Source organism: Lepidochelys olivacea, assembly GCF_965140295.1.
Source record: "Lepidochelys olivacea isolate rLepOli2 genome assembly, chromosome: 7".
Classification (NCBI taxonomy): domain Eukaryota; kingdom Metazoa; phylum Chordata; order Testudines; family Cheloniidae; genus Lepidochelys; species Lepidochelys olivacea.
In genome coordinates this window covers 111834928-111907016 of record NC_140417.1, presented here as the reverse complement: position 1 = coordinate 111907016, position 72089 = coordinate 111834928, and the positions used below count along the sequence as shown (strand labels likewise).

General features: G+C 42.9%; 1 protein-coding gene across 1 annotated transcript; it reads left to right on the top strand.

The window, feature by feature from the left end:
* Positions 1-21877: 21877 nt before the first annotated feature.
* Positions 21878-56965, top strand: LOC311523261 (pancreatic lipase-related protein 2-like; the record flags this gene model as incomplete). The annotated part of the gene is made up of 13 exons (XM_084633032.1): positions 21878-22414; positions 38890-38938; positions 40328-40482; positions 42527-42652; positions 47686-47820; positions 49378-49486; positions 51443-51559; positions 51649-51747; positions 53018-53133; positions 53787-53916; positions 54491-54602; positions 54980-55147; positions 56902-56965. 13 exons carry the CDS (start codon positions 21878-21880, stop codon positions 56963-56965), a joined length of 1917 nt encoding a protein of 638 aa, XP_084489158.1.
* Between the last annotated feature and the right edge of the window lie 15124 nt (positions 56966-72089).

Below are 72089 nucleotides of genomic sequence, written 5' to 3'. Positions count from 1 at the left end.
CTGGCCACCACAGCTCTGCACATCCCAAATTCCCCCCACCCTCTCTTCTTACCCCACTGCCCCCTGCCACCTACTCCCTATTTCCCCCCAAGGCTACCACCTCACCTTACATGTGCGTCTTCTCCAGGGTCCAGGCACCTAATTAATGGAGCCATGCCTGCGTGGCTCCACTAATTAGGTGGGTGGCCCTTCATTCTCTTGTGCGTGGCCGCCCAGGCATGCGCCTTAGAGGGAACTATCTATAGACCACCTGAATGGAGCTCACGGATCACAGTTTGAGAACCTCTGCTCTATTAAAAATAAATCACACTCATGCATCAGGAATTATAATGGCTAGCTCTGTGGGGCAGAGATCTGTAATCCGTTGAAGTGTCAGGCATGCCCATGGCGCTGTATAAGTAATTTAAATTTTTTTTGATCTTCAAGGTGTTTTTTCAACTTAGTAAGGAAAAAAAATCTCTTTGAGAGAGTCCAATCAAATTTCACCACAATGCAAAAACTGTTGCAGAGACCATTTATAAGGGGGGAGGGGGGAATGTAAGAGTGTAATTTGCACAAACTCAAAACTTCATGGTGGTGAAGCCATTGTACTTACTACAGCAGCAGCAATATGCAAAACAGGCACTTAACTTGTTTGCCAGCTTTATTTTCTGCTGCAAACAGCAGATTAGGAAAAATGCCACTTTACCTGCTTGATAGGTTTAGTGCACATGGAAAATTATTACTCTAAGAAGCAATGGTGGCCGGCAAAAATAATTCCTTTGAACTCAATTTTGCAGTAGGGCAAAAAGGAATTTTTTCAAAGAGATAAATGAGTATTACTAACATACCAGCAACAAGAGCCCCTTTGAATTCCTTGGCCACATACTACATGTCTTCTAGGGCCAGACCCAACTCGCACTGGAATCAATTGGAATATCTGGATCAAATATCTAGTGGCAAGGGATGGGGGAAGAGATTATATAGGCTCTACCTGTAATCTCTCAGCAAAGCAGATCTGGGGCAGGCTCAGACTCCTGCTGATGTCACTAATGCAGTGGTCCCCAAACTTTTCAGAGTCATTCCTCCCCTCTACCCCATCCCCGCTACCCCTGTCCCCGAAGCCAGGGCCAGGAGTGGGGATGCAGACTGCAGTAAGGGGGCGGAGGCTGAGACCGCAGCTGGGGGAAAAAGCCAGGGGCGGAGCCACGGCCAGGGGCAAGGCTAGGGGCCGATGCTGAGCAAGGAGCAGAGCCGCAGGGTCAAGCCAGAGCAGAACTGGGAGCGGAGCAGGGCTGGATGGCACTCCCTCCCCGCCCCCTGTGGGGGCTCACCTGGGCCCATCTGCAGACCCCTGAACATTCCTCCACATGCCCCACAGTTTGCAGACTGCTGCACTAATGGCTCAGGGGATTCTGCAGGCCTGCCTCGCTGACCATGTGTCCTTGCCCTACACTGGTGCTCTATGCTTGATAGACGGTCACTAATCACTCCCCAGTTAGGTGGTCTATTCTGCCTATGGAGAATACAGAGCTTTGTAGTTGTTTTCCTGGAAAGTTGCCTCAGCAGTGACATATTGTCAAAAGCAGTGGGGAGGAGGAGTAGATCGGTCCCATGATGTCAGCAGTATTACTGGCGCAGGGATATCCTGGTGCAGGATGAGGGAAATAGGCCACACACCTGTGGTGCTTCCTCTCAATTACTACGGGCTTATCTCATCTGCAGACCTGCTTCATGCAGCATTTTGCCTTTCCTGTACTGTTACCCCAAGTAATCCAGTTCAATTTAAGTGTCAGGATCCTAACAAGGGCAGTTGGACCAAAGGTCAAGGCAGGGTCAAACCTGAGATTGGGATTAGTGGAGCTGTTCAGAGGCAGATTCCAGACCAGGATCAATACCAAGGGTCAGAATCCGAGTCAGGTTTTAGGGTCTGGGCCACAAGGCAAAGTACAAATCAAACTGAGGTCAAAGCCAGGACTTCCAGAAAAGGAAGCAGAAGTGGTCACTGCATATACAGGAAACCTGCACTGTTGCCTGGACATGTCCTGGAACGCTCCTTGCATTTATATAGGGCAGGCAGCCAATCAGGAACCATGAGACTACTGCCTATCATACCCCTTGAGGGGGGACTTCCCATAGTCTGTGACCCCAGCGGATCAATGGCAGTAGGATACAAGTTGGCTACAGCTGGATAGCAGCCAGATGATGCTAGCTGCCTTGCAGCTCTACAGGCCTGGATTCTAGGCCTGTGGAACCTTACATGAAATGTTGGACTTTACCAATCTTTACATCACCACCAGAGACTTAGTTTGAATAGTAATAAGGTCAAGAGCCAGAAAGAGCCAGACCATTCAATTGCTGTATACAAAACTTTTCCCTGATATAGTTTGTTTTCCATATAATACTTATAAGACATATTAAGAATCACAGTCACCTGCACAAATGCATCTCCATGGACTCCAAGTGTCTTACACAGGGTTTCCATTAGGCCAGAATTCAGTCCTATAAACTTAAATCTCCTCCGTTCAGCATACAGTTCAACTAGCGAGCAGTGTAGGAGATCTATGAGATAAGATTGAGATTTGCTATAGTGCTATTCTGAAATATTTTGGCAATAATGTCAATGACATTTAATTTATAAATGTTTATTAGCAGGCTCGTGTGTGTATATTTTTGTTTTGTTTTATTTTTTGTGTGTGTATTTCAAATGTTCTGAATTGAACTGACAGCAAAATGTATTCTAAAAGGTATTTCCTTTTGGACAAAAAAATGGAAAGCTACTGCATCAGGATAAAAAGAACAGGAGTACTTGTGGCACCTTAGAGACTAACAAATTATTAGAGCATAAGCTTTCATGGGCTACAGCCCACTTAATCAGATGCATAGAATGGAACATATAGTAAGATATATATATATACACACACACACATACAGGTAAGTTGGAAGTTACCATACAAACTGTGAGAGGATAATTAGTTAAGATGAGCTATTATCAGCAGGAAAAAAAAACTTTTGTAGTGATAATCAAGATGGCCCATTTAGACAGTTGCCAAGAAGGTGTGAGGATATTTAATTTAAGGAAATAGATTCAATATGTGTAATGACCCAGCCACTCCCAGTCTCTATTCAAATCCAAGTTAATGGTATCTAGTTTGCATATTAATTCAAGTTCAGCAGTTTCTCGTTGGAGTCTGTTTTTGAAGCTTTTCTGTTGCAAAATTGCTACCCTTAAATCTTTTACTGAGTGTCCAGAGAGGCTGAAGCGTTCTCCTACCGGTTTTTTAATGTTATGATTCCTGATGTCAGATTTGTGTCCATTTATTCTTTTGCGTAGAGACTGTCCGGTTTGGCCAATGTACATGGCAGAGAGGCATTTCTGGCACATGATGGCATATATCACATTGGTAGATGTGCAGGTGAACGAGTCCCTGAGGGTGTGCATGTATATTTTCCTAAGTCTGGTCCGATACACAGGCTTTTAGAGATAGGAAGGAATATTGCATTCGCCTTTGAATAATGAATTTATTTTCCAGTCACCTCCACACCCCTCAAATTTGCACAAGTAAATCAGATGTTAGTCAATATAGAAATACAGTGCTACATCCTGCTCTACTTGAAGTCAATGGCAAAATTCCCACTTGGCTTCAAGAGGAGCAGCATAGGACTCATATTACACAAGTATGCAGTTATACTTTGTAGATATCATCAGTATTGTAATTCTTTCCACTGCTTGCTAGGCTGATTGCAACATTCCATGCCCACCTGGTTTACATTTCAAATAGCATTGTGCTTTCTGATCCTGTCATTATAATTCTGCTAAGTTTAAAATAACTCCTTTGTTTCAGTGTTGTATTTAAAGAATTTTCACCTGGTTCTTCATAGACCCTTCCTTCCTAATCGCAAATATGGCAGTATTAGTGAATTCAAAAATGTTTAAACCCGAAGGCATTCATTTTAAATTGCAATGCTTGGTTTGACAGAAGTAAAATCATAACCTGGAGTTGTTCCAGACACGACTGAGCTGGTCTGCAAAATAAATTTATGGTGTTCTGGAGCTGATATAAGCTTCATTTACAGGAAGATGTTACAAATTACATTCATTTCTCAATACAGAGTGTTGTAAAGCTAACGGTCTCTGGGATCTTCTGTCAGCATTAACTGTCTCCTGTGTCTGACCCTATTGATGTCCCAGATCGCATTTATTTAATAGACTTTCCAGAAATGTCCAGGACCTGGCACTTTCAGGGATAGTAAAAGCACAGGCACTGGAGTGGCAGTTCTACCACCCTTAGTTAGGCTATAGCGGGCATTTTCCCTCTGCAGCTCTCTGCTCCACTGGCCAGCATCAGCCGATTGTGCTCTGCTCTCAACCTGTCACTCTGGGGAAGCCAGGGCTGCTAATAGCATTAATGTGGAATAGTCCATATGTTTGGGGAGCACGAAGGCTGTGCTTGTGTCTGGTCCCTATGCAAGCATATGCGGGAAAAGCTCGTTGAACCCTGTCTCCCCTTGTGCATAGGGCCAGACACTATCTAGTCCTTAACCACCATAAAAGTTAAGAGTATAAAAAACCACACACACATACAAGTATACTAGTGTAAATCAGAAGTCACTTACCTGAAGTTAATGGAATTATACCAGTGCAAAATTGGTGTCATCAAAAGGAGAAACTGACCCACCCAATCCAAATGCACCTAACTACATGAAAGTATCAAAAAACTCCTAGTTAAGTAGGTAAGAGTCTCAGCTGGTGTAAATCAGCATAGATCCATTGACTTCACCATGTCTATTTACACCAGCTAAGGAACTGGCCCAAGTATTGTTGTCCCCATTTTAAGGATAGGGAGACAGAGAGAGGGAGAGATTAAGTGGGTTTGTTAATGTCACACAGGAAATCTGTGAAGAGCCAAGAATAGAACTTAGATCTTCTGACTCCTGGTCTTAAGACTATTCTTTTCCAAATACATCATATATACAGTTGGATAAAAACTTTAATCAGGATGTAAAAAAGAGATGATACAGCCATCTTATTCAACTAATGTTACACAAGTAACATAACATGACTACTCTTGTTTGAAAGAACCTAAGTAATTAAAATATATACACAATCCCTTCCTAAAGGCATGACAACTTATTATGTCATGATATGGACTGATCCAAATTTTTTTTAAAATTAGCAACAAGCTCAACAAACCAAGTCAATAGGTCACACACATTATATCCAAGGTCTGCAGGCAGAACCTCCATTTTCATCTCATAAAGTCATTCTAAGACCACATAATAAAATCTGTCATTCATGATTACAATTCATTTGCCTCATATCATCAGTCTTCCATGAGGTCTTCTAAAATGAGTGTGATTAGAATCTCTATCCTCACCCTGAAATAGCCTTATCCTTGCCCACTGATCTGCGAAATGCATCTCATACAATATTTCATAATCTATTCTCAAAATTGTTTATAACTAGCTATCGAAAATTATAGGCTAAACAATTATACAAGAGCTGACCCTTGAGAAAAGTAAAAACAGTCATAAATCAACTGGGAAAAAACATTATTACTGTAACCGTTTCTTTCATTCCCTTAGAGAAGGCAGAATTCAGAGTAAAGATCCAGGGTGAAATCCTGGTACCACTGAAGCAAATGGGAGTTTTGCCATTGACATCAATGGGATCAGGACTTCACCCCAATGGGTGGTTCAAAAATGTATCTCATCTCCCTTTTGCCGTCTAGATAAAACCACCTATACCTTGAAATTTGGATTAAGATAACAAGTGTCCCTCATCCTTAAAATATTTCTCCAGAGGTGATTTAAAATCTCCTCTGCATGTGACACTCTTCAGTTCCTTAATCTGTATTTCTAACTTTCATATTGTCTCTCGTCCTCGTCGTCAGTTATTCCTCGATACCAGGATGATATCTGCCAGGGGGGAAAAGAGTCACTAATGAGACTTAAGATGGCGGAGGAGTTCAATCCGTGCTCTACAGATTTTTCCATCTATGTGACAGGTGGTTGCTTGGAGACAGCACAACTCCTGGCTGGGATGCTGTACACTTTCCTTCCACCTCTACCATTTCTCCACCTCTTGAGCAAGGCGATTCTCTTCAAAATGGACTGAGGCTTGATGTATGATGTGATGCCATTGCAGTCTATTGCCAGCCAACTCCCAGTTCATGGGGTCTCTTCCCAATTCATGGGGTCTCTCTTCTTAAGATATACTTTCAGGGTGTCTTTGTAGTGTTTCCTCTGTCCCCCAAAAATCTTCTTACCATGAAGCAACTTTCCAAAAGATGCACTGGCACAACAGATCTTATGTTTGATCTCCAAGCTTTGACCAGCTGTAGGGGTTAATGGAAAACACACCAGAGGTGGAGCTGTTAAAATCAGCAGGTTGGCTGGGGAGGCAGGAATCCTGTTTTATCTCACACAGTAATCCTGGCTATGGTTTTCAATCCATTATGAACCAGATATAGCAAAATCTAAAAGGGATCCTTTGTTTTTGGAAGACATCCAAATTATTAGAGAAACAACTGTAGAACTTGGAAGCGGGAATAAGAATGAAAGACTGATGAGAGAACAGAAAACCAGGGGTTAATACTGTAAGCAGACAAATTCTATTGGCTTCTGTGGAGCAAGCTTTCCTGGCATTAATAAACTACTATGGAGAATTCATTTCATGCTTGTCAGCTCTAGTAAATCCTCTGACTGAATTGTTAATAAATGAAGATGCTCCGGCTGGCCACCGCTTTACCTGTAATCTTGGCTTGTGATGCTTTCTGTGGTGAAGTGGGAACTGTGGAATCATACTGACTGCCACCCAGCAGTAAGGGACTCACTGAAAATTCATCTCATATACTTTTAGAAAAGCCGACAGGAGTTAAGCTCCCTGCAATGAGGCTTGAGGTGTAATATCTCGAGTAATGAATTAGAGGAATAACTGTACAGTATAAACCTTTGCTTTAGATCTTGGACACAAGATTGTGATATTGTCATTATAGGTAAAATTTTCAAAGGCACTTAAGTGTCTTAAGAGCCTAAGCCCCCATTGCAAAGTGTCTAAGTTACTTAGGAGCATAAGAAGAGCTGAATTTTGAAGTGCTCTAAAATCCATATGAAATTCTGAAAGAGGGCCAAATTAAAGCTGCATGGGCAACCCTGAGCTGTGCATTTTCTGGTTTTCAGAAGTTTGAGTTTTGCTCAATGCAATGTTCTTCAAGGGGACGATATACCACCAAGCAACCTGCCATTGACTCTATTTGTACAGTGGGGCTCCTACCACACTTCTGGGTTCTTTAAAAATAATTAATTACTATTCACTAGGGTTTACATGAGTGGTGCCCCACAAAAGCTGGTCTGAACCAGTTCTAGTTGTCTTAAATAGAACACTCCCAAAATAATGAGATTTGGGTTGGCACTAGCCCATGGAACCGCACACATAGTTGGGAAACCAAAAGAAGGGTAACAACTGCAGAGTTAGTCTCAATCTGATTCATGGCTAGGGGTGGAGGATGTGCTGTGGCCCTATTTTGCTTCAGACACCTGAAGAGGCTACATTCTACGCCAAGATGGTGGACCTAAAATACATAGCTTCAGCCTGTCCATTGGTAAGCTGCAGTAGTGTATGGGTGCTAGGCAGTGATGAGCTGCCAAAATCTTAACAACCGGTTCCCTATAAAAAGTTCTGATTTAAGGGATATGCCCCAGTATGTATTTTTTGTACCAACGGGGTTACCATACGTCCGTATTTTCCCGAACAGCGATTTAAGAACCAAAAAGCCTGACCTGTCTGGGAAAATACGGATGTATGTTTACCCTGCCTAAAGTTCTTTTTTAAAAAGATGGGCCTGAACTAGAAATGAGCTCCGTTTCACATGTGTGGATCCCCGCCACTCCCTGGGGTTTCCTAGGATGACCAGATGTCCTGATTTTATAGGGACAGTCCTGATTTTGGGGTCTTTTTCTTATATAGGCTCCTATAACCCCCCCACCCCCGTCCTGATTTTTCACACTTGCTGTCTGGTCACCCTAGGGTGTGCACATGTGTGGGTCCCAGCTGCTCCCTGCCCCCCTCATTGAAGCAGGTGTGCAGGGTTACTGCCCTGGGAACTGCAGGGCACCAGTGGACATGGGGCCAGCTGCAGACAGGGGTGTGGGGCAGGGCTAGCTGGGGGAGGCAGGGAGTGCAGGGCTGGCTGGGGGAAGAGCAGGGGGTGCGGGGCTCACTGGAGACAGGGCAGGGGCTGGCTGGAGGCACGGGGTGCGGCACGGGCTGGCTGCAGGGCAGGGCATGCGGGGGTGGCTGGAGACGGGGGTTGGCTGCAGGCAGGGCAGGGGTGCGGCAGGGGCTGGTTGCGGGCAGAGGGTGCAGGGGTGGCTGGAGACAGGGGCTGGTGCGGGCAGGGGGTGCTGGGGGTGCGGCAGGGGCTGGCTGTGGACAGGGTGGTGGGTACTCAAGGGGAGAGCAGGATGCCGCAGCCCAGACCCACCAAGCAGCATTGGGAGCCCCAGGGCCAGGAGAGCAGCAGCAGCAACAGGGCTCATGCCCAGGGCCAGGCAGCAGCCCACATGGCTCCCGCAGCGCAGCGCCCCCGGTGGCCGGAGGAGGAATTACATCACTTCCCAGCCGGAGCCCGTCAAAGCCTCAGCGTCCCCTGCAGGGAAGCGGGTTAACAACTTCAAAATTTAACAACCGGTTCGCATGAACCGGTGCGAACCGGCTCCAGCTCACCACTAGTGCTAGGGATACTTAAGGACATACGGTCAGGTATGAACGATTAAGGGAGAAGGAAACATGCCTTATGGTGACAGACTCAAGAAGCTCAATCTAATTATCTTAACAAAGAGAAGGTTAAGAGGTACCTGATTACCGTCTATAAGTACCTATCATGGGGAACAAATATTTAATAATGGGCTCTTCAACCTAGCATAAAGATATAACACAATCCAATGGTTGGAAGTTGAAGCTAGACAAATACAGACAAGGATGTAAGGTGTAAATTTTTTATGGTGAGAGCAATTAACCATTGGAACAATTTACCTAGGGTTGTGATGGATTCTCCATCACTGACAATTTTTTAAATCAAGATTGGAAATTTTTCTAAAAACCTTGCTCTAGGAATTATTTTGGGGAAGGTCTGTGGTTTGTGTTATACAGGAGGTCAGACTAGATGATCACAATGGTCCCTTCTGGCCTTGAAATCCATGAAACTATAATGTGGGCCATGACAACGCCTTGGTTATTTCGTGTCAGGGGAGGGGCATAAGGGAGGATATGTTTAGGCTCTGAACCTGCAATGAGCTCCATATGGATTGTCCCTTGGTCCCCATCAGAGCTCCACTGTCTTCACTGGAATTCTGTGGGGATGCTGGGATCAGCCTGCCCAGCAGCCATTGCAGGATTGGGACCTGTCATAAATATAAAGGGAAGGGTAAACCCCTTTGAAATCCCTCCTGGCCAGGAGAAAGCTCCTCTCACCTGTAAAGGGTTAAGAAGCTAAAGGTAACCTCGCTGGCACCTGACCAAAATGACCAATGAGGAGACAAGATACTTTCAAAAGCTGGGAGGAGGGAGAGAAACAAAGGGTCTGTGTCTGTCTGTATGCTGGTTTCTGCCAGGGATAGACCAGGAATGGAGTCTTAGAACTTTTAGTAAGTAATCTAGCTAGGTATGTGTTAGATTATGATTTCTTTAAATGGCTGAGAAAAGGATTGTGCTGAATAGAATAACTATTTCTGTCTGTGTATCTTTTTTGTAACTTAAGGTTTTGCCTAGAGGGGTTCTCTATGTTTTTGAAGCTAATTACCCTGTAAGATATCTACCATCCTGATTTTACAGGGGGGATTTCTTCATTTCTATTTACTTGTATTTTTATTAAAAGTCTTCTTGTAAGAAACTGAATGCTTTTTCATTGTTCTTAGATCCAAGGGTTTGGGTCTGTGGTCACCTATGCAAATTGGTGAGGCTTTTTATCCAACATTTCCCAGGAAAGGAGGGGTGCAAGTGTTGGGAGGATTGTTCATTGTTCTTAAGATCCAAGGGTCTGGGTCTGTAGTCACCTAGGCAAATTGGTGAGGCTTTTTACCAAACCTTGTCCAGGAAGTGGGGTGCAAGGTTTTGGGAAGTATTTTGGGGGGAAGGACGCGTCCAAACAGCTCTTCCCCAGTAACCAGTATTAGTTTGGTGGTGGTAGCGGCCAGTCCAAGGACAACGGGTGGAATATTTTGTACCTTGGGGAAGTTTTGACCTAAGCTGGTAAAGATAAGCTTAGGAGGTTTTTCATGCAGGTCCCCACATCTGTACCCTAGAGTTCAGAGTGGGGGAGGAACCTTGACAGGACCTGATATTGGAATTTGACAAGCACCATCTGTCTGCTCCTTTTCCCTCCATTACAGCTTCTTTAATAGAGTAAATGTCTCTCTCCTACTCCTGGTATGCTATTTAGCAATGTCATTAATGCTAAATTCCAGGCTAATTTGTGTGGTGCTTAATAGCCTGGCTTTAATCTATAATCCTGTTGGATCTAGCCTTTTTGAGTTATGGTGTATGGCCCATTAATGACATTTGATTGACTTTTCATCTAGGCCAATAGGCAGAGTGGCCATCTATGGTTATCTATATTTACTCCTGTTACGCTGGAATTTAATGCAAAGCAGGTTTTGTGGCTCAGTAAAGGAGGTAGGTCCAATTTTTTTTTAAAAGTGTGCACACAGTTTTGTGCAAACCCACATTGCTCCTGCAAAATGGTTGATGCAGGAATATAAACCAGACATTCATCTTAAATATTTGGGTCATAGTTTTCTTCAGTAAGTAATCCTGACATACCAAAGAGTACACGCAGATGTGAATCTTTGTTAATAAAGCATTCTGAGCTATATAAGCACTACATTTTACAAGTATCTAAGGGCATGATCAAAAAGTTCATTGAAGTCAATGGAATGACTCCTTTGAATATCACTAAACAATGTCAGGTCTCAACATACACCCTATTTACATTTCAATATTCAAATTTCATTCTTATCCCAAATGTGTTTCTAAAGCATACAATCTACTATACCAGTCACTTGTCAAGAGTTCTGAACAACATACAAGTCATAGTTGCCACAATTAAAAATTCATTATTTAACCTTGGTTATCATAGTTTCCAATCATTTGTATTATTTTCCTCTAGTTAGAACAGGAACTAGTTGGAGGATTGCAGGTACAGCGATAAGTGTTGGTAAATGGTGACTTTTAAATGGCAACTTCCACATATGGTCATTGTATTGCTACTATATTAAAACAACTATAGAAATTAAAAGACTACAACTTTTTTTATTTTATTTTTTTTTAGGAGTTCACCACTTCCCCAGGCTGTGCATTGCTCTGGGCACTAGTACATTCACTTCACGCCTTTTGGCTAATAAAAGCAGATATTTGATTTAAGATGTGGGCCAATCAGATTCTAAACCCTTCCCAGTCAGGTCGTTGGAACATAGGAGCTGCCATACTGGATCATACCCAAAGCCCATTAAGTCCAGTATCCTGTCTCTGACAGTAGCCACTACTAGCTGCTTCAAAGAAAGATACAAGAAACCTTGCACTAAGCAGTTCTGGGATAACTACCTTGCAGGGGAGGTTTCTTCCTAACTCTCATGAGTTAAAAGTTGATTTATTCTCGGAAGTATGTAAGTTTATATCCCTTCCAAACTCTCTTTAAATTCCTCACTAATATGACTCTGGATATTCTTGTTATTCACATAAATTTCCTACTAAGGTCTTGGCCTCAACAGTAAACTTGTAACTATGAGTTCCATAGGCTACATGTATTTCCCATTTGGCTTCTCTTCCTCTTAGACCAAAGACCCAAACCTTAGTCATCTCTAAAGAAATAACATCTAAAAATGTGGAAGGTAGAGCTCCACCAGGTTACAGTCTCTTGAGGAGTGTTCAAACCTAATTCTTGTTTACTCTGACAGCACTTGAAGACCATTTCTAAATAGCTCACTAGCTTTTAGCAGACAGTAAACCAAGTTCCCCAGAAATACCAGTTCTAGTAACATGCCCTACATCGGGATGAGCAAACTACGGCCTGCAGGCTGGATCCGGCCCGTCTGGGCTTTGGATCCGGCCACAGGCCCCACGCTGCCCTCAGAAGCAGCGGCACCACGTCCCTGGGGCCTGGGGAGGGGGGGGCGGGGCAGAGGGCTCCGTGCGTTGCCCTTGCCTTCAGGCACCGCCCCCCGCGGCTCCCATTGGCCGGGACCGGGGAACCGCGGCCAATGGGTGCTTCGGAAGAGGTACCTGGAGGCGTGGCAAGGGCCGTGCAGGGACATGGTTCCAGCCGCTTCCCAGAGCGGCGCGGCCTGGGGTCAGGGCAGGCATGCAGGGAGCCTGCCCTGGCCCCGGTGCGCACCACTGCCACCCCGGAGCTGCTTTAGGTAAGCGGCGCCTGGCCAGAGCCCGAACCCCTCCTGCACCCCAACCCCCTGCCCTGAGCTCCCTCCCGCAGTCCGCACCCCTGCCCTGAGCCCCCTCCTGCACTCCGCACCCCTCCTGCACCCCAACCCCCTTCCCTGAGGCCCCTCATACACCCCGCACCCCTCCCCTGCCCCAATCCCTTGCCCTGAGCCCGTTCCTGCACACCGCACCCCAACCCCCTGCCCCAGCCCTGCATACAATTTCCCCACCTAGATGTGGCCCTCAGCCCCGAAGAAGTTTATTGTTATAGTGCTGTCGTCTTTAGTGATCTGCCGTGTATCAGGAATATCTAGAAATGGCTAAGTGGATGTCAAGAGTTTGCTGCATCAAAGTAACACAGCTATTCTTCTTAGGAGCGCCTTGTTTAGTCAGTGCACTGTTAACACCAGAAAAAGATGTGGGCTTGTTCTGTGTCAACATGTCTGCAATAAAGGGCAACTCCTGCCTCGCCTATAGGGGAACAGAGGAACCAGTGCAATCCCCGTGCTGTGCACTCTGCATGGCAGAGATTCTCAGGTCTTTCCCCTCTCCTCCCAGATGTGGCGAGTGTGAGTGATAGAGCCATGAAGTCTGCTCTATCTATTACTCTTATTTTTCTTAGGAACACCACTGGAGCAATTCGGAATGCTTTGGGACCCAGTCTTACTCCCAGTGCAATCGCTGTGGGGACTTCAGTGTGGTTGCTAGGAGTATTCAACAGAAAGCTGAACCCCTTCTCTCTAGAAATGGACTCATGTACCATTTCAAATCTGATTCAGCTCTTCTCAGCTCCCCGATCTAAAGAGAAGCAAATCTCTCTAATCGACTTCTTTTAAAGTGGTGGTGACTTTGGAGGTGACTTTGGCTCCTCCTGTGCAGGGTCAGCTGGGCAGGGAAAGTATGAGGAGGCTGTGTCTCTAGAGGCTGCTCAGATAGATAGTGAGAGGTGGCTGGGCCAGCTTTCTGGAACCACATGCAGTGGGAAAGGGAAGGAGGCAACAGAGGCAACTACAGTGACAGGAGACCAGGCATGATCAGAGGAAGTAATGGAGCGGAAGACAGGAGGAAGCAGAAAGGGACAGCTGGAAGAGGTTTGCTGCACTGGCAGGGAGAGAGAGAAAGTGAGGAGTCCTCATTGGGAGGGTAGAAAGGAGATGGAGGATGTCTCAGTCCCATCAATTATTTTAAGAACCAGCCAGCACTGGGTGAAGTTTGTATCCAAATTCGCATCTGACCTTCTCAAGACGTAGCAGGTGTTTGGGTTGAGGGCTCTGGCTTGGGCCCATCTGCAGCACAGTGTGTACTTGCGATGCATTTGCTGGACCGGAGACTACGTTGGTGGCAGAAGAAAAATGACTCACCAAAGAAAGCCAAACCTAATTGTGTTAAAGAGAAATTGAAATTCAAGTAATTTAATGGTTACCTGGCAATGGAAAAAAATAGTGAGGTGGGTGTCTTTTTTATTGTTTTTTTATGATGAATAAAAAGGCTCAAAAGATTTTTATTAGTGTTAGTTTTTAAAAAGTGGGATTTTTAAAGTTTTATTTTTCCTGGTTGTGTGTCACCTTAAAAACCCTTCAGGATTACCAGGTCTGGTTTTCCCTGGAGGACTTGGTGAGGGTCTCAGATACATCCTCTGACTTCTCTTAACTCCTCGCTGAAGGCATGGAAGTGTTGAGTACTTCAAGTCATCTTTTTTCACAACTGTTTATGGAAGTATTCAAATTTAATCAGCCTTAACAAGCTACAATTAAAAAAAAAATAATTAAAATATTGCTTCCCCTCTCAACTAATCAAATGATACCCAGGGTCTCTGATGTGATAACTGGCAGTTTTCCAGTTGTCTAGAGAGTCTTTAAGATAAAAAAGAAATAGTTAGAAAGTCAGGTCCCCCCTCTTGTCTCTCTGATTTTTCCTAAAAAAACAAAACAAACAAAAAGTGGGGGAAACAGGTGCCTGTCAGTCTATCAGCTTGAAGGTATTTCCTTTGATAATACCTAGTTCTGATATGGCAGTATATCTCAAAACTAAGGGGAAACTAAGGGTATGTCTACACTACACATGCTGCAGTTATCCTGCTCTATCGTAGACACTGTACTGACGGAAAGTGTTTTTCTGTTACTGCAGGAAATCCACTCTCTCCAGAGGCAGTAGCTAGGTTAATGGAAGAATTTTTCTGTTGACTTAGCTGCGTTTACAGTAGGCACTAAGTTGACCTACCTATGTTACACACAGAATGCAATTTTTCACAGCCCTGAACGACGTAGCTAACTTTTATGCATAGACCTAAGGAACAGAGAGAGGAAGTGACTTGCCCAAGGTCCTCCAGCAGTCCAGTGGCAGAGCTGGAAATAGAACCCCAACTCTCCTGAGTCCCAGTCCCATGCTCTACTCACTAGGCCACACTGCCTCCACATAAAAATACATGCCACAGTAAGATATACAGATCTTTTTATTTTTCCTTTTCTTTCTTAATACAGGAAATTTCAGCTACGAATCCCTCAACTATCAAAGCTTCAAATTTCTGAACACATAGGAAAATTCCTTTCATGATACATGGATATACCATCAGTAAGACTACCTCTAGATAATAGATACATGCAGGGTATAATACGAATATTATCTCATAGTCATACCATTTCAACTTGAAATTTCAGCTTTCCTTTTCTAAAATATTTGGTATGTATTTTCTAGCTAAAATGTACGGACTTCAAAACATGGTCAGCTCTGTTTTCTCATTAAGCTCTTTATACGCTACTCCTGGGGGAATTCTGCACTAAAAATTTAAAAATTCTGCACATTTTATTTGTCAAAATAACGCAATATAGTCACACCAGTTTCAATTACATTAGTAATTTATTTAAACTACAATACAGAAAAAAGTCAAGAATTATTTAGCATTTCCTATACATAAGAAAGTTAAGTTACAAATACTTGGTAACCAATACTCTGCGTTCCAGTTACAATCCTGGCTGGCTACCTTGGAAAGTGCTTAGTTCTGCCTGTCCTGATGTTTTATTGACTGTTTGATAAACATTTGATTTGCCCTCAAAGTCTTTTTTTTAAATGGGTCGGTAAAATAGATCCTGAGCTGTAATTTAACCCCACTGTGCCATTCTGGCACAGGAAAAAAGCGAGAAAGCACATCGATCTTCCTAGCTGAGGATTCCCTTACTGTCATTTACAGCAAGACTCCTTTACACCACTCTCACAATGTAAAAGAGCCTTAAAACTTTTACACCTGTTTTACGCTCCTTGGGGAATTCACTAAGAACGGGAACAATTAACTAACAACAATAGGAAAAACTATGCAAGCAGGTTGCTACATTTTCTGCTCTGCCTGAGGGGACAGAGCCTGCCTCATGCCTACCTCCAAAAAACCTGAAGTCCTACCCCTCCATGCTGGGTGCACCACAATTTTGCATGTATGCTGCTCAGAGTCTTTCATATATTCATCCTCGCAACATACCTGTGAGAAGGGAAGTACTATTTGTGACGTTGCACTCTACATGATTTTATGAAAATATGCTAATGAGTGTGAATATAACCTAACTGGAATATGCTTCATGCAAAAGGTCTCTTGTAAGGTATCTTACAAAATTTAGAATCTACTGAAAGTGGACATCCTATTTGCATGTATGTATAATTCTTGTATCTGAAACTAGAAATATGAAATATAACTCTGAGGCCCTATTGTAGTTATGCAAAGTGCAGGCCATTAATGGTGGTTTGGAATCTTGATGGCTCCCACTAACCAGGACAATTGACTGTAGATGGCTCTGTTTGCTTGCAGGCCTTCTTGTGAGTCAGTCTGGGAGGAGTGAAGGCTTGGGGTATCACGGGATATGTGACCATGTCACCTGGTACTGAAATCCATCTTAAACCTGGTGCTTTTCCATTTAGAAGGTGGGGTGGGAACCCAGATATGGACAAAAAATTTCCGCCTTGTGCAAAAGATATATAAGGAGGTGGAACAGAATAAAGGGAGGCAATCATGAGAAATCCCCTAGCTACCACCTGAGCTGGAACAAGGGCTGTACCAAGGGAAAGAATTGTGCCCAGACTAGGAAGGGGTCCAGTCTGTGATAGAAGCTTATTGAAACATCTCTGAGGGTGAGATTTTATCTGTATTCAGCTCTCTTGATGTATTAGGTATAGACTTGCGTGTTTTATTTTATTTTGTTTGGCAATTCACTTTGTTCTGTCTTATTACTTGGAACCACTTAAATCCTACTTTTTGTATTTAATAAAATCACTTTTTACTTATTAATATATACTCGGGGTTATTTAATCCCTGGGGCTGGGGGGGCAAACAGCTGTGCATATCTCTCTATCAGTGTTTTAGAGGGCGGACAATTTATGAGTTTATCCTGTATAAGCTTTATACAGGGTAAAACGGATTTATTTGGGGTTTGGACCCCATTGGGAGCTGGGCATCTGAGTGTTAGAGACAGGAACGCTTCTTAAGCTGCTTTCAGTTAAGCCTGCAGTTTGCGGGACGTGGTTCAGACCTGGGTCTGTGTTTGTATCCAGCAAGCATGTCTGGCACAACCAGCCAGGGTTCTGGAGTCCGAAGCTCGCAGGGAAGGCAGGGGCAGAAGTAGTCTTGGCACATCAGTTGGCAGCCTCAAGGGGGTTTCTGTGATCCAACCTGTCACACTATTATCCTCAGCGGGGGAAGGGGAACGGAGGCACAGAGAGGCTAAGTGACTTGCCCAGAGTCAAACAGGAAGTCAGTGGTGCTGCAGCTATTTCAGCCTAGGTCTCCCAAGTCCAAGTGTCATGCCCTAACTACTGGACCATCCTGCCTCACTGTTTTGTGATGTGTTCACTCCACTAACAGGAGTAAAAAAGTACTCAAAGTTTATCTTCATTAGTCAAGTAAGCTGATGAGGCAGTTGTGTCATTATTATACTGCCACTTTTCTAAATAGAAACACACAAAGATTTGAGCTTCTGAGGGGCTATTAGAAACATATAGGATAAAAAATAATGTTGAAAAACAATCTTAGCTGAGTTGCTTTATAGTTATGTGGAAAATTTTTGCATATATAACCGGGGGCCAAATCCTGCTCACCTACTCACATACTCATTCTGTCCCCCTTACCAGTGGTATGTATATTTTACTCTGTGTGTAGCCCACTGATCAATAGAATTACTTGCAAAATGAGAAGTTTCAGAGTAACAGCCGTGCTAGTCTGTATTCGCAAAAAGAAAAGGAGTACTTGTGGCACCTTAGAAACTAACCAATTTATTTGAGCATAAGCTTTCGTGAGCTAGAGCTCACGAAAGCTTCCGATGAAGTGAGCTGTAGCTCACGAAAGCTTATGCTCAAATAAATTGGTTAGTCTCTAAGGTGCCACAAGTACTCCTTTTCTTTTTGCAAAATGAGGTACTCTTCAGTGGAAAAGTTGCAGTACAGTGCCCACGAGTTGGACCAGGGATTTCAATATGATTAGTCACATTAGTAACGTGAGCAGAATTTGAGGCCAATGGGGCTTTTTGCACAAGCATATGCTAATTTCATAAATAATAGCTGTAGAATCCAGCCCTCAGTGCTTGAGACGAGACCCTCTGCCGTAGCACAATATAATTCAATCATTACTTAATTATTTAGTTCTAATAACCTGAATCCTGACTTTTAACTCATGCTGATTTCCTTCCATCCTCTTTTTTTCATATCCACAGTTCACGTATCAAGTGGAAGACATGAACTGCATTATTGTAGACTAGAGAGATGGCTCAAATGCCTTGTACACTGAAGCAGCAAACAATATCCGTGTTGTGGGGGCTGAACTGATCTATTTTGTGGACCTTCTTGAGGTAAAAATATCTTATTTAGCCACCATTCAAGGCTGTGTGGAGCTGACCCATTGACATACAGTCCATGTGGTGGAGTTTACATCAGGTTTTATTTTCTTTACAGACCCTAAAGCTTTTTCACATGATGGGTCTAAGAAAATACCAATGGTATCCTTAGATCAGACTTGGCACAGTCAGAAAGAGGGGGAATGCTGAATGCAGTAGCTGATAACCACATAAACGTGGCTACCTCGCACAGGCCCCAATCCTACAGATAGATAAAATACAGGCTTTACTTTAAGTGCCTGAGAGTCCCATTAAAGTTAAGCATGTGTTTGCCAAATCTGGGTCACACCACCACAAAACATGCAGCATACACCCCAAGGGCAAACTATGAAAAAGGCGGACAATTAACCCAAAAAGCCACTAGGTGGCAGTGTCTCCTCACACAAATGAAGCGGACAGGCCCTTCGCTAGGAGTGAGAGGTATGGAACATGACTCATACACTATTTTTTTAACTGCTTTTAAATTACATGGTGTTACTTAGTGTGCATATGAACAGAGCTGGTGGAAGGGCTCAGACTGACATCCCTGTACAATAAAGGCCTATTTTATCCACAGGCTGGGTACAGCGCAAACTTCCTCACCAGGCCTCATAGCCCTGACCTGAAGGATGGGGATGGGACTTGGGGGAAGAGGGGCTTGGGGAGGGCAACCAGGGTCATTCTGCTGTCCCTGCACAGACTCCAGGAGTGGGAAGCAGGCTAGCCAGTGCCTTAGAGACGATGGTAGTGTGCTTGTGCAGGGGAAGGTGAAGACATGGAAGTACTGAGGGGGGTCATGATATAGCATGAGTTGGGGGTAAATTGGTCATAACAAAGTCCATAATGGGGGAAGGCATACATCACCTCACAGGATTGGGCCCTGAGCATCAGGCCATTGTACTAGGCTTGTATCTCTAATTTACAGGTCCCACATATATTCTAACATTTTCACACACTGCACATTTGTGGCACAGACATGACAGACATTTGCCGGGAGCTGGGTCAGAAGATCTAGCTCCCAACGCAGTCCTCTCCCTGGCACTCTCTTGGCCCAGCACAAACATATTTATGCTCTTTTTTCATTTTCATACATCAACCAAACAAATGTGAATACTGTCCTGCCAATGTCCATTTCATTGGCCGCAGTCTTGGAACACATGCTGAGGGGGAAGCAAGGAGAAGGGAAAGAGGCATCGGAAGAACAACAGGTACCATAGGCTACTTCATCAGATGGGACGTGGCACATTTTTTCAGCAAGAGGGAAGAACCTAACAAAGCACAGGAACTACTGCTATCTTATGAATCCACAATACCGACCACACGCGATAGTATTAAGCCTATGTGATCATGTGATCATAGACAAAGAGGGCCTCTCTCCCTGCACACAGGCTGGGATTTAACTTGTACAATATGATATGCTGATGCCACTATGCCTAATGTATATTCAGTAAGGGTTTCTCCCTTCTTCCTTATTTATGTTTCTTCACCCTACTAATATTGGGATGCCCTTCTCCTATAGGTTAGGATATTAATGATCTCAACTTATCATCATATATGTCAGTTCGTTGCCATTACACTCTTGAAATCAGACATCTGCAGATGTTCCTATTCTAAAATATCCAAAAACCGGTTTTAGCTCATATTTCTGTGGTTGCCTGATCTCTGTATGTACAAACTTCCCCTTGAAATACTATTCCAAGTTTCCCAAAACTCAGAAGTGACTGCTGGGCCATTTATGTGTGCCAAAATTCACAGGCCTCAAGCCTTATGCTAACTGCTGAAGCCAATGTCTGTAGGTTCCTTGCATTACTGCTAAATAAAACAAATGCCAAAGCTAGCTTTATGGGCTACACATCTCTACTCTTTTTTTCAACCAAATGTGGCTTTTTAACAAAATGGAAGCTTTTAGACAAAAATACATATTTTAATCAAAATTTGGGAGGAAATTGGTGCTTTACAGAGAGATCGAAGACAATCATAGAATCATAGGACTGGAAAGGACCTCAAGAGCTCATCTAGTCCAGTCCCCTGCACTCATGGCAGGACTAAGTATTATCTAGACCAGTGGTGGGCAACCTGCGGCCCACATGCAGCCCATCAGGGTAATGTGATTGCGGGCCGCGAGACATTTTGCTGACGTTAACCATCCACAGGCCCGGCCCCTTGCCACTGTTCCCTCTAAGCTCTGTGTGTGTGCACACGCACACAGATCCTAAGCCCCACGCACATGGTGAAATACCACGTGCACAAAAAATGAAATACTACATCGGAGCCAGGCCGAAATATCATTTACAGGCGACTTTTGACATAGTTCGCCCGCCATCTATCAACAAAGCCAGATTCTACTAGCTGGCAGGGGGGTGGGGGAGAAGGAGGGCAATGAATCGTACCTCTCCCCGCCAGCATTTCGAACGTGGAACGCTGATCATGTCGGGACAGTCGGGACCTACACATCTCCTTGTAGTCTGTTCATTTGGCTGTGTACAAACTCAAGTACGTGCGAATAAGTCAAAATGCCTGGCCATAGTTGCTAAGGAACTGCAAAGATTTCCCAGAAATGAACAAAGGTGAGTGTTGTTTTCGTGATTGAAATCTTTCAAAGGCATTGGACTTCATACATTTACTCATGATGTTTTACCATTTCCCCGCATTTTTTTGCCGCAGATGCATAGACATGATCGGAGCTATGCACAAACTTCCGGTATCCTGATCTGAATGATCTCCCATTTGCCCTTTTGTCGAGTCATGCTGTTAAGCGCATTGAAATAGTAGCCATATAGTAAAAGTATTAATTTTAAATAAACCAATCTGGTAAAAAAATCAATCCCAAAATGTCACTGTCTAGAGGTCTAAAGCGTAAAAAGAACAGAGACTTCATTTAAATCTGGATGGCTGTATGAGACTATAGAGATGGTTACACCAAAGTCACATAGTGTAATGCTTGTCAAACTTTGTGAAATATTCACATATGATGAGGACAATGGAGTGGTTTGTGTATATTGTCGAGATGCCAGAGCTTCGGGAGAATTTTCAACAGGAAGAATGTGGAACAATGTATGGAAGTTGGATTTCTTAAAGCATCATCTTTCAAGTAAGTCTCATATAGATGGTGTTACAAGACTTAGAAACGAAAACCCTTCCTTACAGAGCGGATTGCTTAGCATGATTCTTGAAAGTCCAGCTGAAAAGCAGGGGAGGCAAATTAATCTTGAATGCAAGCACTCAAACCCAGAAGAAATCAAGGTACTTATTGACAGTGTGTTGTTGGCTATTAAAATGAACAGCTCAATGTTTTCTGTTCAGGATATTAATGACCATATGGAAAAGTATGTGCACATACCAGCAAGCTGGAAAAGTAAAAATTATGCTTTTTAATTTTCCAAAATGACCTCATGCATGAAATAGCATCGGCAATGTTTCATACTCTAGCTGTTGATGAAAGCACTGATATATCCATTAACAGATACTTGATACTCTACTTTAAATATAGATCCATAAATTCTGCAGACTATAAAACTTCGTTTGGTGGACTATTATGATTGCAAGAATATGATGCTGTTTCAATAGTGTCTGCAATCAAAGAGTTTATAAAAAACACCAACTTGATCTAATGAAAATGGTGATGTTCACATCTGATGTTGCCTCTGTGATGTTGGGCAAACTCAGTGGTGTGGCGGCTCAGCTGAAACGTGATATTCCACACTTAGTCCAGCAACATTGCATTGCACACCGGGAAGACTTGGGAATTTCTGATGTATGGAAAGAGGTCAAGCTGATAAGAGACATTGAAACCTTAATGAGAACTGTCCACACGGTGTTCTGTTGGTCATCTAGGAGAAAATGCAAATTTCAGGAAATAGTGGATGCTTCTGAATGTGAGTCAGTGGCTATCAGGCCACGCAATGAAGTGAGCTGGTTATCTAGGCACTTTGCACTTAGAGCAATTATTCGCAACTATAATCCTCTTCTGGAATATTTTGAGCAAGACAAAGATACTGATCCAGTTTCTAAATACTGCCACAAAAAGCTGAATACCATGGAATACCGAATAACATTAGAAGTTATGAAAGATGTTTTGTCGGAGCTGGCTTCACTATCCACACTGCTCCAGAACGGGGCCTTACACCTCTTGAAGCATTTCACCTTGTACGAGGTAAACTGAACAAGATCAGAAGACAGTACCTTGGAGATTCAGTCTTATGGAGTGACAAAGTTAAGGCTCTCTTAGATATGAGCTCTCAAGAAAATAATGAAATTGATACCAGTTCCATAATAAAACTTTCATAAACAACTTGTGTGCACATTTGGCAGACAGGTGTCCAGAGGATGAAGTCCAGGAGTAGTCCGCTTTTGACTGTGCAGCAATAGTTAAGTGTGACTTCACTTTTGGAATTCATCAGGTCAAATCCCTATGTTCAAAATACAAAGACTTTCTTGCTGAAGAGATTGTTATAATCAGTCAGTACAATGACTTCAAGTTTGCAGTAGCCGAAAGAATCAAAAGCCAATTGGTTTTAAGTTTTCCGGATATGGTGACATTTGCTCACCAGAACGAACAGCTTCAGGATCTTGCAAAGTTGATGGATATTGGAGGAACATTCCTAGCATCAAGTACAGACTGTGAGCGTGGCTTTAGCTTAATGAACACTCTAAAAAACAAACTATGGAATTGTTTACAAGTAGATCGTTTGGACATGCTGATGTGCATTAAGAGTTACCAGCTGGATGGAGGACTGATAGATCTGAACAGAGTTTATATTGAATGGGCAAATGAAAAGGATCGCAGGGAAAAACAGTAAGGTTAGTTTAGCCGTCTTTGACATTTTTACCAATAAAGAAATTAAAATGCATTTGTAATTACATATCTTATTCTTGGCTGATAATCATTTATTGATTTTTTTAGGAATATTTTAAATTTAAAACACAAACTCTTGTTTTTCTTTTTTTACTTATGATGTCTCTATCTGAAAACCCATATAAATTGACATAATGGCATACTTATTAAATTGTCTTTATTATATGTTTATCAAAATCTTTTCGGACATGTGTATAGAATGAAAGGTGAAAGTGGACATCAATGGACAGAAGCCTATGGACTGATAATGATCATGATTAATATGTGCTTGATATATGCTTGTGATTGTCTATAAAAAGATCATAAAGCGTAATGCTTAAAACTAACTTCTGCTTCATGAAGAATGCTTAAATTTCCTTTTTCTAAGTATTTAAAAAAGACATTTATAAAACAACATGGTGTAAAACTATCATCACAAATTGCAAATTAAAACTTTTTAAAATGTATAAGCATTTTACTCGCTTGGGCGCATTTGCCTCATGGCGAACAAATTTGACCTCTGCTTCAAAAATTTGCACAGAAGAAATTTTTTGCACACACGGCCTGTCAGAAATTAGAGGGAACACTGCCCCCTGCAGCTCCCAGTGGCCACGGTTCGCCATTCCCAGCCAATAGGAGCTGCAGGAAGCAGCAGACACAGAAGAAGATCCACATGAAGAGAGATTAAAAGAGTTAGTACTGTTTAAAGAGATGACTAAATAGAGGGAATAATAGGAGCATATAATATGATGAGAAAGAAAATCACGCACTCCTATTTTTACTCTCATATAAATACTGGAACAAGGGAACACTCAATTAAAAGGAAGTACACTTAAAACAGTTAAAAAGAAAATAATTGGATTTAAAATACGTAATTAACCAATGAAACTGTTATATTAATTTAGATGAGCTAATGATGTTAACATAACTGAGTCACTGTTCAACATTAAACAAGTGTAAAACGAAGTCCGATGCTTGGTATATAGAGACCTCAGCCTGTTTCGCACTATGGCAAACACGCAATTAAAAATCCTTTTAAACTTTTACTAAAGATACAGAAAGGAAGGAAAAACAATTAAAGCATTTGAAATGTGAAGTATTAAGTAAAGCTTTCATTTTAACGACATCCTTTGTTCCCTGTCTTTTTAGCTGGAGCAAGTTTTTAAAAGGAGAAATCCCCTGTTGGCAGTCTCTTAGATGGTATTAAAGATGGTAATAAGTATTGTTTTGGGGAAAAGAGAAGTTAGTTGAGATGGTCTGGAGATGTCGTTGCTGCTGTTGTTAAAGTCCAATTTCAGAAGGGAAAATTTCCCTTGTTTGATAGTCTTTTAGATGGTATCAAAGATGGCAATAACTGTCATCCCAGATGGTGTTTTGGATTCAGATGGAGCTGATAGGGATGGCAACATGATCTGGGTCCCTCTCTCTCTGGCCCATTCTAGCCAGGACATGTCTGAGGATCAGGATGAGGAAAGGCAGGGTCCCAGAAATGGTGGGGTGGCAGCCATGATTGTGAGGCTTGCTCCAATAGCCTCTCTTCTTTCCATCTGTTCTTTTTGTTTTTTCATTCCCCATAAAATCTCTCTCTTTTGAGGTTCCAAAAAGGAGCAATGGGTGGAATAGCCCTGCCCCTTATTATTTTGTCCACCAATTAGCTTAATATCCAGCATACCAATTTTAACTCATTAATTTCCAGATCTACATCTCCTATTTTTAACAATCCTAATTTCAACACAGTTCTTGAATTATATCAGTAGGCCTTTTTGTTTAAAAACTAATTCAGTTATTCTATCTACTTTTCGTATCTTTTCCCATCAGCATTTGTTGTTATATGTTACTGTAACATCTTATGAACTTTTACATACTTTTTACAGCTGAGTTCATAATTCAGGTCAATTTGTAGGCCCAATGCTCACAACAGAACTCATGGTCAACAGGTATCAGTGAGGCAGGGCCTGAGTATGATTTCATATGTGATTAGATGTTTATATAAATGAAAGTACATCCACAGACGCACAGGATTGTATGAACATTTATGCAGGATATAAACACTCATGGTTCAGGGCCTAAATTAGTTGCTAAGTGCTGAAAACTAGGAAGTCAATGGGAACTGGTGATGTTCAGCACTTGGCAGGATTGGGTCGTTAATGAATGAACTCTGGTAATGCAATTGAGGGATAATTATATAGGGAATACAGCCTGTAATCCTTTCCCCCCATCTGTTCACAAAAGGAATGATTATCTCAGTGCTGATCAACAAGAAGCTTTATTGTTCCTTGAAGCAATATTATAGAATAACCTGGAAATTTGATATAATTCAGCATTAGAATAAAACCAGTGCTCTTTCCTACTCTATGCAATTTAGTTCAGAGAGGAAAGTAATTCCATGAATGGCAGAATAAATAATAGAAATGATCACAATGCCCAATTTTGCCCTGTTATCATTCTAATGTCTAAATAGCTATTGCTGCAAGAACACTTTTCACAATAACTCATGAACAACAAAATTCTACTGTCTGAATGTGGTAAGTAATATTTTCCTCCTGAAATTAAATATAAATACTTAAAAACTAACTCAGCTTATGTGCACTCATCTTTTTTTATGGTTAGTAATGTCCTCATCAACATGGTCAGACCTCAGAGCCCCACTGGCTTAAAATGGACTCTACATAGGCAGAAGGCCCACATGCATGCAGATCAGATATCAAGATTGGGGACCAAAACCAGTTTATTTCATCACTATTCTCTGTTGTAGTCTCTATCTAGGTACTTATGTGACCCTTCATCGCTGTAGTATCTAAGTGCCTCACAATTATTAATGGTTTTTAGCCTCACAACACCTCTAGGGGTAAGGAATTACTATCCCCATTTTATAGGCAGGGAACTGAGGCACAGGGTAGATTAAACGATTTGCCCAATGTCACCCAAGAAGCCCATGGCAGCTCAAGGAATTAAACTCAGGTCTCCAGAGTTCTTGTCCAGTGACTTAACCAGACCATCCTGTCTCACGGGTCAACTACATCCATAAATAATAGGGAAATGATTTGATCTCAGAAGCAAGCACTTCTGCCTCTTCTGATTTTTAAAGAGCACCTCTAAACTGGGATTAAGTACTGAACCAAGGTATCCTGACTCCAAATATTATAAAAGTTGAGATGAAAAGAAAATAATACTTATTAATAGATGTTCTTATTTCAAAAAAGGGATCCTTCTTCCCATGTCCCAAAGAAGGTTGCCCAGTGATGCATTACTATGCTGATAAATTTTCTTTTCACTATGTTGAAGAACATGGAGTATCACTTTCCTTGCATATTTTTTCCTTTAGCAACACTTCTGCAAACTACATTGATACAGAAATTCAGGGGAACATTTCAAAAGTCGAGTTTTTCTGAGAAAAGCATCCCCTGTGTATCTGCAGGGGCACTATGGGAGCAGAAAACATTACAGTCGTGTCTGGAAAAGATGGGCAAGTGTAAGTACACATACCAGCTGTATTTCTGTAGTTTCTTCTGCAGTGAAAATGATGGTTCAAGTAACAAATTTTACATCCATTGTGATTTTCTCATGACAACAAATAGGCTGCATCCATGAAATTAAGGCTCGGATGCAAATTTTACCCATTCAGAGGTATGTTTGGTCCAGGTGTAACCCACACACCTCCTGGGTGTAGTACTCTGTCCCATCTATTGGACCAAGACCATTTAGAGAGAGATTAATGAGTCTGCTCCACAGCCTTAGCTAAGGCTATGTGGCTTTTAGCTCTCGCAATAGAGGCTCACGCATTTAGCTCCAGAGATCCCAGGTTCAATCCTGCCTGCTGACGACTGGGGTCTGTCGGTGTTGCAGAGGCGGATTAAGATTTATTGGGGTTCTGAGCACAAAGAACATTGGGCCTCCCACACCCCAGGGGAGCCAGGGTGGTCATGCCTACGCATTTTTTAACATGGGCATAGTAGCCTCAGGCCAGCATGGAGCAGCAGGGGCTGTGCTTTGCAGCAGGAAATCAGTTCCCCCACCACAAAGTGCAGCCCCGCTAGCGGTGCCATACTCTTCCCAGTGGAGGGCTGAGGTGGGCCTTAGCCCCACTCTCGCTATGGGGCCCTTCTCCTACTATTCCCCCCAAGGCCCTGCCCCCTAGCCAGGCCAGAAGCTGGAGCTGGGCCGTGGTAAGAGCTGCCCAGGGAGAACAGGCTACTGTGGGGAGCTATGGACTCTCCACCTGCCCTGGGAACGCGCCTCAAAGGGCGGGGACACAGGCCGGGGGCTGTTCTCAGGCCCCCCATCCCTCCATCCAGGGAGGTGGAGGGTCCAGAGCTCCCCAGAAAGCTCTTGCCATGGCCTGGCTCTGGCTTCTGGCCTAGCCAGCAGGCAGGGCCCCGGGGGGAAAAGGAGGAACAAGGGGCGGGGCCAGAGTTCCAGTGCCAGTGACCCCCCCACATCTACACAGGTTCCAGAACTCCAGCAAAGGCCCCAAATTGGCTGGGGCCCCTAGGCACGGTGTCATGGGCCTGTGTGTTAATCCTCCACGGGGTACAGGGTTTTGATTCTGACCATTTTGGATCTCACAGCCAACCATGAATTGTATCCAGATTTACCCCAGATACAGGAGAATTCAGATTTGCAATTTTGGTTTAGGCATATGGGAAAGTTATGTTTCCCTCTTGGGCTGAAATTTTCCATGTTTGGGCTGACCTGAGGGTGAATATATTTTGGAATAGTTTAGTTAAATCCTACCTGGTGACCCTTAAAATATTTATTCTGATCATTTAAAAAACAATGTATTTTTAGAAAAAGCAAATATTTTGAGGCAGAATAACCAGTATGTTGACACGACATTAAAAAAGTGAATAGATTCCATGTTTAGTAACTGCGGCCATTGCTTTGAAAATTTCCAGTTGTACTGAAATACATTTACTTATATTTTTCTTTTGTTCACAGATCTATGTTTTGTAGCAAAGTCATTGTGCAGCTTAGAGTTTGGCAAACTCTTACACCTTGCTAACATATAGATGGAAACTTTGTGTTTGTAGTTCCTGCGACCATAGTACACGGAACCACAGAATCTTCTTTCATTTGTTCAGTGGCAAACTGATTTCGAACAAGGTTCCTTCAATAAATACTAGAGCTTTATTTACTTGGCTCTCTGCAAAAGCACTAACATTGTGTTTTCAAAATCATTCATTGTCCCTATCCACTCCTTCACAGGGGAGCTAAACTCCTGTCAAGCTCAGCTAATGACAATAGAACATAACAGATATTTTACCAATGCTGTAACTGAATGGTTTCGTTCCATTTTTGTATCAACGTGAAAACAAATACTAAAATGGAAAAAGACTGTCTTTAAACCTTTACCCTTCCGAACGTACTTTGTAAGCATAGGAGCTTCAAATATGCTAACTCATGCTGAGAGTGACTGCTGCACCATCTCTTCTTAATCCCCTTTTCCCGGGCAACTAAACATGCCCAGAAAATTCCCATGGTTGTCCTGGGAACATCTGCTTCTACACCAGTATTCTGAATAGTGTCTACTGAAAATAAAAGCCTCCGAAGTTGGACTAGAATTATCTGAGATATGACCTTTCTTCCTGAAGCACATGTTTAAAGCTACTTTTTGGCAATACCTTCAAAAGCCTGTTGAGAATTGGCAGGACGGTGTATCCAGATATGTAGTCAGACATGTACATGGAAATAAAACCTGGTCATTGCTGGGAACGATGACGTATCAGGCCAGCCTAATGCAATGCATGGCACTTGATTTTTCTCATTTTCCTCTAGAACAAATTTGCTGTTGCCACCTTGTTCTTGCTGTGGTCGGCTTCATCCATCTCTGCTGGATTTGGTGGACAACCAGGATCTTTTCCCAACCCTTTGTATTCACAGAGCATGGCTCATCTCATTAGCCAGAACAACACTGAAGTATTCAGATATGTTAAACATCCCTGGTGTCTTCCAAAATATGATCGTGTGTCTTTTAGCAATCAAGCTGAATTTTCTATACAAACAACTGATGTGGCTTACTAACTCTGGAAAGACCATTAAGATCACCTGTCACAGAAATTCTACAGCTACAGGCTTAATCAGTTCTTAGGATCATGTTTATTTTCCTCCCACAAAGAACACAAAGGAGGGGAATGTGAGAACATGTCCCATAAATCTCTATCCTCCTCATCAGAATTTCAGCATCTGTTCATATTAGAGGTAGACTTGAGCTGCATAGTTTGGATTTTTCCCAAAGTTTGAAGGTATTCAGATTCTGCCTATCTATAAGATGAACTAACAGAGAATGTTGAAAAGGCAGACACTGTTTCTGTTATAAACCAAATTTTGATTCCTATCTAAAATCCCCCATAAAAGTCCTTTCAGCTTTGAACTTGGTGTATGTGGTCTGTGGCAAGCCTTTTTTTTTTTTAACCTGGTGTGAGACCATTTCAAGAAGCCATTTTTAAAATATGGGACATAGAAATAATAAGTATTAATCATTATGTGACAATTCTTGCAACTACTTTACTACCGGATCCTGACTACTGGCTTGTCTGGAATACTTCAAACAAGATTTATTGGCAAGATCTTAATGAGATCTAGTCTGCAAGGCCAAACCTGAGAGTCGAAAAAGCATATCTAGAAATGTCTAAATCCAGTCACTTCTTATGAGGTTTGCCAGAGGAACGGAAGCAGCTTAGGAAGCCGGCAGCAGTGCTGACCAGATCTGCAGACTTCATGCTCAGATACAGTAAATCAGTGCATCCACTAACCAGACATAGAGACCTGCACAACCAAGGAACCTACTCCGGTCTAACTTAGGAAATCTACTTGGGCAGGACCCCATTCCTGTGAATCTTTGGATTTTCCTAATATGAGGAGTCCTCTCCTGTAGATCTTTTGAGATACACTAGAGTGGGAGGAGTTCGGACGCATTGGGAATGCTTCCTGTTGTTTTTTACTATTTGTACTACAGTAGCACCTAGAAGACCAGATGGGGAACTGAGGTATAGAGAGGGTAAGTATCTTCCCCAAGTAGATCAAAAGTAGATTTATTACATTCCTTATTGCAATATGAGATTATGATAATGGTGTAATAATTACTTGGGTGAAAGTACTGATCTTTCCTGCTAGTACCTGTGAACTTATCACAGGTACTTTTAATAAAGAATTGACAGTTACCAGCTATTGCTGTATCACAGTCTTCTCTTTCCACCTCCCTCTTTTGAAATTTTAAAATTGTAACTTGGTTTCAGATTTGTGTGGTGCTGTCATTTTAAATTTTTGGAACTAGTCTGAGGCTATAAAGGCCTGATCTAATCACAGGAAGATTTGCCTTGGAAAAAGATAACCAGTCAAGAAGTTCATACCTTGTAAATGGCAAAATAAAGTAAGCCTACATTTTATAATGAATTAAATCTTATCTATAATTTATAATTTCATGGTGTGCTACGTGATGCATTTTGCTGCCATGTTGAAAAAGACAATTACTCTTTGAACAGCTGTGCTCTAAGTATGTTTTTTGAGGGCATATTCCTCTACTGTGCAATTTGCATTCTCTTTGTTACCCCATAAAATGCTAACTTTAGAGGCAGCTTTTGTCATTGGATTCAACAACTTCAGTTATTACTATTGATTTTTCTTTATTTTTAACATTGTATTGGCTTTTTGGAACTACAATAGAAAAATATTTTATTAAAATTAAAAACAAAACAAAAACCTTCGTCCAAAGTTCTTCCTTGGTGCAAAGAATAAGCTGAGGATACTCTCAAAAATTACTAACACAATTATTACAGAAAATTCAGCTTTCAGTGTGTGGGGAGGTTATTATTATACGCATGACATTTCTTCTGTTACTGTGGGAGGTGAAAAAACATGAGATCCTTGAACTTTATATGTTCCTTTTAGTTCCATGGAAGAAGTGAACAGCAATAGTAAATAAATAATCCAGAATATTAAATTACTGTACCAAAAATCTAATAATATTTTAGAGCCACTTATCCTACTGCCTTCAATTTGTGTGCGTCTCCATGGGACAATGTTAAAGGAGAGAATCCATTTTGCAGATAACGATGCATAAAAATGAGCTACTTTGATAGCAAGAACCCTGAACATCAGGATTCTCTATTAACAGGAAATAAAATGTTTAACTGCATGCCACAACCCCTCCAGAGTCCCATTACCATTACACCCAGAACTCCCCAACAAGCCCCTGTGCATCCAGATCCCCCACAAACCCAGATACCCTACTGAGCCGCCCACAGCCAGTTTGCCCTACACAGAACCCTCTCAACCCACACCTGGATCACCCCACACTAAGCCCTCCATACTTGGATCCTGCCTTGCTGAGCCTGCCTCTCCACACTTGGTGCACCTGGCACAGAGGGGCAGGGCCCTGGGATGTTTCTGAGGCAGGCCTGGTCCTTGTGCTATGTCAGTGGTGAGGCTGCATCCAACCCTGAGTCCATGTCCCAGAGGGGAGCTGCACAGTTATCTCCCATCTCTGTGCAGCCAGTAGTCTGTACTTCCCACTGCTATGTTGGAGCCTCCATATTTATTTGACAAATAAAATTTGCAGAATTTTAAAATATTGTGCGCAGAATTTTTATATTTTTGGTGCAGAATTTTTAAATTTTTTTGCACAGAATGCCCTCAGGAGTAAATAATACTCCCTTCACAATTTTGTCCCAGGACTTTGGAATTGAGAGAAAATAGTGAGGTTGCAAAGGGAGTGAGGTTAGATCGTGAGGGTGATGCTTATGGCTTGGAAGAGGCAATTTGGAGCCAAAGATGCTTTTTGCCATTTTCAGCCAAAATCAATGCAAACCACAGCTGTGGGACATCAATTATGCACAGGAGCGGGAGCAAGAGCTCTCTCCCTCTTAGCATCCGCTTGTGGGAGCTTGGCTCTTCCCTCCTCCATGAGTAGTACAATTGAATATTTCTGTGATTACCTTTACCATCTTTCCTCCCACCCCCCTATAAATCATTAACTTCCTCTAATAGGAGGTTCCTCTACCCAATCCCCAGCCTGAATGAGGAAAACGTGATTACTGCTCCTCAGCACAGGACCTTTTTCAGTTTGCCAAGACTCCGACCCCTCCTGGCCAGATTTAATATCCTAAATCTCTCAGTGTCACATGTTGCCTTCCCATTGTCCTGGAACAAGCAAGAAAGAACCAGTGTGGCACTCAGTGCACTTGTTATTTAAGTTACTTTCCCTTCGCTGCTCCACAGCTTTTTAGGCAAAGCCATTTGAGCCTGTTAGTTGCTTCTGGAGTAGGACACCATGTTCACCTACCTAGTGTCTTGTTCCCTATATAGGGCTCCATACACAATACACACCCTCTTGTCTTTGCTAAGGGCAAGTCTACACTACTGCTTTAGTCAATTTAACTTAAGCCACTCCAGGATGTGAAAAAGACACCCCTCTGAGCAACACAAGTTACAGTGACCTAAGCTCTGTCCACACCAGTGCTGTGTCGGTGAGAGACGCTCTCTTGCCAGCAGAGCTTCTGCCACTCACGAAGGTGGGGTAATTATGCTGACAGGACAGTGTCTCCTGTCGGCACAGAGCGTCTTCACCAGAGATGCTACAGCGACAAGGCTGCATCAGTGCAGCTGTACCTACGTAGTACTTCTAGTGTAGACCTGCCCTAAATTGCTTCCTTTGTGCCCCCCTAATGTTGGGGGAAGCTGGGGGTTGCTTCATCCCTGGAGATGGTAAGAAAAAAGACAAGACAGGAAAGGGTGGAACAAGGATACTCTCATTGTATGATCATCACAAAGATTCACACTCCCCCGCACTAAATACATAATTAGGCACTTTATGGTTAGGTCCACACCCAAGAAGAGGATAGTCTGAGGAAAGAGAGCAGGAACCAGTGTTCCAGAGGGAGTGATCTGAACAGAGATTACAAAGCAAGAGTATATGCTGGATTTAGAGTGGTAAGTGACTAAAAATAAGAAGGGTAGTGTGAGATGTTTGATTGTTTCCATGTAGGGGCCAGGGGACAGTGAAATCCATTACTGCTAACCAAGGGATGTATCTGAGACAGGGATGGCAGAGTGACTCAGCCAACATGTGAGAAGCAAACAAACGAGTTCTGAGGGCTACCCGTGGAAGCTCTGAAAGGAAGAGGTTTCAGGGTCTAAACACTGACATATCCCAACAAGTGATGAGTCTCCTTTGGAGAGATAATGTAACATAACTGGGATTCAGAGGGGGGGATGCTGTCCCAATTTGAAAGAAGACCAGAAAAGCTATATCTGTAATCTGGATCCTTTTCAGAGTCAAATATATAGGGGCACAAGTAGAACTGGTTGGGAATTTTTTGATGAAACATGTTTTCATCAGAATATAACTGATTTGTCAAAACCAAAGCTTTTCATGGGAAAGGCTCACAGTCAACAAAACTTTCATCATAAGGTTTCTCGTGTCTAGGATTAAAGTGTGTGCCTCTGACCATCAGACTCCTGGTTAGCACATCACCTGGCAAATGGGAGACACAGTTTCAAATCCCTGCTCTAGGGCAAGGACTTGAACCCTGGTTTTTCACATCAGTGACTAAACTACTGTGCTATAGTCAGTCTTGCTTGTACTCTAGCCCAATGATGAATTAATTATTTATACAGAGTGGAATAGCTCCAACAGGAGATTCTGAGAAAGATCCACTACCACCCCAGCCTAGTCATTGGAGCACTTACCCGGGATGTGAGCGTGCCTTGTTTAAGTCCTGGCGGTGTTGGATTTGGAGCATCAGGCTATTAGCTATTCTGTGTCTGTCTCTCTGTTTGTGAAAAATGCCGGAAGGTCTTAGTTTCATCCCAATGCAAAACAGGAACATATTTGAAATCTCAAAAAATGTTGCTGGATGGGAGAACTATTTCACACTCAGCTCTAGCGATGAGTAATATTTGAAGTCACTGAGGAAGCAAAATTAGATAAAGCATGAAGTAAAGTACTGTCAGAGTTAAAGAATGAATGGGATTGTTTTGGAGATACTAATTGGAAGAATGTGGCAACTAGAAACAATTCTATTACGCAATCATCTATGGAGACATTCAGATTCAGGTTGGTTGCCACTAAAAGGTATCCTGCATCTAAGGATGGCTAGTTGACAAGCAGACTGAGAATAGGCCAGAGATTAACAGTAACCTAACTACTGACCAAGAAGAAAGGAGAGAAAGAGCCACTAGAAAGAAAGAAGAGGCAAGAAATCTTAGTCAATGACTATAAACTAGTGGAAGAATCCACAGGTAGCACAAACATCTCCCAAACTCTTCTATGGCCTGTGCTATGCAGAGGTCAAGAATAGATTATCATAATGGTCCTTTTCGGCCTTAAAAATCCATGAATCCCAGTGCAAGGAAGTGGTTGAATCCTCCTTACTTAGGACATTAAACTAGACTAGACAAAATGCTGAATGGAACAATCTTACATTGGCAAGATGAAAAATTGGATAACTGAATGAGTTTTTTTCATCACTACATTATCTGAGTCCATTCGACTATGATCCGTGCCCAAGCAAGTAGCTGTGGATTAATATCCCCTTTTCCTCTGTCCTATGTTACCATCATATTAATTGTATCTGATTCTTCATCAGGTTATAACATTAATTTCTTAAAATCCCAACGCCTGGCACATGGTCTCCAACAGTAAGCAAATGCCTGTACACTTTGTACCCTCATCCCCCACATCAAATACCTCAGAAAAACATCCCCTAGCACCTATTCTGGGTCACTGCTTCAATCCAGAGACTCCAACATAATTTAGGAGATCGGCAGATATTTGAAAGCCTCCCTTCTTACCTACACCGGACAAAGTGATATGTATGAATGCTCTACCCTGACCTAATTATTGCTTTTACTCTGTCCGCTGATTTGGAGGAGGAGAGTCTCAAAGAAGTTCCAAAGCACTCTGCTCCATGGGATGGCTGGTTTGCCTAATTTTAAATTTATGTCATCTTGAGCCTTTATTTAAGGTAAGTTACCTCCTGGAGAACTTCCCCATACAATTCCTAGTGGGTAGACAGGAAGAGGAGATTGGCCAAAGTCAAGATGCTCTCTTCTCTGTTATATTTTGCATTGTAGTAATCCTAATAGCAATTATGGATCACTGTGCTAAGCACTGTACAATCACATGGAAGGAGTAGGCAGCATTTACAGATGGGATGAAGTCCTCCACTTCCTGTACAGATTACTTCACTATTCATGTCACCAGCAAACCATGCAATTCTCTGTGCACCAGTTTTCAGTGTCTGGAAGAGTCTGGGCAGCTATTTGGGATCCTACTGTGCTATCTCCAACCTGAGCTACAGAGGGTGGATGTGCCTAGAGAAGAGGCTATTCTCAGATTCCTTTTAAGGAGTGGGCCGGTGTGTTTCCAAGTAGTCATTTTCTAGAGGTGAACTGGGTATTCACACAGGTAAGAGGGGACATGTGGTATGCCGAGAACTTTGTACTGTCAGGTATTTCCATTATCAAGGGTTTTGTTTTGAGTTTTCAAAGACATTAACTGCAATCATCTGGCATGTTTTTATTTACCTCTTTCCTTCTAATGAATCTGATCCTTGGCCTTAAACTGAAGTATAAAAGACAACAGGTGAACACTTAGACACATTGTATTGATCTGGTGAATGCAGCACTTTAAAGAGACGTCTTTTCGGCTTTGGAAAATTTATAATATGATCTGTGCAGAAAGAGCAGAAAACAGCACAACAGCTGCTGGCATAAACCATTCCAGGACAGCAGCCAAAGAGAGGAACAACAATATAGCAAGGGAAAGAGGTAGTTCTATGTCTCTTAGGTACTTATATGGCCCCCATTACTGCAGTATCCGAGCACCTCACAATCTTTTATGCATTTACCCTGACAACACTACTAAACCCATTATACAGATGAGAAAGAGAGACTAAGTGACTGCCCAAGGCCACACAGGAAGTTTGTGGCAGAGCAGGGAATTAAACTTGGGTCTCCAGCAGGTGCACTACCCCTAACACCCTCCTTCCTCTCCATTTTGCATGTAATAATTGCAGTGCAAGAGTGGATACCCCTGTTGCACGTCACTTATTAAGTAAATGGTAGGCAAAACGGGGGGGGGTGAAGTGCAGCAAGGATATAAAAAAAGGTTTGAAAGACAAAAGGGAGAATGCTTAAAAGACTGCAGCTGGGAGGGTGTTTTAAGTCTGAGGCACTGTAAGAGGAGACAAAGGGATTTGGCTTGTGCAGTGCCTCACGGGTGTGAATAAAGGAAGAGATGATAGCAGAATTATAAACAGGGGCAGAATTGAGAAAGGTTCTGATGCAGTAAGGAGCTTAAAATACATACGGGACTGGGTCAGTCTGCATATGCATTTGAGAGGGGTGTGATGTGACGGAATTGGCAGGAGAGGATTTGTGATTTTTACTGCCACTTTTAGGGCAGCCTACACAGGGAAATTCACTGGCATTGCTGTTCTCCAGTAGCTATTCCATGTGGACTGGAGGGGGGTGGGACTGAAGTAGAAGGCCAAAGAAAGGAGCTTACAATTGTTTATATCATATCCTTAGGCATACCCTCAGCTGGTATAAATTGTTGTAGCTTCAAAGGCCATGTTGCTTAGCGGATATACACCAACTGAGGATTTGGTCCTGTGTATTAATCCTAAAGCATACTGAGCTAAATCTGGCATGAATAAAGGGTTGGGGGATTGCAAAGAGTCCCTGAAATAGAGGAGGTTGGGAGGCCACATCAGGAGCTTGTATGGGAATGGAAGAATGCAAGGAACATAAGAACATAAGAACAGCCATACTGGGTCAAACCAATGGGCCATCTAGCCCAGGATCCTTTCTTCTGACAGTGGCCAATGACAAGAACAAGGCAATTACTGAGTGATCCATTCCTGTCATCCAGTCCCAGCACCTGGCAGTCAGAGGTTTTGGAACACCCAGAGCATGAAGTTGCATCCCTGACCATCTTGGCTAATAGCCATTGATGGACCTATCCTCCATGAATTTCTCTTTTTTTTTAATCCAGTTATGCTTTTGGCCTTCGCAACATCCCCGGCAACAACTTCCACAGCTTGACTGTGCTAGGGTGACCAGACAGCAAATGTGAAAAATCAGGATGGGGGTGGGAGGGGTAAGAGGAGCCTATATAAGAAAAAGACCCAAAATAGGGACTGTCCCTATAAAATCGGGACATCTAGTCACCCTAGACTATATGTTGTGTAAAGAAATTTGTTTTTAAACCTGCTGCCTATTAATTTCATTGGATGACCCCTGGTTCTTGGGTGATGTGATGGGGTAAATAACACTAGGAGCCCCTGGTGTGAGCCCAGCGTTCAGCCCACAGAAGAAAAAAAAAGTGTGTGACCCTCTAATAAGTTTTGCATGTCACTGTCTTTTGTTCCCCTCCGGACTTTACCCAGCTCCTCGAAGATGATGGAATAATCAAAAGCCTTCAAATTAGAGCTGGCCAAAACAAGGTGTTTCCAAAATGGTCCCATGACTCAGCAGCTGCTGAGTCAGTTTCAGTGCTGCTATTTAGTGGTTGGCAGGAGATGAATCTTCTCAGTTTGTGTCATTTTCACTCAGCAGCTGACAAAGCTTATAGGATCTGCAGCTCTGGGGCAGCCGGGGTTTCTCGACTGCTCAGGCCAGGGACCCCTGCTGGCTCCCTAGGCTTCCTGACTCTTGGGGCAACTGGCTCACCAGGCTGCGGAAGTTGGGCAGCCCGGGAGCCAGCTGACTTGGGACCCTGGAAGCCCCTAGAGGCCTGGCGCAAACCTGGGTTCTCAGGGCTTCCAGGTTCTCTGGCATGGAGTCAGGAGCTGAGCCCAGGGCTTCCAAACACCTTGTATGCAAAACTATGTGGGTGGGGAGGGAGAAGAGGATTTGAAGAGAGATTTGAAGTGGAGGATTGTTGGAAGACTGCAACTGGGAGGGTGCTAAGTTTGTGGCACAGTATCAGAGGAGATAAAGGGAGTAGGCTTGCGTAGTGCCTTGGGAGTGGGAATAGAGATGAAAGCAGAATCACAAGGAGGGGCAGAGCTCAAACGCTGTTTTGTCGGAACATTTCCAAGATCTACTTGAGACAGAATTTATTCCCTCACGAAGTTAGAGCCTGCATTTCTCGCACACACAAAATTCTCCAGGGACGGTAATGGGAGTTGGGGGGGATGCATAGAATGCACTATCAGGCTAAGTGTAAGACATAAATTGGAATTTTTAATCTAAGAAAAAACGACATTGCAGAAAGCAGAAAAAATAACTGGTGAACTAAAAAGGGGCATCTGCTGATGAGGAGACATCAAGAAAACAGAGCTTTACACTAATGCTTGGCTACATGAGCACTTAGGTTGCAGCAAGCTGGGGTGTAAATCTACCCTGCAGTAGCCTGCCATGCTGTAAGTGTCCATGTAGACCTTGCTGCCATGCCTAGGGTGACCAGGTGTCCCGATTTTATAGGGACAGTACCGATTTTGGGTCTTTTTCTAATATAGGCTCCTTTTACCCTCCACCCCCTGTCCCAATTTTTCACATTTGCTGTCTGGTCACTCTAGCCATGCCCTAAATGTTCTGTTGTGCATTTTGATCTACCCTGCTTTGAAACAGGAGTAGATTAAAGGGCACATTTAAGGACATGCTACCTTTACTTTGCAAGACATAAAGGAATGAATGCATAGAAATTCATGCTAGATTGAGTGCTATATTGGTCGCTGGGAAAATACTGTTGTATTATACACTTTTTACAAGATGAATAAATCTAAATCAATTAGTATCCAAATAAAATGCTTTACCTGAACTTCACATGTATATTTAATTTACTTTAGATGATTGGAATTTGGATTGCTGCATTTTATCTGCTAGACCCAACAGCAGGTGAGATACCGCATTTATAAATAACTACACCAAACATGGTGAATTTAGTCATGTTCAACGGAAATTCATTTTCCTCTGCACTCAGTTTATTCTATATGACTTATGATGCAGTTCACTTGGTGCCGAGAACTAGCAAAAGGCCTGTGAACCACTTAAGTTCTATTATAAGAGCTCACGCGATGCATAGACCCCCTTGTTCACCTTTAGACCTTGATTCTGCAAAGTCCTATAGACATACTTATTTTACACGTGTGCACCGTTTCCCAGGAACAGCGTTTGCGATGAACAGAAAAGTCAAAGGAAATAATAAGTGTTCAGGATTCAAAGATTGTAAACCCTTGATATTGTATCAATTTTATAAATGTTGCATGTATCTTCATGGGATGGCTAGGTGGGGTGGCTCAACAGGTGAGCTAAAAGGTGCATCCTGCAGGAGCTGAACTCAGTAGGGAGTAATTAATGCAATTCCCAATGCTGAAAAATTGCAGGTAACCAGACTTTTGAAGTTTGGGCCCTGGGGAAATAGCATATGCTAGTTCAACCTGGTCCAAGAAGCCTCATACAAAATGACTTGAAACTGTATCAAGTGACAGCCCTGATCAGAGGGGAGGGTCACTCACAGTCAGTCCAAGAACTGACATGAGACTGCGAGCATGAGAGACAGGTGCTATGAAAGTGCCCAAAGTACTTTAGTCCTATCAGGGTCTCTGTGTGGAAGATGGGTGACAGCTGGTGAGCGAGGCATGCATAGAAGCTGTTTGTTTTTATGTTTTCTCTTAAATGCTTTTGCTCTGAATAAATAGTAATGTGCTCCATGAGAGCTGGCTGCTCACCCTGGCATTGCACCTGAGAGACCAGGTGCTGATGGGAAGGCCGTTCTGCTGAGGTGATCAAAGAGAACTGCAGGAGTCTGCAGGCTACTTTCCTGGTCCAGAGGGAGCAGATCACAGGATCCCAGTCCAAGAAAGGTGACGGCTAGAGCCTGAGACCTAAGTGGGGTGCCCTCACGAAGACCAGGGAGGGTCAGGGATGCAGTTAACCTGGGAACTGTGACATATACACTTGTTCTTTTGAGTCAGGAGCTGGCAGTAGTAACACCAGCACACAGTTTTTAAAGTCTCTTCTTTTACTTTTGTATGAGGATTCTACAACCCTAAGGGAAAAAAGCTTCCACAAAAGTATCCTGGTCTTTCATTGTGTTTGATGAGTCACTAAGATCTATACTCTATTATCTGCATTAGCGAATACCGACAGAAAGAATTTGGACTTCAAAATGAATCATAAAACCAAAGCCCAGTGTCTGCTTCTTTCAAAGTTGTTGCAGCTTCCAATGCACCATCTAACTGTAATGGATTACAAAATACTAATGATTTGCTTTGTATGCTACAGGCGAAAAAGTTTGCTATCAACGACTTGGCTGCTTTTCAGATAAACCGCCATGGGCTGGAATACCAGGGAGATTTCTGGGAGGTTTACCCGACTCTCCAGAGAGTATGAACATCAGCTTCACCCTTTACACTAAAGAAACTAGAAATAACTCTCAAGTGAGAACCTACCTCTATTTTAATATTAAAAATTAATTACACCTGCCAATGTTCACTAGCTCCCTAGGAAGAGTGCGGCACTCACCATGAGAAACTGAGTCAGGGAATAAAGAGTCAGCTTGTTGTTAGATGCAGTAACTAACAGAGGTTAAAGTCATGGGGGTAAAAACTGAAATATTTTCATGCACAAACTGAAAAATGAACCAAACAAATGAAACCTTTTTCTGGCACTTTTCCTGTGCAAGGAACTACGAATGCTGTAGACTACTACTGTTTGTAACACATTTAATTCTCTGAGGAAAACTGGGAGACACATTTGAATAGTCAATAGCATTTATGCAGTGCTCTAGGTGCTTAATCACCCCTGACAGATAGGAGAGCTAACATCACCATTTTACTGATGGGGAAACTGAGGCAGGGATGATATGATTTGCCAAAAACCACATAGAAAGTCCAGAGCAGAACCAGGATTAGGCTCCTCACTCCCAATGCTGTGTTCATTCCTCCCACCCATGCTGCCTTTTAAAGCCAACATAATTTTAAACTCAAATATGCAGCCAGTAAGGGAAGATGAGTGAAGAAGTGGAACTGAGGGGAAGAGAATGGCTTGGGGAAATTGCAAGGGGAAAATACCTGTAGCCACTGCAGCCAAGTTCAGCTTCAAATGAAGATTCTTCCTCTGTGGTGGCCTATGTGAAGTCTGTGGTCTCAGTCCATTTCCCCAGAACATAGCTGCCTTCATCATACAAACCACCACCCTAATGGGTGCCCTTGTTGGCAATTTCAGCAGAAGCCAAAACCTGAACGGGCATGGAGCATGAACGGCCATCTCATCCTGCAGGTCAGGGGGAGGCAGTGGAGCAGCGTGAGGAAGCCAGCGCTTCTGCTGCTACCCCAGAGACACTGTAGTACTAGTGCCATCCCACTGAGCCAGAGCTATATCACTTTGGGGGTGGAAGTGAGACGTGCCCAGGGGGTCACCTTTTCAAAATACACTTCAGTGACTTAGAAAAATGACTTAGGCACTTAGGAGCCTAAGTCCCATTGACTTTCAGTGAGACTTAGGAGCCTAAGGCTCTTCTAAAAATGGGACTTAGGAACTTCTGAACATTTTGCCTTTTGTGTTATGCATGAACAGAAAAAGTGCAACCTTCACAAGCTGTGACGGTGTAAATGTGACAGCCACCCATCTTGGCCAACACAACAGGGACCCAACTGGGCACCTCAAAAGGTAAAGACAGGAGCTATTAAAGCTCCCTAGCCAGGGCTACGAGAGAGCACATGAGGACATGTAACATACCCTCACCAGTGGGTTACACAAAACATTACTGCTATCCAGTACATTAAATCAGGTAGCATGTACCTTGTATTATTGCCCAGCAGCTCAACCTTCATTGAATACAAATGACTCAAACTAAGCTTGTAGGGGCATTGTCCTGGAATGCTTCAGAGTCCCACTCTCTCCACACACCCAGAACATAGACCTAACATTAGTTTAAAAAGCCAAACTGAGGGTTAGAGATCATTTTGGCAGCAGAAGAAAGGGCCATACTAAATTAATGTACAACAGGCCTCCACTACTGTACCTAGCACGGAGCTGTACCAGCATATTTGGAGAGGAGAGCGACCTCAATGATTCCATCGCCTGTGACTTCCCAAAGCCACTCTTCAGTTGCCCTGCAGAATTGGGGAGTCAGGAGATAGGTCAGTAAGGGGGCAGGCAGGAGCTGGGAGGAGGATACTCAGTGGGGTACTGCTCACTGTGATTATCTTATACTGGTTGGCTCTGTATAAAGAGCTCTTTGTACACAGAGAGGAGTAGTGTGGAGCACCAGGGACAGAACAGGAACTATGCTGTGACTGAGGTTAGAGAGGCAGGGAGCTGTGGGGAGCCAATGAGACCCAGGGGTTTCCAGGAGTGAAGATAGCATCCTATATAAGCGACGATCTGGACCATATTTTGTTTTTATTTCCTAGCTAAGAAGAGTTGGAAGATGACAAAACAGAGGATGATATTTATTACTGTTGTTTTTGCTCAAAACAGGTGATCTCTGCAATACATCCCTCAACTATCAAAGACTCACATTTCTGCTCACATAGGAAAACTCGCTTCATTGTTCATGGATTCATGAGCACCGGAAAACGTGGCTGGGTGGTAAAGATGTGCTTGGTATGAGAGAATATCCTATAATTTCCAACTTTAACTGCAGCCACATTCAATCGCTGTTTCTTAAACGCTAATATTAAGCTTGCGTTTTGACAACCACTTGATGTTACTAATGGGCAAGGGGTGCTAAACCATATGTAACAACTTTAATAATCACCTCGCCCTTTTCACGAACGTGGGTGTGGGAGTGAATTGGACTGTACATTCCATATGGCTTTCACAGGAAATGAAAATGCAGGGCTGGGTTTAAGGATGTGCATATGTTTTTGTAGTAGTCCAGCTTTGGAAGAAAAACCTATATTTCTTGTGGCGTCCACTCCTTCCTGGGTGGTTGGGGGAGGTAACAATACTAATACCTAGCTCTTATATAGTTCCTTTTATCCATCGATGTCAAAGTGTTTTACAAAGGCAGCCAGTGTCATTATCCCCATTTAACAGATGGGGAAAACGAGGCACACAGATGTAAAATGACTTACCCATAGTCACCCAGCAGACTGGTGGCAGAGCCTGGAATAGAACCCTAGTCATCTGAATTCCTGGGCAGTGTGCTATCAACTCAGCTATGCCACCTCTCAGCTGGAGGGTACTATCCCTCTGACATCACCACTCACAAGCCAGCCCGAAAATTTAGCCCCAGTCTTGCAGAATTATTATGGCTCCTTATGTCCATCAGTCTAACGGAGTAAATTCTACTTTGGACAAATGAATGGAAAGCAATGATATATGCACATATATACAGAGAAAAAGAAATTTCTTCCCAAAGTAGGACTTCTACACAGCAAAATAAAAAGAGGAAAGTCTGGGCCTCAACAAACAGCAATCTGCAAAAGCAGAGAGAGCCTATGGCACAAGGCTCCAGGGGAAATCAGTTTATACTCAGGATCAAGCTAACTGTTGTGTAACCGGGAAGTAGATAATACCTTAGGCCCTGACATTATGAAGGCCTGCACACCTGCTTAACAAGAAGCTTACAAGAAGTGGAAGGTTGGACATATGACCAGGGAAGAGTATAAAAATATTGCTCGGGCATGTAGGAATGTTATCAGGAGGGCCAAATCGCACCTGGAGCTGCAGCTAGCCAGAGATGTCAAGAGTAACAAGAAGGGTTTCTTCAGGTATGTTGGCAACAAGAAGAAAGCCAAGGAATGTGTGGGCCCCTTACTGAACGAGGGAGGCAACCTAGTGACAGAGGATGTGGAAAAAGCTAATGTACTCAATGCTTTTTTTGCCTCTGTTTTCACTAACAAGGTCAGCTCCCAGACTGCTGCGCTGGGCATCACAAAATGCGGAAGAGATGGCCAGCCCTCTGTGGAGATAGAGGCGGTTAGGGACTATTTAGAAAAGCTGGACGTGCACAAGTCCATGGGGCCGGACGAGTTGCATCCGAGAGTGCTGAAGGAATTGGCAGCTGTGATTGCAGAGCCACTGGCCATTATCTTTGAAAACTCGTGGCGAACCGGGGAAGTCCCGGATGACTGGAAAAAGGCTAATGTAGTGCCAATCTTTAAAAAAGGGAAGAAGGAAGATCCTGGGAACTACAGGCCAGTCAGCCTCACCTCAGTCCCTGGAAAAATCATGGAGCAGGTCCTCAAAGAATCAATCCTGAAGCACTTGCATGAGAGGAAAGTGATCAGGAACAGCCAGCATGGATTCACCAAGGGAAGGTCATGCCTGACTAATCTAATCGCCTTTTATGATGAGATTACTGGTTCTGTGGATGAAGGGAAAGCAGTGGATGTATTGTTTCTTGACTTTAGCAAAGCTTTTGACACGGTCTCCCATAGTATTCTTGTCAGCAAGTTAAGGAAGTATGGGCTGGATGAATGCACTATAAGGTGGGTAGAAAGCTGGCTAAATTGTCGGGCTCAACGGGTAGTGATCAATGGCTCCATGTCTAGTTGGCAGCCGGTATCAAGTGGAGTGCCCCAAGGGTCGGTCCTGGGGCCGGTTTTATTCAATATCTTCATAAATGATCTGGAGGATGGTGTGGATTGCACTCTCAGCAAATTTGCGGATGATACTAAACTGGGAGGAGTGGTAGATACGCTGGAGGGGTGGGATAGGATACAGAAGGACCTAGACCAATTGGAAGATTGGGCCAAAAGGAATCTGATGAGGTTCAATAAGGATAAGTGCAGGGTCCTGCACTTAGGACGGAAGAACCCAATGCACAGCTACAGACTAGGGACCGAATGGCTAGGCAGCAGTTCTGCGGAAAAGGACCTAGGGGTGACAGTGGACGAGAAGCTGGACATGAGTCAGCAGTGTGCCCTTGTTGCCAAGAAGGCCAATGGCATTTTGGGATGTATAAGTAGGGGCATAGCGAGCAGATCGAGGGACGTGATCGTTCCCCTCTATTCGACATTGGTGAGGCCTCATCTGGAGTACTGTGTCCAGTTTTGGGCCCCACACTTCAAGAAGGATGTGGATAAATTGGAGAGAGTCCAGCGAAGGGCAACAAAAATGATTAGGGGACTGGAACACATGAGTTATGAGGAGAGGCTGAGGGAGCTGGGATTGTTTAGCCTGCAGAAGAGAAGAATGAGGGGGGATTTGATAGCTGCTTTCAACTACCTGAAAGGGGGTTCCAAAGAGGATGGCTCTAGACTGTTCTCAATGGTAGCAGATGACAGAACGAGGAGTAATGGTCTCAAGTTGCAGTGGGGGAGGTTTAGATTGGATATTAGGAAAAACTTTTTCACTAAGAGGGTGGTGAAACACTGGAATGCGTTACCTAGGGAGGTGGTAGAATCTCCTTCCTTAGAGGTTTTTAAGGTCAGGCTTGACAAAGCCCTGGCTGGGATGATTTAACTGGGAATTGGTCCTGCTTTGAGCAGGGGGTTGGACTAGATGACCTTCTGGGGTCCCTTCCAACCCTGATATTCTATGATTCTATGATTCTATGATTAACTTTACACACTGCGAGTAATGGGCCCACTCAGAGAGAGCAACATGAAGCATATGTGTAAGTCTTTGTAGTATTGGCATCTTAGCAAATTGGCCTGAGAAGTTGGATTTTTATTCTAATTGAGATGGTGTTTAATTTTATTTTGATCTCATGCCAAGCCTACAATGTTCCAAACTTTCTGATATTGAAACTTAGGTAGTGTCTACACTACAGACCTTACAGCAGCACAGCTGCGCCACTATAAGGACTCCCATGTAGCCGCTCTGTGCTGACAGGAGAGAGCTCTTTCCAGCCGACATAGCACGGTCCACACCAGCGCTTTTGTGGTTGCAACTTATGTCAATCACGGGTGTTTTTTTTCACACCCCTGACCAACAAAAATTTTATCCACACAAGTGATAGTGTAGACATAGCCTTAATAACTTTTTTGCTCCTTGCGGTTTGGTTAACTGTGCTGAAGCTAACAGATGGTCTTGTTACTTTCTACACCCTATGCAGAAGAGAGGACAAACTTTAAAACTAGAGAGAGAGAGAGAGAGAGAGAGAGACAGAGTATACAGACATACACATTTCTTGAACTCAACAATGCTTGTTTGCAAAACTGAAAATTAAAAGTTAAAAAAAATTTTATCCAAAAGTTAGTTTGCTTTTGAGTAGATCCTTCTGAAAGAATAAAGCATGTGAAGGCTAGAATCTACAGTAATACCAATATGCTGGCCTGATTTAGTACACAATTCATACCGAGAACTCTCAGTTAAGGCAAGTCGAAAATTTACCATCAAAACTATTTTTCAAAGGAAAATTGGACTTTTGACAAAATGACTGTGAAAAATATCAGTTTTCTAAGGGATATTTTGAGTTTTCAGAAAATAGAACTTTTCTGAATTAAAATGGTCAGTTTTTCAGTGTAAATTTGAAATTTTCTAGAGGAAAATATTTTCCAAAGAGCTCTACTTGCAATTACTGGAATCATCTTATACATTTCAGAAAAATAAACAACCCACAACCAAAAATATCTTGAAAAGTCAATACACAGCAGAGAAGTGAAACTAAATATTTCAATGTCCTCTCAGTGGAGGCTGTTTTATACTGTCTCTTGATGCAAAATACTAACCTTAAAATGGAAAAAATAAGAGATCGCCATACAGTGTCTCTCGCTGGATAATATGACCCAAATTTACCTTCATCCATTGAATACAAAAAAGGCCAGGCTACAATGTGGTCCATGTACCTGGTGAGGGGAATGAGAGCAGTAAGAACCCCACAAACCCCTGCATCTCCTCCCCAAACCTTGGGTCTAGGCATAAAGTGGCAAACTGACACTCTATGTGCTTCCTCCCCCAACCCACCCCAGAGCAGGAAGTTGAGCCTTCGCTCCTCTAAGCAGAGCAGCTGAACTGTTTGTAGTAATCCACCAGCATCTAATTACTGGTCCTGTGGCACAAAATAGGAAGCAGGGAAGGAATCCTCTCTCTAAGGCATGATTCCTTCTCTGCACTGTTCATGGGTCAGCACAGACATACTGCCTTGCGAAGAGGACAGACTATAGAAGCACAGTGCAAACCTTCATGTTTGCATTCTTATTATAGTAAATGCTGAGTTATGATGGGAAATTAGAGAGTAATATCCCTGACGTTTGTAAGCCTCCAGTGTGAAAGTCACCAGGCTTAACTTTACGAGCTGCTGTAGAAGCCTCCCACTCAGATCTAAGCCCCTCACTGTCAGTTGCCTATTTCAGAATTGAAGAGAGAGCTTTAAAAATTAATGGTTTCATTAAACTGTTTACAGAAGAGACAAAACAAAACAGCCAGAAATTGTATACTGCAATAAATCAGTTTATAGTTCTGATCTGAAATAAGTGTTTATGGCGACAAAAATTGAAAAAATATTTTGAGTGTGCTCTTTTAAAGTTCAGGCATCTGTTTGTATGAATGTCAAAGTTTTCATCACATTGTGCTTCATGAGAAGACCCAGGTTAATGTGTGTAAGAGCTGCAGTAAAATGTTGTCCTTTGTAAACAACAAGCAACCCAAATGCTCAATTTACTAAATGATTCATTTAGGTTTAAGTTGAATCCGTATTTTACTGTATGCTTTCGTACATTCTTTGTTTTCTGTTTACACACTAGCTGCTAGTGGAAGTGGAAGATGTGAACTGCATTGCCGTGGACTGGGCAGAAGGTGCAAAAGGCATATACATCAGTGCAGTGAACAACATCCGTGTTGTTGGGGCGGAGATTGCTTATTTCATAAATACTCTTATGGTAAAAAAAATATCGTGAATTTTAAGTTACTTTTTAAAGCTAAGAGTCACTTGAGCATAATGGGTTTATGTAACTGGTGTCTTTGTGCTCTGATCCTGTTTTCTTGTGGTCAGAAAAGTATGATTCAACAAATTAATGTTTGGGAAGTGAAGAACACAGCAGATAGTTGAGAACCATCAAAATGGGGATACCTCACACAGCCACACATGGTACTAAGATATGTCCTAAAGATAGTATATTAATATGATAGAAGTGACAAAATAACTTAAAAGACCAGCAGGTGGCAACATTTCTTTGTATTAGGGGGTAGCCATGTTAATCTGTATCCACAAAAACAAGCATCCGATGAAGTGAGCTGTAGCTCATGAAAGCTTATGCTCAAATAAATTGGTTAGTCTCTAAGGTGCCACAAGTACTCATTTTCTAAAAACAAGAAGGAGTCCGGTAGCACCTTAAAGACTAACAGATTTATTTGCACCAGACTCCTTGTAATATTTCTTTGCTTTCTCAATTGTATTTGTATATTCACTGTATAAGGGTGTATTTGACCCAAGGAGTTGCAACTTTTGTGACACTGACAGTGACAGTGACTCGTTGCCTGGAGTCCACAACCTAACTTGTTTCAGAGTAGCAGCCATGTTAGTCTGTATTCACAAAAAGAAAAGGAGTACTAGTGGCACCTGAGAGACTAACCAATTTATTTGAGCGTAAGCTTTCGTGAGCTTCAGCTCACTTCCACTGAATGCATCCGATGAAGTGAGCTGTAGCTCACAAAAGCTTACGCTCAAATAAATTGGTTAGCCTCTAAGGAACCTAACTTGCTTATGCATGTACCAGAATAAGTGCATCCAGCCATATTTGCTTGTCTTCCTTGATAGAGGAACAGAAAAAACTTTGGCTACAGTATTTTAAAATGCTTTTACCTTTAAATGAAAGAATCCCAGGCTTTCAATTTACAGTGTTACTCACTTTCCTTATAACTTTTGCCAATGCTTTTAGTAGGTACCCAGTCAGGCCGGGCGCTGCAGCTGTGCTGCCCCAGAAGCTTACAGCCCTGCCGCCCAGAGCATTGCGCCGGCGGCGGAGCGAGTGAGCTGAGGCTGCGGGGCAGGGGGGACAGCAGGGGAGGGGCCGGGGGCTAGCCTCCCGGTCCAGGAGCTCGGGGGCTGGGCAGGACGGTCTCGCGGGTCAGATGTGGCCCGCAGGCCGTAGTTTGCCCACCTCTGGGCTAGAACATGAAGCTAGACAAATTCATACTAGAAGTAAGGTGCCCATTTTTAGCAGCGAAGGTAATTAACCACTGGACCAACTAACCAAAGGTTGTGATGAATTCTCCAACACTGGAAATCTTTAAATCAAGATGGGATTTATTCTAAAATGTTCTAGTTCAAACAAGAATTAATACAGGGAAGTCCTATGGCCAGTGTTATGCAGGAGGTCAGACTACATTATCACAATGGTCCCTTTTGGCTGTAAAAATCTATGAAAATAAGGCATCTTCTGTGTTTGACATTTAAATACATATGTTCTATTTTCTTTTTTTCAAAAACTCATCAGAAAATGTTTCGATACTTCCCTTCTCATATCCATATCATCGGCCATAGTCTGGGTGCACATGTTGCAGGAGATGCGGGAAGAAGAATACGAGGCATCAAAAGAATAACCGGTAGGCTTGGCACTAAGATGAAACATTACAGGGTATGTTCTTTAAGAGGAAAGAAGTTTGCAAAGCTGGACCTACTGAGCCAAACAGGCGTAAGTGGATGTATCTTCACCAACTTCAATGAGGAGTTGTGCTTGCTTATGCCACAGCGGAATTTAGCCCGTTCTGTGTGTTGTTCCTATAGACGTCACTATGCATTCTTTACGGTGTTAACATGAGTAAGCAAAATATTTAAATAAAAAAACTAGTCCATCTGCACACTGGTAGATATTCAACATTTATCGTTGTGTTTGTTAACTGAAAATGCAATGTTATCTGTATTGGTTTAGTAATAGTATTAAAATAGCAACAATAAGGATTCTTATGCAGATCTGTATTTTTAGTATTCTCAAGCAAATGATGACCTGAGATACGACTGGCAAGTTTCTCTCCACACACACTTTTCCATGCCTTCCAATCCATTTGCAAAGTAAAACTTAAGTTTCTGCTTAACGTACTTTCAGTGGAAGTGGGAATTGGGATGGGACTTATTAACAAGGCAGATACACTCTGCCTCCAAGAAGAAAAGGAGTACTTGTGGCATCTTAGAGACTAACCAATTTATTTGAGCATAAGCTTTCGTGAGTTACAGCTCACTTCATCGGAGTCTCATCCAAGGAGTCTCCCAATGGCCACTGTTGAGACATATGTCTTGCTCTGAATGGGTTTAAGAGGTGGGGCGGGAACACGGGCTACAATCCCACTAAATGACCTTTTCCCAGGCCTTTGAGAGGAAATAACCACACAAGTCCCCTGAAGACTTTTCTGTGCTTTCTCTTGGTTTTCCCCACCCCTACATGCACCTGCACAGCAGCAGAGCGCGACAGCAATCCCTGCACTCCCATGAGGACAAGCACTGCTCCAGCAGAGTATAGGAAGGGGGTAGTCACAGCCTCACCTCTCTCCGACACCAAACTAGCTCTGCCTAAGGCAGGAAGAGCCTGTGGCACAGATCCGGTGTTCTCTTACAGCAAGGGGCTCCTGCTAGAGTGGAGCACCATTCCACCACATGCTCTTGTTTTAAACCACGATGGAGGTCTAAGCATTGGGAGGAGGTGGTTCTCCCTGGACAGCTGTTGGACCCTGCTAAGGATTTGTGGGCACAACCAGGCAAGTCAGACAGGCTATAACTGCATTCCTGTGTTGTATTTTGGTTTTTTTGCCACACTTCCCCAGATTCATTTGTAGTAGTTACTGCTGCTAGTGACAGGAGATTGGTGATTAAGGCACTGGACTAGGATGGATCAGTTCCTGGCTCTATGAAAGGCTTCTTGTGTGCCCTTGAGCAAGTCACAAGCTCTGTGCTTCAGTCCTTCATCTGTAAAAGGGGGATAATGATGATAATGCTTCTTTTCTCTAATTAGATTGCAAGCTCCTTTGTGCAAGGACGGTCTCTCACTTTGCGTTTGTAATGCGCCTATTACAGTTGGGCCCCATGGGTGCTACTAAAATACAAATAAATAACTTATCAAAAACTCTTTAGTCCTTCCATTCCACACCAGCAGAAAATGTAGGAAACTGGATCACTGTGTTAAAATCCCTCCTTATCCTTGGCAATATGACACCATTATACACTAACTGATAGCACTTTGCTTGTGCTGGGATGAGTTTGCAGAAAGGCTGCCTTCTAGAAATTGAGACTCACTTCTAGATCACTTGGGAAAAACAGTAGACAACCAAGAGAAACGAGACTTCATTCTCCTTTCAGTGACTACATTTTATGAAGTATTCTGAATTTTTGTAAGTGTTTTGACACTGTACAAATGTTTATTACATTAAAATGTTCAGTGCACTGGCCTGGGGTTCTAACCCATGTTTACATTACTCCTCACCATGCATTATATACTTCATTTGAAACTGATGCTCTGCATACGTACAATTTTTTTCCAATCAAACAGTGAATAATTTGTTTCTCTTTAGGCTTGGACCCCGCTGGGCCCCTTTTTGAAGGCACTCCGCCAAAAGTCAGATTGGACCCTACGGATGCAAGATTTGTTGACGTTATTCATAGTAATGCTGCTCAATTTCCTACTGTAGGTAAGGTCCCACATACAAGCAAACATTTGCAGCAACAGTCATGACACTGAATTATCTGAGGCACTCACCATGTCATGTATGTATTTCAGGAGCTGGAATAGTTAATACCTCTGGCCACCTTGACTTTTACCCAAATGGAGGCAGTATTATGCCTGGATGCGATGATGTAATTATTCCGTCTAAAAAAGGTAAATCTTCGCTGAAGATAAATCTACTTCAAACATCTGCAGCATTAACTCACAGTGTCAGTTCATATTATAGTTCTGACCATGACAAATGGAGCTTTTTTGAGGGTTTTATTTTAAAAATAATGTTTTTGCATATTTGATGATGGGTGGGGAAAAAAGCATGAAATAATGAGGGCCAGATGACAGCCATGATGGCCTGAAGGTAGCGTGAGGGGAGAAATGGGCATACAGAAGATGTGGGATCAGCCTTAATTTCCATAATTTGACTGCAGATTTGGGGCAGAGCTCAGTTAGTGCTTCAGTTGTAAGGGGAAGTGTCTGGCCAGGGTGAGGACAAGCTCATGACTATACCTATGGTGGGGCAGCGGTAGCTCCCACTTTGGAACAGAGGCTGCAAGTGACACCTCTCACCACGCTGCATCCAGCACCCACAAGGCATTGAGCAAAGGCACAGAGCCTGAGTGCATCTCCCCTCCTTCTAGCAACTTGAGCCAAAGAGTGGGCTGAACGTCTCCAAGGAGAAGGGGGAAAGAATCCCCTTTCCACATGGCTTGGAATGGTGGACACAAAGCTTGTATATCCCTTATACTCTATTCAGTTTATCTGAATTGCATCTTTACGGCAGGGGTTCTCAAATTTCATTGCATCACGACCCCCTTTTGACAATAAAAATTACTACATGACCCCAGGAGAGGGACTGAAGCCTGAGCCAGCCCGAGCCCCAGGTGGCAGGGGACAAAGCCGAAGCCCTAGGTCTTAGTCCCAGGCAGGGGTCTGTAATCTGAGTCCTGACGCCCAGGGCTAAAGCCCTCGGACTTCGGCCCCGGGCGGTGATGCTTCAGCTTCGGCCCCAGGAAGTCTAAGCCAGCCCTGGCTACCCCATTAACATGGTGTTGTGACCCAGTTTCGGGTCCCAACCCACAGTTTGAGAACTGCTGCTTTATGGCATGCTGCAACACAAAAAACGATACTGCGTTGCGTAGCTGTCTTCTAAGATGGATCAATATCCACAAGAGATCTTAGGCAGGGGTGAACCCAGTTTTCCAGCTATGAGAAGTCAGTGCATGGGTCAATTGAAGCAGCAAGCTTCTCGTATGCTATTGACAACCAGAAACCCATAAGATTCTCCTTCAGAAATGCTACAGGACCATGCTATCCTTCCAGCCAGCATTTTTATTATTGTCATAAAGGAGAAAAAACCACCCTTGCTCTACATGGCCAAATGTAATAGAAGATGGTTTCACAGACTCTCAGAATTTTGTTTCAACAGAGGCCCATTACCTTTTATGCCATCATTCACGCAGCCATCAGTTTTATTTTCAAAGTATCCTCCATCCCAATGGATTTCTCGGATATCCCTGCAGGACATACGCGTTCTTCCAGTCGGTAAGCAGAACAGCCCAAGAATGGGTGAGCTGCAAAAATTAACAACTCTACTTTCATGTGCACACATCACACACAGAGTAAGGTGCTAGGGAGTCTCTGCTCTCCCAGTGCCTGACTGGGATCAGGACTTGGGGAGAACAAAGCTCCAACAGCAATAAAGCAATGCCAGCTGGTGGAGAGCAGGCATGTGGCAGGACAGATATAGATAGAGATACAGATATAGATGCACCAATGGTGGAATCCTGGGTATCCGATGATTCCACTGGTAGAGGTGAAACCGCCAGTGTCTCCTATGCTACACTTTCCAGTGGGGGGTTACGGCTCGCATAAGTTTTGTGCAAATCTCAGGTTGAAAAAAAGGCAGTGTTTGAAATGGAAGAGTTCAGACCATCACCACCTGGAAGTTAAGTGCACCCTTCATTGTTATGGGTAAAGAGTTAGTTTGTTTCATCCTCAGATGGTTAAGCATAAATAATCAGAAAATAAACTGATATCAGAAACAGGACACTGAAACGCAGTGGGGTTCAGTAGCGTGGTAAGAGAATGGTCAAGGCTTTGGCAGCCTCAGGGCCACCTCTTCAGCCTTAGTCTTGCAAGAGTAGGATGAAAAGAAAAATATTCCACATTACCCAGACGCTCTTATTTTACCCTAGGGAATCTGCTTCCCATGTCCCAGAGAAGGCTGCCCAATGATGGGTCACTATGCTGATCAATATCCAGCTAAACTGGAGAAAATAAACCAAAAATATTTTTTAAACACAGGAGCACACCCACCCTTTACTAGTAAGTGTAGAAGGGTAATTATTTAGACAAATGGATGGGGAGGGGGGAGAAGAGGTGGGGGTTTGAAATGAGATGATCTAAAGCTGTAATTCTCTTTGCTGTTATAAACCTTTGATAAGCTGAATGGTGGTGGTTTTCCATGTCTCTCTAGTATCATAGAATTATAGAATATCAGAGTTGGAAGGGACCTCTGACAACCAAGGAAAAACACTAAACTGTTTACCAAAGTCCATTCTTGCTGAGTTTCAGAGTAACAGCCGTGTTAGTCTGTATTCGCAAAAAGAAAAGGAGGACTTGTGGCACCTTAGAGACTAACCAATTTATTAGAGCATAAGCTTTCGTGAGCTACAGCTCACTTCCTCAGATGCATCACGAAAGCTTATGCTCTAATAAATTGGTTAGTCTCTAAGGTGCCACAAGTCCTCCTTTTCATTCTTGCTGAGACTCTTGAGCTGCCTGTTCTTCAAATGAGAACAGTAAAAGTACACTTAAAAAGAGAACTGTCACTGTTTGCAGTCTGTAAGGAACCTAAACAATGCCAGCAATCTACTTTTATTTGGCTTTTGTTATGTAGGTTGGAGCCACAAAATATCTATCAAGCTGTCTGGCACGAAGAAAGTGAGGGGGGAACTAAACATAGTTTTCCATGGCACAGACAGGTTCACAAAGCAGTACCAAATTATCTGGTAAGTTCAATGGCACAAGACTAGGCTTTGTAGTGTGTCTATATTTCATTCACACCTCTGTTTGCAAGTAGGATGAAAAGATAGCAAGAAAAATGGGGACGGGGATGTGGGGTAATAGGTGCTTATATAAGAAAAAGCCCCCAAAATCGGGACTGTCCTTATAAAATGGGGACATCTGGTCACCCTACCGGTGCCCCCGGCAACTGCCCTGCTTACTACCCTCTAACAGCGTCCCCGGCTTTTATATGCAGTAAACCAGTTGTGGCACAGCTGGGCTGTGAAGTTTTTAGAACATGGGAGGGGGCTCAGAAAGAAAATGGTTGAGAACCCCTGCCCCTGACCATATCAGATAGTGTCCTCTCCTCTCCTATTTGCAGTGGACTCCTTCATCAAGGTAACATTTATACAAAGTACGTCGATGTTGAAATTAACCCTAGAAATATTACGAAGATTGAATTTCTCTGGAATAAGAATATATTTACTCTGCTTTGGGCCCAACTGGGAGCAGAAATGGTCCACATAATCAATGAAGAAGATGGACATGTGTAAGTACACTTGTCTTACACTACATTTTATTCATTTATAAAAAGAGCCAAATTTGACATTACAGTTTGCTCCTAAAGGGTGATATCCTCCCCTACGCAAAGAACTAGCATACAAGGGCAAGGCCCACTTCAGTCCCATTTAAACCCTCCAAACAGAGCTTAAATGGGAGTTCAAGGGTGCCCAGGCATTCGGCTGGCTTTCTGCATGGAGATAGATTTCATCCAAAAAGCAATTTTAACTCCATGCAGTGAAGTACAGCAGCTCTGGAGACTCTGTGTGGGGTTGATTGATTTCAGTCATTCGTCATTGCTGTGTATTCAAGTTGATCAGGAGGAGTGATGATTCTGTTTGATCTAGCGTATTTCTAGACTGGGAGGGTGCAGACTTTGTAGCTTTTGTAAACTGAGCTGATTGCACACACCAGGGGCTTCTTGCATCCCTCCATTCTCCCCCACAAGCTCCGATCCCCCTCCATTTCATTTACTCAGTGCAGCTCCTCCCTACCACTTGCCCCATGCCAGGGGCTGGGTAGCTCACATTCCCCTCTCTGCCACATACCAGTGTCTCTTTGCATCCCCGCTCATTTCCCCGCATTCCAGGGTTTCTGTGCACCCCCCATCCCTGGGTCCTGCATCTCCTCCCTCCATGCCAGGATCTCTGTGCACCCCCTTTCTCCTCCCACCCCAAGCCCTCCCTGTAAGGCTCTCTTATTTCTTTTGGAGCCCAGGGTAGATGAAGTGAGCTGTAGCTCAAGAAAGCTTATGCTCAAATAAATTAGTTAGTCTCTAAGGTGCCACAAGTACTCCTGTTCTTTTTGTAAGTTAAGCTGTTACCTCTGATATATCCAAGCAGCAGCAGCAGAGGGTGTCAGTGAGATTCTTCTGCATGAAGCACCAGGCAGTCTTGGAGCCCTGATTTTCCATTGAATCAGGCTTTTCTGGTGCTCGTATTTGCAGCAAAATCAACAGAGTTGTGCCTACTGATGCCTGGAACACTCCCTGAATTTTTGGACTTTGTCAGACATGGGGTTTCAGTGAGATCATGTTACAGGCAGACAGGAAAATGCCAGAGAGCTGAGTGTTAGATTTCACCTGGCTTGGCCAAAAAAATGGACAAGGGCACCCAGAGCATTAAAGGATACTCCTTTATTACACTCTGTATAAATACTTGTTAAATAATTTTTATTTTATTTTTAAAAAGAACCCTGAGGTTACCATTTCTATGACATGACTTTCCACAAGTACCACCCTACAGGCAGCATTTCAAGTGTCCGTCAGCCAGTTAGTGCAGATCACACCCAAAGGTGTCATTTTCTCGGAAGGTATTTCCAGGAGTCACATCAGGGAAACAAACTTGTACCATGTTTTTTGTTCAAAGAAATAGGTCAGGACATCAACATAGACTTATTCGTGGGTATACACAGGCTCCCCCGTGTTTGGAAGTACTCAGATAAATCCATTTCTAACAAGATCATCATACAATGTGGCTCTGAATATGCAAAGCCTGTGTTCAACAAAAGTGAAGACAGCACTGCACACTGATGGAAATATATAGTGTTCCATCAGTTCTTGTCACCCCTTTATACTAGTTGGCTGAATTATTGTTATGTAAGTGGAGTACTCCCTCCTCCCAGAAGAGTAGGATCTTGGCTGGCAGCATCAGATGAGCCAATAAATGTAATCAATGTTCCTACACACCTTTGGAAAAAACATTTGTAGTGAAATATTGACTCAAGTTGTTTTTTTCCCCCCAGGTCTACATATTGTGGCAATGGAAACGTGAAATATGGAATTCCACAATTACTTACACCTTGCTAAATTAAATCCCTTCAACTATAGCTGCTGTGTTATCTGTCCTCTCTCTGAGGTTGTTTTCACACACAGCTATTGATAGAAAATAATTCTTAAATGGGTAGTTTTCTTTGTTTTCTCAACTCTGTGCAAACACATTAATGGGTTTTTCAAGCAAGAAGTCATTGTTTTAAGTTTATCCTAGTCCATCTCCCTTGTAAGAGACAGGAGCCACGGGACTACATATGTAGGTGCACTGATAAACATTGAAATATTGACACAATCTTTTCAAACAGAATCTCACAGACAAATACAAATGTTTTCCACTGTGTTGCGTTTGCAAGATTCTCTCTCTTTAATGTGTTTAGATGGCAAAAAAATCTCAAAAAAGCCCTAAACATATGCTGGGAGTACATGCAGAAAACCCCTATGCAGTTTACCTTGCTGTTTGAATGCATTAAAATACATTATTACACTTAACATACAAAATATGTATAAGGTAAGAATAGACACACACAAAAACAAGTCACCATTTCAGTGAAAGTCAGAACTACGCATTATACACTGCAATCTCACAGGTTTCAGAGTAGCAGCCATGTTAGTCTGTATTCACAAAAAGAAAAGGAGTACTAGTGGCACCTTAGAGACTAATGAATTTATTTGAGCATAAATTGGTTAGTCTCTAAGGTGCCACTAGTACTCCTTTTCTTTTTGCAATCTCACACAAATACTTCGCAAAGTAAAATATTCCCCACTTATGGAGAAATGACGGAACTAAGCTGTAGCATTAAGCCGCAGCTCTACAATAAGGGTAGTACAGAGATGCACCAGCCTCATAGAAGTTCCTGGAGACACTCTGGTCTCTGCCAAGTTCCTGATGGCACAGCCACTGCGCTGCTCTTAAATGGCCTGGCTAGCCCAGCTAGCGATTGTGGAGAAGAAGCAGGGCCATGACCCTGTCTCCTCCCCACTCCATTTGCAGAGGCTTATACCACGGTGGCACTAACCCTGTGAAGTCCTGATGGCAAAACCTGCCACCACACCAAGCTTCTACACAATGAAGCAGGTTGGGTGTGCAAGAGGAGGAGAACTCTATGTGTGCGCTCTTCAGCCCTTGCACACCAGAGCAAGGGCCCAGAATTCTGCCCCTGATTTGCATTTAAATAAGAATAATTCTTTTAGCCACGTGCCTCCAAAAAATTTGATGAGATACTGCCAAACTTGTCTAACTGTGACAGACGTGGCAATTATTGCAAATCCTGGACAAGCCTCACTGAATTAAATTAAACCCTACCGAAGTAAGTTTAAGTGTCTTAGGAGTTCATTATATTAAAAATGCAAAGGTTTCTCTATTATGGTGGGATTGTATGTAACAGGTTTTCCTGTAGTTGTTCATGACCATTTGGGGCCACACCAGTACTGTGAGAATACAACCCTCAGAAGACAGACAGACAGACAGCAATTTGAATGAAGGAGGGACACATGACTAATTTAAACCCTATAAGAGCTTCAAATGCCTATTTTAAAATAATGGGCCGGATGAGAAGGAACTTTTGGGATAAACAAAGTTAAGGAGGTTCACTAGGAAATACCTGGGCAGGGGGAATGCAAATTCCGCACCTCCAGACCCAACCTTTGAAACTTCCCCCTCAGGAGGGAACCTGCTCATCACCTCGTACATCAAGATAAGATTAGAGGCCCAACTGTATAAATGAAGGACTCACAGGTCTGAGCCACCGCGGTTACGAACCCTGTAACCACAGAAAAAAACCCTTGGTGGGGTTTGTTCACTGGCCAGAACCCTAGTTGGAGCTGGGGTGATCTCTGATTGGCTTATTAGCAAGCACATAGGTTCTGTTGTTACTTTTAATAAGTTTTCTCCGCAAGGATAAATGCACTTGCTGAGAAAGAGTTTTGCGATTACTTAACTGTGGGCAATGACACTGTTTGCAGCCTCTGAGGAAAGACAAAGCAGGCCTGCTGAGGCAATCTGATTTGCCATTCCCAGTGTAGGCAGGGAACTGTACAGCCTGGGAACTGCTCAGTCAGGAGCGGGAGAGATGTGTGTGTCTCTGCCCAAGAAAAGTGATGGCGGGGGAGCCTGAAGCCTAAGAGTGCGGTCAGCCCTTGCTGGCCCATAGAGGAGGAATACAAGTGCAGTTGCCCCAACCCGTGACAGTTACTACATTACCCTTATCCCCTATTCCTGGGTAACCAAGCACTAGAGGGGGGCTCCAGGGTTATCCTGTGGTTGTTCATGAGCATTTGGGGCCACCACCAGGACCCTGAAAATATAACACTTTGAAAAAAAAAACAGAGACAGAAATGTGAATGAAACCCTAGTACACCAAGAATTTGTGCTAGAACAATCTACCCGAGAAGCTACGAAAGCCTCGGGCAAAGGACTCTCAAAGGGGCAACCCCAAAGGGCGCTCTAAATACATCACAACCTTTCCATCAAAGCTACTACGGAACCCCAAGGTACAATCAGTGCAGGACAGGTGCATACGGCACACCTGCTCCCCCACCACCCTCCTGCCTGCCACAGTACAGAACCAGAGACCGAGGCACCCTCTTACCTTGGGCCACGTGTCCCTGCTGCTCAGCATCTCCGAAGGATCCAGGGGGCACAGCACAAGCCAGCAGCATCTGCCTCCTGCTGCAGGACACCATTTTGGAATGATGGGAGCATAGGCTTGGCCAGTGGGGCAGATTTATAGCCTCACACAGCACCACACGGTGGCAGGAATGCAGTACTACAGCCTCCCACTGCCATGGGCAGGAAGTTTCAAATACAGGCTGATGGGGGTTGAGTTTCTCTATTTCTGCCTTTTTTTCTTGCCATGTATCTTCATGGGTGGATGGTGTTAGTATTCCCTGGCTTGCTGCTAGGCAGTGGGGGCTGAAGCACTCACTCTCTCTCTCTCTCACACACACACACACACACACACATACAGCTATTAAAACATGTGAAAGTGGAGGAAACTGACGGGCTGTAGTTATAAGGAGGTGGAACCAGGAGCCCACAAAGTGGGTCTCCAGGACCTAAGGAAGGCAGCAGAAGCAGCTAAGCAAAAACTGGGTGTCTCGCAAGGGGTTATTATTACCTGAGCTTGCAAATGGGGGATGGTGCAGTTTAGTCAATCCGCTTTAACTGGTACTTTATTAAAAACATACCTTTAAAATATCAAAAATAGCAATTTGAGCTTTTTTTCAAGCAGCAACCATCTGGTCTGTAGCAGGAATGTTTCCTAGGTCTTTGGTGCAGGGAGTCTGCATTGTGTCAGAATTGCCATGACCTATGATCCTTAGGATAGCCACAGCATAGTAATAATATAAGTAATTCCTAATACCGGCCATGTTCACCTTATGTCCCATGCAGCCTTCTATGTGTGCCTCCTGGCTGCAGACACCCTCAGGCCTGTATTGGAGTGTTGATGCCATGCATGCCTTAGAATATACACAGCCATAGGCAACAAGATTGCAAATTTCTCTATTTGAATCCACTGCTGTGTTGTGCTTGGTTACCAGACTGTTACTTATTTTGTTCAGACCATATCAGTAAGGCACAGATATCCATCTGAACACAAACACCATTTTAGAACCCAGAATCAACAATAAGTGTCACAGGTGTTCCTGCAAAATTCATTTTAAAATGTAAAGAAATTGCCAGGAAAAGCATCTGGTTAAGCTGAGGTCAAAGTTGTGACCACTCATATTTTCCAGGAAGCGCAGAAACACTGACCTATACAGATGGCCCTCTCTCAGTATTGCCAATACTTGTGATTTTATGATATTTGTTGACTTTCTTAGAGCTCAGCTGCTAAAATCCAGTTATTACTTGAGAATCAAACCTCTCATTTTTTCTTTAAAAGTAAATTTCTAGACATCATGATTGCAGAGAAAAGTTTGAAAATATGAAGGCTAAACATTCCAATACTAAAAAGCAAATAAGAAACCCAAGATTAATTTTAAATATTTATTATTTAATTTTCAGATTTTCTACCTCTTGATATTTAAGCCAATCGGATGGGCCTGATTTGTTAACTCTTCAGGTTGGCAATACCGCTCGGTAGCCCAATGTTACATGAAAAACTACACAACATTCTAACTTCCTAATTGCACAAAACTGAACACCCTTGCCCCACCCCTTCTCCAAGGCCCCACCCTGCTCACTCCATACCTCCTCCCCCGTCATTCGCTCTCCCCCATCCTCACTCCTTCGCTCATTTTCACCAGGCTGGGGGGTGGGGGGGTTCCTTTTCGACCAGGTGTTCGACTGGTTGAAAACAGGACACCTGGCAATCCTATGGCTCAGGGCCTTGTGGTGCACCCCCCTTATTTAAGACTGTTTTTTAGGCCCCAGTCCTTCAAACACTTGCTCATGTGCTTAACTTTACAAACATCAGTTCTCCCATTGAAATCAATGTGACTAGTCCTGTCTCTCTAATGACTAAACTATCAAGCCATCCAGCTATTTCTATGGCCTGCATCACTATATAACATCTGAGCTCCCATGCGTAAAGTAGTGTGCATAAAGGTTTGCAGGACCATGGTCTCAGTACTGCAACACCAGGGGTTGAGACACTTCATGGGAATGTTTATTTCCTAGATGCCTGGGGTACATTAGATCATCTAGTTTGAACTCCTGTATAACACAGACCTTATACTTTCACCCCGTTACTGCTGAACTGATCCCAAAAACTTATATCTTCCAGAAAGGCATCCAACTTTGGAAAAATATTTATAATAGCCGTAACTAGTATTTTAAAAACAAACAAACTTGGACAAATTGCTATTGGGCATAGGCTTTTAAAAACGTGTTTGTACACGTTTTAAATTAACACGGTTTCTTTAAGATCGTCACAAGAGTGATCAGCTTGTAGCGGTTAGAGTTCAAGACAGTGGAGCTTTTTTAAGCAAAGTCAATAACCTGCTAAAGTACACAGTATAAATCCCAAACATATTAATCCTTTACCTGCTCCCATCATTTTCTTACCCCTGGTAAATGACCTGCAAGCATTTAGTTATTTACAGCTAACGTCTATTAGATAGCAATCAAAATGATGCATTTCAAACCTTTTGGAACTGATGGGAGTAAAAATGTAAGTAAAGTGATTTTAAAAAAAATAAACCCAGTACCCCTAAACTAAAGTCCATTAACAAAGGCCATACAAAATCACCACACCGTTAGACCAGCCCTCCGTCTCAAGGCCCACATTCAGGAGTGCTATAAATCAGAGTTGAACAGGAGTGCAAAGGAAAGCATAACAATGCAGACGTAGTTCCTGTGGTAGGTGCTAGAGCGTGGAACCCTCTCGCATCCATTTCAGTTCACCGTGGCCCTCCCCCACACAATCTCTCCCACTTTTGAATAACATGAACAGCATCGTTAGAACATATCTTCCTTTTTAAATTCTGATTCTGGCTGGTCCTGCATTTGTTCCCTTCTTCCTCAAAAATTTCCTGTAGTTCCCTACTGCTATTTTTAGGTCTCCTCGACATTGATTTGATTTCTCTGACTTTTTTTAGAGGATGATGGTCTTTTTTTTTTTTTTTAATGTTTCTTGAATTGTCGTTCTACTCTGGAAATCCACTCTGTCACCACAGTTCCTTCTACTCCCTGAGTATATGAAAAATCAGATCCGCTGACAATAATGACAAAAATATACTTTTACAACTTTTTTTATTCCTGTTAGCTCTGCAGAACTACAAGGTGATGGGAGTGTGAGCTGGAGTCGTTCTGGCTCATGCATCAGTAGCAGACTGGTTAGCTAAGACTTTTTACACTAAGAGTGCTTTGCCAGTGTAGCTATGGTGGTGTACTGTACTGGAAAAGCACTCCTAGTATGGACACAATTTATACCAATAAAACTTCCCTACCAAGAAAAATAAGCTATAATGACAAAAGTGCAGTATTGAGGGTATAACTGTGTCTACACTAGATTCACAACACTAGGATCTTCACACCTCTCACAGACATAGTTATGTTGGCAAAACACTGGAGTGTAGACCTGGCCTTAGACAATCACACCTCTTAACTTTACACACAGGAATAGTCCTAGTGAAGTCAAGGGAACTGCTCACACGCTTAAATGTAAGCATATATAAGTCTTTGCAGATCAGAATAAGTTTCAAGACAGGGGAATGAAAAGGAGTAACAGAGGGCAGAATCTGAAGGCAATGAGATTGCTCAGGCGTTAAGAGCAAAATTTAAAAACAAAATGTGGTTATACAGGTAAAAACAAAAGGCAGAATTTGGCCTGAAGAATCTGTATTACTGATGATGAGGTAAGAAAAAATGTAGCATGGCTCAGAGCCCAAAGTGGGCTTCTCGAGCTCTTGGTTAGGAGTAGTACCAGAGTTTAACTTGTTCTTTGAGGTTGCAGACCACCCCAAGTGCCTGGGCAGATGTTTATGAGCTATGTAAATAAAATTATTTTTTCTCATTGTTATTTTCATGAGCACTAAGTTCTCCCCAAGATTATTCTACAAGCAGAACATTAAAATAAACTTGTAGTGACCCATAGTGTCTTGACGAGAACGAACTGAGACTACTCCTGCATCTAAACACAGTAGCCCAAATCCTTAGCCAAGCCACACTTATATTCAAACCAGTTTGGGGTAAGGGAGGCAGGATAAGAAGAGTCTAAAGCTACCTTTACCCGGTCTCAAGAACCAAAACAGTTCTCAATGTAACTTAGAGCCACCTCGGAGCTGCTTTAATTTGAGCCAGCTAAAGTGATCTCATAGGGACAACTCCTCCAACCAAAGCTCATCCAGATTCCATTGTATTCCAGCCCTCAAAACACCTCCTGCATGGAGGGTGGATGATCAGCTTGAACCTGCCTGAACATGGGCCAACTAGATTAGGCCAGTAACTCCATTTGCTAATGAGTATTTTTATGATTATTCAGAATGGGAGAATCAGATCAATTAAAATAAGAATCAAGCCGCATGTTCTCTCACTGATTCGTAAAATGGATGGGAGGGGCTATCGCTCTCTCTTATCATTCATGTGACCATTTAATAGGGACTTGCACAAGTCCCAACAGCTCTCCTCATCTGAAACCTCTCCCTTACCACCCATATGTGCCTACTTACAGGGTGTGGTATTAGTCAGAGTTAGACTGCCAGAATCAAACCTTGAATGAAGTCCAAATGTCATTAAAAAACCCACCTCTCGCTTCTGTGGTTGTTGTCAGCTTGATACGTATGTGCACAGCTGGTGTCCTTTCATTCCTTCTCATAGGTAGAGATTGGGGGATATCAGCTCCTGGAAGGACAGATAGCTCTAAGAATACACCTCATGGGCATAAAGAGGCCGGTAAACCCTTCTTGCCCAATTCAACCTGCTCCAGAGGACCAGCACAAGATCTACGCACTTCTTGAGCCCACTTCAGACCCTCCTGTTGTAACGCAGAGAGCTAGTTTAACGATATTTTATTTATCAGGAATGCAAGAAACCTACAGGTCTACACCCTGTAAGACATTAGCTTACATAATTAGCATGAGGCTGTGGGGTCTCTGAGCCTTAGCATGCCTGGCTAGCTCAGTCAGTAGAGCATGGAGTGTGAGTATTGTGGGTTGGGTTTCCCAACCAGACATTGAACTTCATGACCGGAAATGATAACAGATAACCACAGGCAATCAAACTGGCTACCAGCCTAGGATATTTAAAGACAGGAACATCTGAGCAATACTATAAGATGTGAATGAGACTCAAGTGGTGCAGAAGCCTCGTGCTGGCACTTTGCACAAGTGTGAATGTCACTTCCTGAAACGTATGTCCTTTACAGACAGAACTGTAAATTCCTCAGCAATGATACAAACCCTCCAGATCACAACAGCTGCAAGGCAATACAAGGAGAGGGATTTATTTTTAATAACAATGACACCAAAATTAGCAGTTAAACATGCTGTGTGCTATTTATCATGGCTATATACCAACTGAATGGAGCAGGGTATTATTTGATTTAACCAGAGCTAAATCTCAATTCTGGTGTATGCAGCCAGACCACTAGAGATGAGCAAGTGAAGACAGATGGAGTTAAAAGTTTTAATTTGCATTCAAGGATGAAGCAGGCATAGGCTTATGTGGTATTATTATTAATACTATTACCATGGCTCAGCTAGTATGTAAAATACCAGCATTCTAAGGGCATATCTACACGAGAAAGTTTGGCAAACAGAACTTTTGTCAGTTTACAGTTCCTGCACACCATCTGGGGCTCAGTGCCTTGTGGATCTTTTCCCCCATTGCATTGTGGGATGCCAGGAATGAGTTTGGGGAATTATGGGAGTTTGGGGTCATATTCCCACAATCTCCTTTCCAATATCCCACATGTTTTTGCCATCCCATAAATGTTGTGCCATTTTTAAAAATTCACAAGTTCTTCACACCACTTTTTCTCTCTGCCACTTCACTGTCAGAAACATGGATCCTGAATAGATCAGAGTCCTCGTGTCTGTTTTAGAGATAGGTCACACAATTCTTCTGTATTTCCATAACTTCAGCGACTACTTCTACAGCAGCAGCTGGAGGTGCGATAAGGATAAGATGGGGCATGTTGAGGAGGATGAATGGGTGATGCAGACATTGCCTAAAAACCTCAGGGTTCTACAGCATTCATTGACCAGCTGCATGAGGTCTCTCCATTAATGAAGCAAACCACAATATAGGCCTGATCTGGTAATCCATTCTAAAGTCCCTTCAATAGGTGTTTTGGGTGTAAATGGCAAATAGGATCAGGAAACTTACAGGTAAGTAAATATATCTAAAATTATTAACATCCTTTGAATTACAAAATATGTCAAACACGAAAACTACTTCTGACACATTCAAATCTGTATTTTTAATATTTTAAAGTTCACCATCAAAAGAAATGACATATACGAACAGTTTAGGGCAGTGGTTCTCAACCAGGTTTATAAGTACCTCTGGGGGCATGCAGAGGTCTTCCAGGGGGTACGTTAACTCATCTAGATATTTGCCTAGTTTTAGAACAGGCTACATACAAAGCACTAGCAAACTCAGTACAAACTAAAATTTCATACAGACAATGACTTGTTTTACTGCTCTATATATTAGATGATAATGTAAAATGTGTATACACACTGTACTACACATGAGTTTGATGTCATTTACTGATGTGTACAAGCACATTAATGACGTTGAAGTTGCCACGGTATGTATGTAGTTGTGATGTAAAAATGGATAGATTTTTAAAACTAGGAACTGGAAGCAGCGGTAATGACAACAGTGAAAATTGTAAGAAATTGAAAATAACTGAAAAAAACCCCCATAGTCAGTTCTGAGAGGAATATATTGCTTTTGGATTCCCATCTACAAATAAAGAAAAGGAGGACTTGTGGCACCTTAGAGACTAACCAATTTATCTGAGCATAAGCTGGAAATGGCCCACCTTGATTATCACTACAAAAGGTTTCTCCAATTTCCTCCCCTCCCCCCCAGCTCTCCTGCTGGTAATAGCTCATCTTAAGTGATCACTCTCCTTACAATGTGTATGGTAAACATCCATTTTTGCATGGTCTGTGTGTATATAAAGCTCCTCAATGTATTTTCCACTTTATGCATCCGATGAAGTGAGCTGTAGCTCCCGAAAGCTTATGCTCAGATAAATTGGTTAGTCTCTAAGGTGCCACTAGTACTCCTTTTCTTTTTGCGAATACAGACTAACACGGCTTCTACGCTGAAACCAAACATCTACAAATAACGATCCAACTCAAATGTTATGTTTCCTTTGCAGAGAAACTCTATCAGATAACACTATGAAGCTGGTGCATTTGCAACATTTGAAGACAAAAACACTCTGTGCATGTGGGTAAGCCAGTAGAAGTTTTTTCAAAGAAAGCTTTCTGAGTTCCAGACGTCCCAGCTTAAAATGAAAAAAACTTCAACTACTTCTACAAAAGCACTTGACACCTCATATGTAGATCATTTGGCCCACTTGACATCTGAGTTCAAGTCATATTTCCCCAACATTCAACACAACTCATCTCAACTTGACTGGGTATGAAACCCATTCATTTTGTCAGATGTTAGCAGCAACAACCTCTCTGCCACTTAGCATGAAAATCTTGAACTGTCCTCAGACCGTGGTCTGCAAATGAAGTTTAATGACTCCACACTAACGTAGTTCTGGTGTTCAGTACAGAAAGCATACACTGACCTTGGGAACCATGCTTTGGATATCTGTTACCTTTTGGGTCAACATTTCTTTGTGAAGTCTCATTTTTTGCTATGACTGCTATCAAGACAAAGAGCAGAAAGAGACTCAATGTTGCTGTCACTTCACTGCCTCTCAGAATGACAAGGCTCACAAGTACAACAAGAAGTCCGGTGGCACCTTAAAGACTAACAGATTTATTTGAGCATAAGCTTTCGTGAGTAAAAACCTCACTTCTTCAGATGCATGGAGTGAAAGTTACAGATGCAGACATAAATATACTGATACATGAAGAGAAGGGACTGATCTCACAAGTGGAGAACCAGTGCTGACAGGGCCAATTCGATCAGGGTGGATGTAGTCCACTCCCAACAATAGATGAGGAGGTGTCAATTCCAGGAGAGGCAAAGCTGCTTCTGTAATGAGCCAGCCACTCCCATTCCCTATTCAAGCCCAAATTAATGGTGTTCAATTTGCAAATGAATTTTAGTTCTGCTGTTTCTCTTTGAAGTCTGTTTCTGAAGTTTTTTTGTTCAAGTATAGCTACTTTCAAATCTGTTATAGAATGTCCAGGAAGATTGAAGTGTTCTCCCTCTGGCTTTTGTGTGTTACCAATCCTGATGTCCGATTTGTGTCCATTTATTCTTTTACATTGGAACTGTCCAGTTTGGCCAATGGAGTGGAAATCCAACAACCTCAACAAAAAACTGCACAGATACAGACAGACATCATCTTCCTCTCCAAGTGCAAACAGATGGACATCATACCAAATGGACTGAAGGTAAAAAATCCATTGCAATCGACATACTACACTGACTATCGTGAGAGACTGTGCCACACACTCTCAAAGAAACTGAGGAACCACCTGATCAGCATCCTGTACAGCAGACAGGAGAAGATCAAGAATGAGCTCTCAAAACTGGAGACTCTCATACAAAACCAACCTTCCACACAAACTTCCACGTGGCTGGACTTTACAAAAACAAGACAAGCCATTTACAACAGACACTTCACTTCTCTACAGAGGAAAAAGGACAGTAAACTATCCAAACCCCTACATGCCACAGTGGGCTATAACAGTGGTACCCTCAACTCACCTAACAATATTGTTAATCTATCCAACCACACACTTAGCCCAGTGGAAGAGTCTGTCCTATCTCAGGGACTCTCTTTCTGTCCCACCACCCCCACAAACATGATACAGTTCTGCAGTGACCTGGAAGCCTACTTTCATCGCCTACAACTTAAGGAATATTTTCAACACACCACTGAACAATGCACTGACCCACAGGAACCTTCCTACCAACACTACAGGAAGAAGAATTCTGTGTGGACTCCTCCTAACCGTCAAAATGACAGACTGGACTTCTACATAGAGTGCTTCTGCACACTTGCACAGGCTGAAATTGTGAACAAACAGCATCACTTGCCCCATAACCTCAGCTGTACAGAATGCAACGCCATCCACAGCCTCAGAAACAACTCTGACATTATAATCAAAGGAGCTGACAAAGGAAGTCATAATGAACAGGTTGGATTATGAACAGGAGGCTGCCAGACAACTCTCCAACATCACATTCTACAGGCCACTATCCTCTGATCCCACTGAGGAGTACCAGAAGAAACTACACCATCTGCTCAAGAAACTTCCTGCTATAGCACGGGAACAAATCTACATGGACACACCCCCAGAGCCCCGACCAGGGGTATTCTATCTGCTACCCAAGATCCATAAACCTGGAAACCCTGGACATCTCATCATCTCAGGCATCGGCACTCTTACAGCAGGATTATCTGGCTATTTGGACTCTCTCCTCTAACCCTACGCTACCAGCACTCCTAGCTCTTTGAAATACACCGACTTTCTGAGGAAACTACAATGCATTGGTGATCTTCCTGAAAACACCATCCTGGCCACTATGGATATAGAAGCTCTTTACACCAGTATTCCACATGAGGATGGACTACAAGCTGTCAAGAACAGTATCCCTGATGAGGCCATGGCACACCTAGTGGCTGAGCTTTGTGACTTTGTCCTCACCCACAACCATTTCAGATTTGGGGACAACTTATACCTTCAAGTCAGTGGCACTGCTATGGGTACCCACAAGGCCCCAGAGTATGCCAACATCTTTATGGCTGACTTAGAGCAACGCTTCCTCAGCTCTCGTCCCCTAGCACCTCTCCTCTATTTGCACTACATTGATGACATCTTCATCATATGGACCCATGGGAAGGAGGCCCCTGAAGAATTCTACCTGGATTTCAACAATTTCCACCCCACCATCAACCTCAGCCAAGACCAGTCCACACAAGAGATCCACTTCCTGGACACTACAGTGCAAATAAGTGATGGTCACATAAACACCGCCCTATACCAAAAACCTACTGACTGCTATACTTACCTACATGCCTCCAGCTTCCATCCAGGACACATCACACGATCCACTGGCTAGAGCCAAGCTCTAAGATACAACCAGATTTGCTCCAATCCCTCAAACAGAGACAAACACCTACAAGATCTTTATCAAGCATTCTTACAACTACAATACCCACCTGCTGAAGTGAGGAAACAGACTGACAGAGCGAGACGGGTACCCAGACATCACCTACTACAGGACAGGCCCCACAAGGAAAATAACAGAATGCAACTGGCCATCACGTACAGCCCCCAGCTAAAACCTCTCCAGCACATTATCAATGATCTACAACCTATCTTGGCAAACGATCCCTCACTCTCACAGATCTTGGGAGACAGGCCAGTCCTCGCTTACAGACAGCCCCCAACCTGAAGCAAATACTCACCAGCAACTACACACCACACCACAGAAACACTAACCCAGGACCCAATCCCTGTAGCAAACCTCGTTGCCTACTCTGTCCCCATATCTACTCTTAGTGACACCATCAGAGCACCCAACCACATCAGCCACACCATCAGAGGCTCATTCACCTGCAAGTCTACTAATGTTATATATGCCATCATGTGCCAGCAATGCCCCTCTGCCATGTACATTGGCAAAACCAGACAGTCCCTATGTAAAAGAATAAATGGACACAAATCGGACATCAGGATCGGTAACACACAAAAATCAGTGGGAGATACTTCATCTTCCTGAACATTCTATAACAGATTTGAAAGTAGCTATACTTGAACAAAAAAACTTCAGAAACAGACTTCAAAGAGAAAAGGAGTACTTGTGGCACCTTAGAAACTAACCAATTTATTTGAGCATGAGCTTTCATGAGCTACAGCTCACTTCATCGGATGCATCCGATGACGTGAGCTGTAGCTCACGAAAGCTCATGCTCAAATAAATTGGTTAGTCTCTAAGGTGCCACAAGTACTCCTTTTCTTTTTGCGAATACAGACTAACACGGCTGTTACTCTGAAACCAGACTTCAAAGAGAAACAGCAGAATTAAAATTCGTTTGCAAATTGAACACCTTAATTTGGGCTTGAATAGGGATTGGGAGTGGCTGGCTCATTACAGAAGCAGCTTTGCCTCTCCTGGAATTGACACCTCCTCATCTATTGTTGGGAGTGGACTACATCCACCCTGATTGAATTGGCCCTGTCAACCCTGGTTCTCCACTTGTGAGGTCAGTCCCTTCTCTTCATGTATCAGTATATTTATGTCTGCATCTGTAACTTTCACTCCATGCATCTGAAGAAGTGAGGTTTTTACTCACAAAAGCTTATGCTCAAATAAATCTGTTAGTCTTTAAGGTGCCACCGGACTCCTTGTTGTTTTTGTGGATACAGACTAACACAGCTACCCCCTGATACAAGGCTCACAAGTGAAAAACAAGCTCAAGTATCACACTGAAATGTAAGTACAGTATTTATATTCCAATTTATTTATTTTATATGGTAAAAATGAGAATGTAAGCAATGTTTCAGTAATAGTGTGCTGTGATTCTTTTGTATTTTTATGTCTGATTTTGTAAGCAAGTAGTTTTTAAGTCAGGTGAAACTTGGGGTACACAAGAGAAATCAGACTCCTGAAAGGGGTACAGTAGTCTGGAAAGGTTAAGAACCACTGGTTTATTATATGGATCTTTTATGATTAAGGGTCTATGACCTTTACTCATGCTAAGTACCTTACTCTGCACAAAGAAAAGGAGTACTTGTGGCACCTTAGAGACTAACCAATTTATTTGAGCATGAGCTTTCGTGAGCTACAGCTCACTTCATCGGATGCATACCGTGGAAACTGCAGCAGACTTTATATACACACAGAGAATATGAAACAATACCTCCTCCCACCCCACTGTCCTGCTGGTAATAGCTTATCTAAAGTGATCATCAAGTTGTGATCCCAGGCTTCCCCCCCCGCAATCTGATTTTAGATTAAGGTTGGCAGGGTCCCATTCTCCTGAGCTAACAGCCGCGATTTGACGGGTGGCAAAGCCCAATTTCAATTTAAGCTGTTTGATAATAGATTCACAACGACTGTGGTTTACCGGAGTTCTGCCTTGTTCTAGTGTTAGCTTTTTAACCATCCCTTGTAGGACCTGATTCTCTTTAATTAGGGCTTGGTTTTCTTTTTCTATTTGTTTAAATGCGGTAGTTTGCTCTGTCAGGAATCTTTCTTTACTTTTGTATTCCTGCAGTGCCTCTTTTATTATTTCCATCTGGCTTTGTGAGTTTATTGCCACCACTTTCCAATTTTCTATCCCTTTTTCCAATTGGGTTAGTTTTTCCTGCAGAGAAATTTCATTTTCTTTACAGGTAGTTAGGCGGAGGTAACTGTTATTACATGCCTCCCATAATAGCCAAATAGCTGCTGCGTCTCTTTTGGCAGCACTAGAAGGTTTGTACATGAGGATGTATTGAGCCAATCTATCCTCTAGGTCTGATATAGTACAGACATCTACAAGGACTTGTTCAGTCCATGGATTATGTCCATATCTTTGGAGGACTTGTTTGAAAGGTGTAATTTCTCTAATGAAAGCCG